Below are 72,089 nucleotides of genomic sequence, written 5' to 3' on the forward strand. Positions count from 1 at the left end.
CCTACCTGTGTGCACACACAGGTGCTCTCTCTTGTGCTCTCTCTCTCTCTCTCATATGAATAAATACATAAAATCTTAAATAAAAAGAGTCGGATTCTTAACCGACTTAGCCACCCAGGCACCCAAGGCATTGAGAATTTTATCCCAATTTCTGAAAAAGTATTTTATACAGTATGAAAACAGAATTAAATGTTTACTAATATAGTACCAAACATTTGAAAACATAAAATATGCAACAGAAGTCTCTACGGCAGAGGGAAGAGAGAGGTTAAAGTCAAGGGACAAAGTACACAACACAGAAGAGTGGGCAGGACCTGCTGCATGGGAATTCACTGCATAGACGTAGCCTGTGTCTTTGCTGTCTTTACTGCCTGAGGATGATGGCACCTGGGCCCCTGGAAAGTACACTGTGGTTAGTCCTACATACCTCCTTCCCAAAACAACAGGGCACACCGGCAGAAGTGTACTGCTGGTACCATCCCATCTGGGCCTCATGACCCTTTTATGTTTTGATCCAGAGGGAGGAAGAGAGAGTGCCTAAAGATGGGACAGGAAGAATCATCACAAAGAGGTTCCCAGGCTCCAGAAAGGAGAGTCTGGGGGTCTGACAATGAGGGAAAACAACTGGTATCAGTGAGAAAGGCCAGAGTCCAGTCCTGTGATGGTGGGGAGAATCATGGCCAAGAGAGGGAAATAGCAGAAAAAGAAAAAGATAGAGACCCCAAAGAGAAATTGTGAGGACTTGCAGCCTTGCTGCTCTGCAGCTAAGTGCAGACAGATGGACAGATGCTGCTGCCTGAGGATCTCTGATGATGCTATTCTCAGGCAGGTTGGATGAGCTCATGCTTTCCTGTCTGGTATACCTCATGAGGATTTTCTTGTTTGACCATGGCTGACTAAAGGATCTTTGCTTCCAGATCATTTGTTAATGGAAGCGTAACTGCACATAAGAAAGACAGGTGCTGAGTCCAGGCCAATGGGAAAAACTGAAATTACACATCTCACCCACAGTGTTTGAAATCTATACTGAAATCAAAGATAGCTTCTTTTTTCACTTGACTTTCCTACATGACAACTTTGCTGCTTAATATTTTCATTACAAAGATTTAAGTTGTAATCAATAAGAAATTTCTCTTCTTATACTTTGGTTTGAAGTTTGATATTCTCCTTATTTTGAGGATAATTGGGTCTTACCATTACATCTAATGAAAATAAGGAAAACAAAAAATCTATTTTAAAAAGGCCTTGAGCAATATGTGACAATGCACAAGAATTAGTTTTTCTCTAAAAGTCTGGTTCTCCTGCCCCTAAGTTTCAGAAAGAGGTGTGGCTCAGAAGAACTGTTTTGTCAAGTAAAAATGGCTCAAGAAGCGTTTACAATTCTCATTTGATTTTTTTCTGTAGAAAAACAGCAAAAATGGTTATGGGGACTTTAAATAAAACTTTCATTATATGCAAAGGAAAAGATAAGGCTAAAATACACCCTTCCCACTGGGGATCTGCTATCCCTGATTAAAAAACTGTAATGAAGCCAATCCTGGCAAAGGCAAGGTGTTAGCAAAAGGAACCCTCTCCATTTCCTCTTACAAATACCCACAGCAGGACTTTCACAGTTGCTAGGTAGTTAGCTCTCTCTCTCTCTCTCTCTCTCCTTCCTTCTCTCTCTCACTGTGTCTCTGTGTGTCTCTTTGTCTCTGTCTCTAGATTTCTCTGTATATGTCTCTCTTTCTCTAATCCCCACATCCTTCAAAAGACTGTGTGGAAGATAGTCATAGCAGACATTGTGACATACACAAACCCTGTATATTCCAGAATTCCTCAAAGTAGTATTTAATGTTTCCTAGAAATTACAAAGTACTACAACTCTTCTGGTAGTGCTATTCAGATGCATGACTGTTCCATTTTAAACTAAACTAGGGAGAATACTTGAAGAATTCTAACTTCTAGCTTCCCTAATAATGTACATTCTTTACCATCCAAATCTGTCATAGCAGGAAGCCACTCCTATGATAGCTAATCACACCAGCCTATATAATATGAGGATGCTCATTCCAGTTCCAGACAACCAAAGTCCCTGTCACCTATCACCTGTACTAGGGACATCTGGACTCAGAGTATTCCCATGAAGCTTAGTGAGTGGCAAGACAGGCCAGAGAGGGAAACCAGGAACTCCAGACAGAGCCCAGGAGTAGAGCTCTGGGTGATAGTCAAGGGTCCCAAGAGGCGTGACTGGTATTTGGCTTTCACAGGAGGCAAAGAGAAGATGATCTGGGGCCCCAGGCAGCACACCAAGCAAGGGAAAAGATTATCTGGGGCTTGGTCATAGGACATGACAAAACCAGTCACTGGCCATAATAAAGTGAGCCAAATCAGATCTTTTTAAGAATTACTGGTGTTAGGGATAAACAAATACATGTACATACATAAAACTACACATGGGAGAAAAATTCTAGAAATTATCAGATTAAGTATCTAGTCTCATGTTTACTCCTTACAAACTGGGAGCCTTAGGCAAATCACTTAACCTCACTCAGCCTCTTTGGACAGCTCCAAAGGAGGTAATACCCATCACAACTGCTGCACAGGTTTAATGGACAGATGTGATGAAAGGATAGGTGTGAAAGTAGTTTAAAACCCACAAAGTTCTGAAACTAGAACTTACACAGTGTTCTAGACCTGTGACACGGGCTTCTTTCCCCTTTGTTGCACACCTGAGGGACACTCTGGACTTATAAGAGGAATAGTGGTTTGTAATGCTTCAACTTTCACCACAGAGGGAAGTACAGAAGTATCTAGGCTGGGAAAGTATCAGAATCTATGAGCTTTTAAAAGCTTCCTCCTGCTAGACTCCAATGCCCTGCTATCTCTCTCCCCCCAGCCCCACGAACACACAGTGAGAGTCATTCCTCCAGTCCAAGAGTATTTTCAGTTACCCATTGTCAACATGATATTTGATTTATGTAAGTTGAAGCTGGAGGACTGGAGACCACAAGGCCCACAGATATACTTCCTTTGGCTACAGTATGGCCTACATGGGTACCTCTCTGCTCCTCCTCCCCAAATTACACATGCCCTCTACAGTTCTTAACATTTAAAACTCTGTAGAGTTCCATAAAAAATTTAGTTTTCTAGAATCTCTTGAAAAATTTAAAAATCTAGCAACACTGGATCCAAATTCCCACAAGGCAACACTCAAATTTTGGGATCAGAATCACAGAGAGATTGTTAAAACAAGGCAGAGGATCATAGGGGAAAAGAGGAAAAAAATGAAACAAGTCAAAACCAGAGAGGGAGACAAATTATAAGAGACTCTTGATCTTGGGAAACAAATTGAGAGTTGCTGGAGTGGAGGGGGGTAGGAAGGATAGGGTGTTTGGGTGATGGACAGTGGGGAGGGTATGTGCTATGGTGAGTGTTGTGAATTGTGTAAGCCTGATAATTCACAGACCTATACCCCTGAAACAAACAATGCATTATATGTTAATTTTTAAAAACCTTTTTAAAAAATATGGAATACAGGACCATACTCTCAGAATTTCTGATTCCATAGGCCTGGGATACCCTGAAAACCTGCATTTCTAATAAGTTTCTAGGCAATTCTGATGCTACTGGTCCAGGGATCCTACTTTGAGAATTACTTTGCTAGATCACTGCATGGGCTGCTCCTGGTGAACAGAGATGCACACTCCAATTTGCCATAGCCCCCACCACCTCCTATTGCCAGAGACACATGTATCTGTTGTCGTTCATCATGCTTTCTCTGGTGTTTTTCTTACACGTGCAAAACCACTTAACTAAATTAATGTGCCTGGCCTCCTAGGCATTTGAGTTAGCAACTTCTGCTACTTGAGAGCAATAACCCTGCCTTACTTCTATACCCACTTCTCCCTCTCCCTTACCCCTTTCTCTTTTTCTGTCTCTCTCATGCATATACACTCACCATCCAACAGTGTCTTAACATAGTATTCAAACAAGTTAGTTGTTTCAACTTCCTGCATTAAGTCAGAACCCTTCCAGGCTTTAGCTTGAAGGTCAGTGAGACTTTTAAGCTAGGAGCTGGTTTAGTCAGTCCTCTTTCCCCTTGTCTATTGGATCCAGACTTTAGAGCAGGTCTACGCTGCCTCAAATGTGGATGTGGGAGCAAAGTAAAAAGCAGAACACTACACTGGGTCAGGCATTAAGTTCTCCTGAGACCCACTTCTGCTATTTTGCTTCTCAGCCCCTGTACTTAGCCCCAAATCCACTAAAATGAGCTACCATCCAGCGTGAAGGCAGGGGACAGGCATGGGTGATGACTCTAGGTCCCTTGTAACTTTCTTTTCTCTTTTAGGAACAGAGAGGAGCAGAGAGAGAGGGAGAGAATCTTAAGCAGGTTCCATGCCCGGCTCAGGGCTTGATCTCACAACCCAGAGATAATGACCTTAGCAAAAATCAAGAATCAGACGCTTAACTACCCAAGCATCCCTGTAACTTTGGTGAGCCACCCAAGCATCCCTATAACTTTCTTTTCTTTCTTTCTTTTTTTTTTTTTTTTTGAGATTTTATTTATCTATTATTTGAGAGAGAGAGAGAGAGAGAGAGAAAATGAGGTCGGCAGGAGAAGCAGACTCCGTGTCAAGCAGGGAGCCTAATGTGGGACTCCATCCTGGGTTCCAGGATCATGGCCTGAGCTGAAGGCAGTTGCTTAACCAACTGAGCCACCCAGATGCCCTATAACTTTATTTTCTATGAACCCATTAATGAAGGCTTGGAACAAATTTTGTGCACATTTTGAAATCCATCAAAATGCAGGCCAGAATCTTCTCCCTAGTGTCTACCCCCTACCTGCACATGCTGTATCTTGGATCTTTGGTCCTAAGCCATGGTTTATGTAAAATGGTCTCAAATTTAATTTCCACTAAGTTTAAAAGTTTCTCTTTTCAATAATGAAATATAGGCAGTTCATTCCAGATGCTCTGTAAAGGATTCTAGTCTTTAAGGCCAAGAAATTTAATCTTTCTTTTATGGGCTGACAGCAAATGAAAGAGTTTGTCTTGCCAAAATGGGTATGAAAGTAATTTGTGAAGACCCGATATTCTTGAAATATGACAAAATTCTTGAAATATGACAAAAAAGAATGAAACATCTAAATTAACTATTAGAGGCCTTTCTAGAACTGTCAAAAATAGCGTCCGAGCAGTATTATTATCACTTCCATTTTACGGAAAAGGGCTCTGAGGCTTATAACAACCTCTGGGAATTATACAGCTATCATCAAAGACAGAGTCAAACTTACTCTCAAGCCCATGACCTCCCCATTACCAATTCATCTTCACTATCCACAGGTCTTACACCAAGGGCATGTCTTCCCTCAACACTGACTCTAAGAAGCTTAAGAATTCAAGAGGCTTAATATGGCCCAAAATGTTAAAGCATAAAATGGAAGACCACATGGGGATTTCTTCTTAAAACAATGAGAGAAACAGAGAATCAGCACATAGTGAATCAAAGCAAAGATATGTAAACATGCTTTTATAACTGACAAATGACTCCTAGGCCAGAAAGGCTTTGCTTGAATGTAATAACAAATCTTTAAAAAGAACAGATCCCTCAGAAGGAGATAGAGAGGTAGCAACACAAGTAAAAGAGTCTGAGACAAAAGTTATCAAAGCCCATTAAGCACTCTCCAAAGACTTTTGACCTTTGATGAAGAGATGCCTAAAACCATCAATTTCAGGAAGTCCAAAAGCCATGAAGGGAAAGACCAACAGATTTAACCACATAAAAAATTAAACATTTCTATAAGGTAAAGGATGCATTGGAAAAATCAAGACTAGTGAACATAAAAGAGGAGAACCTATTTCAACACACTTTAGAAAAAGGGTTAATATTAACTACCATGAATATCCCTCCACCAAAAAAATGATCAAGGACAAGCAACCCAACCATAACAAAAAATGCACGGGAGAGGAAATGAATAGACAGATCATGGAACAGGAAATGCAAATATCTCAAAAACATACAGAAAAAATCTCTACCTCACCTGCAGTCTGGAAACATACCAAAATAAAGGAACACTGTTTTTATCAAACACAGTGCAGAAAAACAAAAACAAAACAAAACAAAAAAAAACTAAAAACATCAGTACATCTGGACTAGGAAGGGTACAGGGAAACAGACACTATCCCACATTTCTTGGGGGTGGGGATATAAGAATGCTACACATATGGGAGCGCCTGGGTGACTCAATCATTAGGCGCCTGCCTTTGGCTCAGGTCATGATCCCAGGATCCTGGTATCCTCAAGCCCTCCATCAGGCTCCCTGCTCAGTGGGAAGCCTGCTTCTCCCTCTCCCACTCCTCCTGCTTGTGTTCCCTCTCTTGCTGTGTCTCTCTCTGTCAAATAAATAAAATCTTAAAAAAAAAAAAAGGCTACATACATAATCCTTGAATCATAATGCAAACGGCTGTGTATAACAAAATAACTATGCCCCAAAATTCATGCATAAGTGGGCCCATGCCGTTCTAACTTGCGCTGCTCATGGGTCAACTGGATTTCTTTGTAAACTTTCATTTAGCTTTCCAAGTGGTATAACACTTGAAACAAATTCATAGGTAAGATAATGACACTTAAGTTATATACAATAAATATAGATGACAGGAGATAATGGTTTCAATTCATTAAAGTTATCGTGTTGACTAAAATAATGCTTATTTAATGATCCTATGAGCTGGGGGTATTAAGTTTAGACGCCTTTTGTCTTTAAACCAAAGAAGAAAACAGCAAGACTCTTTTCCCACTTATTTTTTCACCCTGTAGTCAGAAAACAGTCTCCCAACATGCTAGAATGTAGATGTCTTTTGATCTTTACTTAAATTTTTGACATTTTTGACTTAATTTTGATTTTAAAAATATTGCACTAAAATATACCTTGATTATGGAGTTATTTGGCACCCTCTTAAATTCTGAGTAGGATATTAGTGTCTTGCTGCCCGAATTCCAGCCTGACTTGCATCTTTGGTGCAAAAGCTCAGATAACGTAAAAATGTTCAATATTAAAACGAATCTAGACAACAAAACCTTCTCATAGTTGTTGTTCCATGGTAGTCTGTAGGTTTAAAAAAATGTAGCACATAATGTCATTCATGGTGAGGATGTTCAAAGTTTTATAACAAATCAATGATAATAATGTATATTTTTTATTTGTGCCATTTCAAACTTATTGTCTGTGATGGGCAGGAAAATATCAGCCAAGTTGCAGTATTAGTTGATGGACAATATTTTCTAAAATATCAAAGAAAACCATGGCTATGCCTTTTAGCATATCTATCTGGGTTATTCTTTAATCAACAAGAAAATAATTCAGAATTGATGATAGCCATTTATGAAAACAATAAGATTAAATTCTCTTATTTGAAGACACACATAAAGCTAAATGAAAATAAAATCTTCATAAACTAGGTTGCTCTCTCTAGGCAAAGAACATTCAATAATGTAAGAAAAATAAATATATTTAAAACAATAGTAATAACTTACTTATCAACTGTCATTAAGGGAGTACTTTGTGTTATATGAGATAATGACAAACCAAGATGTAAGCTGAAGGTACAATCAGGAGAAAAAATCCACATAAGGAACAACCTCTGAATAAATTGCCATGCTGAATACTAGTGCCAGTCATCGTTTTTTAAAGTGCTGAAATGTGTTACATAATTATCGAGTAAGATTGGACACATTTGTTTCCAAAACAAAGTAAGCTAGCAAATAACCAGCATATTTTGGTTTGGTAACGGGGGTACAGTGATATGCATTTTTGGATGAAAATATAAATGATTAGCTAAGCTATATTTTACAGGTAGCTCAGCTTGTCAAAATTTAAAGTCTTAACAATGTACACAACAATGAAAGGCTGCTTATTTAAAACCTTTATATAATTAAAAAGTCATGATTTAAAGGCACTCACAGTTATCCTGATGATATGTTTTGTTTGAATTTTGTTTCAAAATGAATGAATGAATAAATGAGCCTTCTAATCTCAAATCAAAACCCTCAACATTCACCAGTAGGGGATAACTGAATAAATTCTGAATATCCATATAAACATTGTATAGTTATTAGAAAAAATAAAAATAGCATTATTTGGGAGTTAGTAAAGGTAGTGGCTAGCCCTATGGACTCAAGAGCCACATTGCCCAAGTTCAAACTGCTGCTCTCACAATCAGAAGCTGCGCAACTGAGGACAAAATAATCACATCTCAGTTCCTCATCTACCCACCAGGGATAATAGTTCCTATCTCATATGGTAGTTGTGGAGTAAATGAGATAAAGCATAGGACCTGGAATCTAGCACATACTGGAATGATGTCCATACTTTCTGTGGGGTGGGAGCTAGAACTGTACACATTTGATAGCATAGATCTATTTTAATTAAAAATACTTTACAGCACTGGGCACCTGAGTGACTCAGGTGATTGAGCACCAAACTCTTGGTTTTGGTTCAGGTCATGACTACACGGGTCAGGAGATAAGAGTCCCATATATGCCTCTGCACTCAGCAGGAAGTTGGCTTAAGGATTCTCTCCCTCTGCCACCCGACTCTGCTCACACGCATCTGTGTGAGCGTGCTCACTTGCGCACGCTCTCTCACTCTAAAATTAATAAATAAATCTTTTAAAAATATTTTAGAGCATTTATTAAATATAGTTGAGCTTTTAGAGCATAAAAATATTTTAAGCACACTGTATAGTGTATGTGTTTGGCGGTGAGAAGAAAGAACATTTTAACTTTTTCTTTGCACATTTCAGTCTTGTTTGGCTTGTTGCAAAGAACATGTATTGCTTTTGTAGTTTAGAAGAATAATCCAGTAACTTTTTGGAAGTGGGGTGGATGAGGGTACTAGCAGCAATGGAGGCTACAAAAGCATAATTAAAGATTGGAGAGTAAATCTGGAAACAGAAGTTTGGCAGGTTGGAGCACAGAATGCACAATGGAAAGCAGCAGGTATAGGGCTGATGGTGACCAGAGGAAGGGTCATTTGTGCAAGGAAAAGGTGTGTGGACTTTATCCAGATGTACGTGGAAAATTATGTAGAAAAAAGAAATGCAAAGTATTGGCTGTACCCCAGTAGTGTGAGAGATGAACGCCACCTCTTCACCAAAACACAAACTTTAATGTGGCTCCCTTTTACTCCTTATCAGGATAAAGTCCAAACCTAAGTCCATGGGTATTATCACCAGTCTTCTCACTCCACCCTACTCCAACCTCAAACTCTACTCCAGCGACAGTAAACTACTTGGGAGTTTTTAGAAAGCTCTGCTTTCTCCAGGTTCTAAGACCTTTGCTTAGGCTGCAGCTTCTGCCAGCAGTGACCATCCCCCATGCCATTCTTGTTCGGCCTGGCTAACTCCTCAGAGCTCAGCTAAAGCACTCCACTTCCTGGGAAACTCACCTCAGTCTCCCAAGGCTCACTTTCCCTTCTAAGTACTCCCATATCACTCTGGAACTAACCTAAAAAGAGTAGTTTTGACATTTATTCGTAACCATCCATCTATTGCCCACCTTGCCAACTAGACTGGAAATCCATTAAGGGCTGGTACTTGATATTATTCCTTGCTCATTCTTTGGTACCTAGCACAGAACACAAAACACAGTCAGATATCTATAAATAAAAAATAAAAATAAACAAATAAATGGATATCTTTAACTATACAAACCATCTAATCCCCTTTCTTATATTCCATGTTTTCCCAAAAAGTTTCTGCTTTAATTTCCTGTTTTGTATGTGCTAGCCCATAGGCAGAGAATCCTCAACAGGTTACACCAGTGCAAGACTGGGTCCATACGACAGTCATATTGCTCACTGAAAACTAACAAGTTGGCATCGGGATTTTATATGTCAATCCTGTATCCTGGTTAATTTAAGTTCTGCTCTAGAGGAAAAAACCTCCAGGTGCTGACAAAAGCAGATGTCTGAGCATTCAAAATGAAGGGCCACAAGTCTAAACTATGGCAAATTACTACAGCAAAGGCCTTTTGGAAGGACTTTCCTGCTTACATCTGGACCTTGATTCATTCATTCATGCAGCAAATTAAATAACTCTCACCAAATGGCAACCTTCATTCTAAGCTATGACAATATAGCAGGAAATAGGATAGACAAGCTCTACATCATAGAATCGCATTCTACTGGGGATTAGCAGAGGAAAAGATAATGAACATGTAAAAATAAGATGATTTTAGGTAGTGCTAAATGCTATAAGGAAAATTAAGCAGGGTTAGAAATGATTAAAGTTGAGGGAGAAGGAGTGAACACTCCTTAGATATATGATCAGGGTAAGGCTTCTCTGAGGGGTGAACATTTGAGGAGAGTCCTAAGTGATGAGACTATTCTTAGTCAGGCATTAGAAAATCTGGGAGCAGAGGATTCTAGTCCTACAGAAGAATAAATGTAAAATCTCTAAGATGGGAATGAGCTTGGAATATTCAAACAAGATAGAAAATCAGTATGGCTGGAGCATAATGAGCAAGAAATATGATATGAGAGCAACCAGAGGGTAGGTATAGAATAGATAATATAGGCCATGATAAGGAGTTTGAGTTTTATTCTAATGCAAAAGAAAGACATTGTGAAGTTAAGTAGGGAAGTAACAGAATCTGATTTATATTGTTAAATGGCGAATGACAAAGAATGAACTCTAAGAAGGCAAGAGTGGACAAAAGAGGCTGTTGTCACGGTCCAAGTCCAACTTGGACTAATAACTTGTACTAGGATAGTAGCAGTAGACCTGGTAAGAGAAGTGGTTGGTCAGGTTTTGGATAATATTTTGGAGACAGAGTCAATAGGATTTGAATTTAAATTAGATGTTCAAGGGAAGAGGAAAAAAAGAATCAAAATTGTGATCTTTTGGCTCCTGTCAGAAATTCCTGCACCCAGGGCTCCTGGATGGCTCAGCTGGTTAAATGTCTGCCTTCAGCCCAGGTCATGATCCCAGGGTCCTGGGATCGAGTCCTGCATCAGGCTCCCTGCTCAGAGGAGTCTGCTTCTCCCTCTGCCCCTCCCCTCCACTCATGCTTGTGTGATGGCATTCTCTCTCTCTCTCTCTCTTTCTCTCTCTCTCAAAAATAAATAAATAAGTAATCTTTAAAAAGAAATTCCTGAACCTGTTTGCTCTTAAAAATCAGCATTCTGCTGGAGAACTTCCTTTCAATAACCACAACAAAAATTTCTGCTAGTGTATGACAATATTTGAATTACCCATATCAATTTATTGTAGAGAGTTCAAGAAGTTTATTTTGTCTTAAACTAAAGCTTTTTAGCTTCTGATTTTTTTTTTTTGCAATCTAGAACACAGCTCATTTTCTAGAGACCCAAATGCTTAGAGAACATAGGCTTGTATCCCTTTATGAAGTATAATTTCCTTGAAATATTATATTATGCCCAGAGCTTCTATTATCATTTCCTTATTTTCCTTATAATCTTATTTTCTTACATCATGGCCATACTTTGTATCACTGTTTTATGAATGTTGAAACCAAGGCTTAGGAAGCCAGGTAAATTATAGGAGAAGAAGAAACAGAATGGCAAGCCTGATTTCCTTAGTCAACCCCTTAATGTATTCATTCACCTTCTGTGAAACTCAGGAGATAGTATGCCTTAAAGAACTGTTCAAGGCTACAGAGCGATTCTTTTTCTCCTGAACTTAACTCCTCTGATGTTTTATATATTGCCTGGTGATAGTCTCTCACAAAATAACACTTTGAAATGTTATGCTACACTTATTACTATGCACAAATCTATAAGATATATGCAAAATATTATTAGAAAAATAGCAAGCAGGATTGACTATAACTTCATAGCTAGAAGAACTTAAAAAATTCACAGTACATATTTATTGTGTTAATAGAACACTGTTAAGGATGGAAAGTACTTAGGGGACACAATAAACATACCCCTCTTCCTACCAAGTTGTGAGCCAACTGAAAAACAGACAAAAGAGTAAACAACTGAGAACTATCACTCTTATCGATAAAGCTGATGCTGGGAACAAGCAGTATCAATGGACCTCCCAACACTGAACTCTGGGACCCAGGCATACATATCACTGAGTCACAGACTAGCAGAGCAGGACAATAGAAACTCTCCCCTCTACCCATTTCAAAGACTTGCTCCTGTAAAATCTGCAATATAAAGAAACAGAGCAGAAGGCCTGATTCCTGATGGCAGCCTCACAAGAGTGAGGCTGGCAAGGAGCTGAGCTTTCTCACCTAGTTTCTCACCATCCAGCATCTTGCCAATGGGGAAGACACCAAGATAACCAAGAGGCTAAGAGCATTAATAGAAACCCCTGCAACTATACCACATTGCCCACATAATTTTATTGTCTTAACCTTAGTAGTCTCCAAACTGGAGTCAGTCTACCATAGGATTCTACAAGTACTTCCAAGGAGAACACAGATAATTTTTAGGAAATCAATTCCATTTATTCAACTTTTACCTACTCTTTCTTAAAACTGAGCTGCCTAAAATGTGACTGAGGTTGAAACGTCACAATAATTCTGTTTTTCCAACTCCCTTTAAAAACCATTCTTTTCCCACTTATAAAAAACAAGCATCCTCTCTCTCATCCCAGATCTTACCATGGCAAATGTTCCCATACACAAAAAGCCTCTAAGTCACCACACAAAAGATTTTTTAAATCTTTTTAAAGACTTAAATAAAAGATAAAACATTATATTGACTTCTAATATCTATGTCAATATTTAATTTAATCAAGGCAGGATAAAACTATAGGAAGATTTCCTGATTTTCCTTATCTTATACATATTCTGTTAAGAGAGAAGCATGGTGCTAGAAATTGGCTATTTTGGTCTGTGTTGGGGTGTTCTGAGTTTGGTTTCTTTTTTTTTTTAAGATTTTATTTATTTATTTATTTGAGACAGAGAGCATGCACAGGTCATAGGGAAAGGCAGAGAATCCCAAATAGACTCCATGCTAAAACTGATGCAGGGCTTGATCTCATGACCCTGAGATCATAATTGGAGCTGAAACCAAGAGTCAGACACTCAACCAACTAAGCCACCCAGACTCCCCTGTGGTGTTCTAAGTTTTATCTACATTGTAGAGTGGGATGGCAGGAGTTATAATTTTTGTCCACTGCCATTTCTTCTTCCATTCCCCGATAATGCCAAAGAATACTGTAGAGATAGTCAAGAGAAATACTGAAGGAGGGTGAGCCCTACTTCAACTGGGTAACAAACTCACAGCAAGATTTCATATATCTATCTGAGAATTCAAGTATGGATGATTTGTGGAAAACATTCTGGTAAATACCAGTCAACTACAAGACACACCTGCTCATTAATGAGAAAGAACTTGATGTAAAGGCTCATTCTATGTCTCAGTTACATATTTCAGATGATTTCAAGGAAAAAGATTTTTAAAAATTCCAAATTTCCATCAACAGATCAATGTTACATGTAAAAGAAACATGTACCAGAGATAAGTCAATGTTCTGTATTTTCTTGAGAAAATATTTTCATTAGTCTTCACCTAACAATTATTGAATATAGTAATCTATAATCATTACTCCCACCAATGTCATTGTCACTTGTTAACCCTCTCACCTCATTATCCACCCCATCTTTTATGTAGATTTAGATATATAGTTTTCTATTGTAAATAATGCATTTAAAAATAATTATTTAATCATTTTTGGTAAGCCCTATACCTAATAGTTTTATACCAAAACAAATACCATTTTTTTTCTGTCATTTCCTAGTCTGTCTCTTAACAAAAATTACATTCATGAACTAATGGTTGGTGGTGGTAGGGGAGGAGGGACCTCCAACCATTTCACAGACATATTTCCAATAAAATTTTAGTTCTCTTTAGTAATGATGTATAATTTATAACGTAGTTACGATCACTTACTTACTAATAATTGTAATTATAATTCAATCCAAAAGAAATTTTTGACAGAAGCTTTCAGTAATAGAAAATTGTTTAAATTATGAACAAATATTTATTGCAGAAAAGAATGATAAGGTAAGCAATAAAATATATTTGGACATAAAATACATTTTTTAAATTTTTGTGGGGAAGTAAAATGAAAATACAAACTCAAAGAGAAAAAAATAATGTAAATTTCTGTAAAAATGGATGATGATGAGTATTCGATTTCTATGGAATTTCATTAAATATATTTCAACACTTTTTATTTTAAAATATTCGTGTTTACTTTAGCCAGAAATTACATCTTTTGCAGCTAAACTTGGGACAAAAAAATTTTACATGTCAACTTAAAAATTAATATTTAGGGGGTATGTCAGCAAACTGTATGGAGACCATTGCCTTAACTCCTTCAGCTTACCCACTGAAATCCACTTGGGATATGGTTATCCTCCTTGGATAAAAACTCAGCATCAGGGCAGTGCTGCTCCCACCTTCATAAGGTCATTTCTCCAAATACAATGTTCACCTCTCTTTTGAGGTCTCCTGGGGTCACTGGTAAAGTGTAGATTTTGTTCCCAGAATACCCTGAATGGGACACAACAGCATATCCCTAAATCAGCTCTAATGCTGTTCTGTGCCCAAGGCTATAACTGATAACCTATTCTATTCCATCTCAAATTATGTCCCCTTACCTTTTTCAACATTAACAGAAGTTCTAAAAGAATGTCAAACAATAACATCAAAATATTCTCTAAAAATTAAGAACAAAAAAGATGTGTTCAGTTTGATTATGACCCTCCCCAATACCAATTTTCCAGGGAGAAATGAAAAGTTTAGGTATTAAATTATGTTCTTCTAAGTCATAGCCCAAAATAATCTGTACCAACTTCCTATGAAATCTAAAACTACTGTCCCACACTGAACTTTCATGATCTTGTGAATTAAAGTTCAAACAAAAGGTTTTGTCACTCCCTAGCAATGAACTTAGCTCCCAAAATTGAAGCTCCCCTTCCCCCAAAGGGCCTGTCTTGTTAAGCTCACCCCAAACATCCCCTGGCATAGGCAGGCCCCTGTGAAACTTACGGTATTCTGAAGTCGCAGAGCAGAAAGCACACCTTCTGTGGGAGGCCTGGGAAAGGGGAAAGGGAGAAGTGGGCTGCACACGCCAAACTTACACATCAGGAAATTTGCTAGCAGCCTGGAATAGAGTATTGAGAGTTATGATAGTGGCACCCAATCCATACTTCAAGAAACATCTGATGTAGAAGTGTTTTCCCCTAAAATAAAGAAATAGAACAGAATTATAAGAAATAGGCTCCCTTATTTAAGAAATATTTATTGAGCACAAATTTCTGAGCTAGATTTGCTGGGAGATTCATAAGCAGGTCAGAGCTGGATGCTGCCTAATGACCAACCACTAATATTTGTAACATATATGTATATGGATAGGTCACATATTTTAGGTTTTTGCTGCAGCAGCGCCCTACTTCCAGTACCAATTTTTGTGTTAGTGTAGATTACGTTTGTTTGCTAGCAAACAACTACAAAAATCTCAGTGGTTTAGAAAAGCAGAGATGTATTTCTCATTTATACTACTGCGTATGTTAGCTGAGGGCTCTTTTCCACTTTGTCCTGACTCTAGGACCCTCACTGATAGAAGCAGCCACCATCTGAAACATTGTTAAGGTGACAAATTAAAGAAGGCCGCAAATTCTTTGTCACTCTTCTCCCTAGTCTACATCAAGAGGTGGAGTTTGTTTTCTCCACCCTTTGAAATTGAGCTGCCCCTGTGAATGCTTTAACCAACAGAATGTGTTATTTCTATGCCTAAGACATACAAGACCTGGAAGCTTTTACACTTCTGAGACTCCTGAAGCACCATGAAGAAATCAGGCTACTTTGCTGGAGAAGCCATGTGAAGCAAAGGCCCTGGGATAACAATGTGAAGAAGAAAGGCCTGGCCATTCTAGCATCCCATGCAAGCCTCCTCAGTACTCCAGCCCCAGAAAATACCTGGCTGCGACCACAAGAGATCCCAAACAACATCAGACAAGTGCTCATGAGCCCATTCAATCCACATAACCATGAGCAATAGTAAAAATGGTTACTGTTTTAAGTCATCAAGATTTGGGGTGGTTTGCTATGCAGCAACAGATAACTAAAATATCCCTTCACTGCACCAAAAGGAAAGAGCATATGAGAAATTGTGCATTCTTAAAGCTTTTACTTGTAAGTGACACGGGCCACTTCTAATCAACATTGCACTGGCCACACTGAGTTCAAATGCAAGTCTACTCTGTGTGTGGAAAAAGAAATGGAAATATTTGGTGGTTAGTACTATTATCTCCCAGAGAAAGGTCAGGGCTGAAGAGGTACACACTCCATAGAGAAGACAAGTAAATCAGTAAGTAGATAAAATGTCAAGAAAAAAAGAGTAAGGAGTGAAGAAAAGAACATAGATAACAAGAGATGCTTGTAGATGACCTCTGGGCAAGGTAGGGATGAATATAAGGAAGAAAAGAAAGGTAGAAAAGATTTAGAAAAGAAACATCTAGAGAGGTAAAAGGAGACATTTAGGGATCCAAAGGAGAGTTTCAAGAACAGAACAGTCAAAAAGAACATAAAATAAAATGGATGGTATAGGCAAGGAATTTGTAGATATTCAGAGATCAATGTGAGTTGATATAGTCACAGGCCTGGGACAGAGGTAGAATTAGAGAAGTAAATGAAAGATAATAGAATTTGGATGGTTGGAAAGGAAAATGAAGGGTACTCTTACTGAGAAAGAGAGTAAAGTCTTGAAGTGGGGAATAAATTTAGCAAATGGGAGAACAGGACTAGATATTATAAAGGGAAACACATCAATGTAATAAAATTTATGTGTAAAATAGATTAGGTTTGCTGCAGAAGGGGAAGACAGGGAAGCCATTTGTGGATTTATGGAGACCTATGACTGCCAGCTGAGATTTCTAAGTGGTTTCCTTTAAATATCTGAGCACCACTGAAGACAGGGTGCCTAAGTAAAGGAATTAAGTATACAGAACTAGTACCCTCATGTGGAATGAGGAAGGGAAAGACAGAGCAAGCCATCAGTGAGAAAATTACAGTATTCAAAGCAGGAGTAGGATATTCCTACTGGGAGAATTTGTTACCTGCTGGGGGCTAGGGTGAGAACTCCCTTAAAAACCAGTCCAGGGAACGCCTGCCTGGCTCAGTTGGTTGAGCGGCTGCCTTCGGCTCAGGTCATGATCCCAGCGTCCTGGGATCGAGTCCCGCATCGGGCTCCTTGCTCCGCAGGGAGCCTGCTTCTCCCTCTGCCACTCTGTCTGCCTGTGCTCACTCTCTCTCTCTGACAAATAAATAAATAAAATCTTTTAAAAAAAAGGGGGGGGGGCGCCTGGGTGGCTCAGTGGGTTAAGCCGCTGCCTTCGGCTCGGGTCATGATCTCAGGGTCCTGGGATCGAGCCCCGCATCGGGCTCTCTGCTCGGCAGGGAGCCTGCTTCCTCCTCTCTCTCTGCCTGCCTCTCTGCCTGCTTGTGATCTCTCTCTGTCAGATAAATAAATAAAATCTTAAAAAAAAAAAAAAACAAACAGTTCAGGAGGCTTAAAATAAGTTGCTCAGAGAACTGGGGAAAAAAAAAAAGGTTGGGGGAGAGAGAGTTTCAAGTGTGGAGTTGAGATATTTATGTTATCAAGGATATTTAAAAAAAAAAATTTTTTAACTTTTTACTTCCGTGGCAGACAAGGTTGGTTACCTACCCAACATTCCCTACCCTTCTTTCTTGACAACAGAACTTCAGTGCTGCTCAATTCCTCTCTTCCCTCCAAACCATCAGGGAAAAGAAATCTACACATATATGATTGACATCCAAGGTAAATCCTTTGGTTTAAACCAACTGGTTTAACCACTCAGCTAGCATCATCTTTCCAGGGAGTGTGTGGGGTGGGAAGAGGGTTGGTTTTTAGTGCCCCAATGCCAGAGGTGTGCTACTGACATTTAATGGGAAGAGACCAGAGATGCTAAATGTCCAGCAATGCATGCCACAGTCCTGCATAAACACTGCCAAAATCTAGATAAACTCTTACCAATCATGGTAGTCCCAAGCTCCTTGTCAGTTACTGTTCCAGGGAATAGTGACCCACTGGTGAATAACATATAAGTAGTGGCCTGCTATGAAATCTCTGAGGTAGTTTCTTCCTGTTGTTGATGTCATCCCAACTGTATGACACCTGCTACTGCTACAAGCATCCATCTTCTCCCCAAAATCAGTTTCTTCCCAATCATCCTGTTTCCATCATTGGCATTTCCTGTTACCAAGTCCTCAAGCAGTTTTGGCTTTTAACCATTAATCTCAGGATGACTACTCACTCAGATATGCCTGGGACAATCTAATTTTAATCCTGTTCTCCAGGTGTAGAGTGCCCCCTTTCAGTTCTAGAAGTATTTTTAGATTGAAGGCTAGATTATACAGTCACTTACTTTTCCCAACTAAACGCTGTTCACTCTGCCTCAAGAACGTACCTTTAAAGCAGGAGTAAACCAAACTATGGCCTGTAAACTCTTCCAACACTTCTGGAGATTAAAAAAAAAATGTTGAAATGGTTGAAAAAAATCAGTATTTCACAACCCCTAAAACCTCAGTATCCATAAATAAGTTTTATTGTAATACAATCATGCTTATTCCTTTAAGTATCTTTGTGGTTGCTTTATTATAACAGAGTAATAATTATGAAAGACAGTGCCTAAAATACTAACATTTGGCCTTTTATAGAAAAGCTTGCAGACCACTGTTCTAATGCCACTTAGTTCTAAGTTTCCTAATTTCTTGCACAAATACCGTAACCTATTAATTTCTTTTCCATTCTTTTCTCACTCCAATCCTTAATATCCCTGGTAATCCTTATAGAGAAGTTTTCATCCTGTCACTTGCCACTGTAAAATCTTCAGTGGCGGGGAGTATTAAGTCGAAGCCTATCTGTTCACTGAAGATTATTAACCTAGTCTTCCAAACTTTGCTCCTCCTGACTACTTAAAGCTTAAATGGACCACTTGCCGTTTCCCTAATAAGTACTTCAGCTCCTATCACACGCCCCCCATTGCGTGTCCATGTCTCTCCTCCATCGCACGGGTTCCTCAAGATAAAACCCAAACTATTACTAATCCACCTTCATTCACTCATCACACCCGTAGTTCAAAGCAGGTTGTTCTTGAGGTGGGCGTAAGGGAACTCACTGACAACAAAGAAAACAGACTCGGGCAGGAAAGAGCGAGTCAGAATTGAGTGTTTGAGGTAAGGGGCCCAGAATGAGGCTTCAGGGGTGACATTTACACCAGATTTTTTAAGGACTTGGGAGTCCTTAAACTGTAAATACAGCTGAATGAGAGAACAGAAGGACCACCTCATTCTATGCACTTCCCTACCGCCAGAGACTATGATTTAAGGATTAACACCTTTAGTCTAAAACCTGAAAGAAAATTCTACAAGAGCAGCCGTGACCAAAACCACCCGGGAGTGGTTGCTCGGTGCCAGCGCAGACAGCAAGTAGATTCCGGATGCCCAAAAACCCGGGTGAGGGCTCGGCGAATTCATTCTCCGCCAGGAAGACTCCCGCCGGCAGCCAAAACTTTTGGGTGGTAGCTTTGCGCGCCCACGCTCCAGGCTTCCCGACAGGCGCTACGGCACCCGAGTGAAAAAGACACGCCCCTCAATAGTTTGCGCCAGCAATTAAAACTGTGTCGTGGCCTCCCAGAAGCCACCAACCTGCGCCTTCGAAAAGGCGACCAGACCAGACCCCGCCTCCGCGGCAGGCTCGGCGCACGTGAAATCCCCATGCGGACAGACAGCGAAGAAGCGGGAGTTCGCGGAGGCGAACTCAGGCCTGGGAAGGGAAGGGATTCCACGGCGCACGCGCATTGCGAGGGACCGGGCGGAGCCTGACTCCCAGACAGGGTGCAAAGGAAAGGAGAGCGCGTGGCGCTCTGGAACCCGCGCACGCGCCGTAGTCTCACTCAGCCTTTGCGCGCGCGCGGCCGGCGCAGCATCTTTTCCTCAGGCCCGCCCCTCTCTTCTACTTCAGCAAGCCGAGACGACGAGCGAAAGCAGGGAAGTGTGGGGCGAGGTGGGCGGGGCGTCGCACGCGAGCGCGGCCTGCTAAAGAAGGGAGGAGGAGGGAGAGATCCAAGACAACGTTACCCCGTCAACACCCAATGGAGAGCAGGCTTGACCCCGCCCCCTCCCCTCATGTTATTGGCTGGGAGGCCCCAGATGGGCGGGGTTGGTCGTGGGGTTGGGGAGGGCAGGGGGCGGGGAGGAGGAGGAAGGCGCTGGCGGGCAGTGATGGCGGCGGGTGATGGGGACGTGAAGCTAGGCACCCTGGGGAGTGGCAGTGAGAGCAGCAGCGACGGCAGCAGCGAGAGCCCCAGCGGCGCGGGAGCGGCAGCCGAAGGGGGCGGCTGGGCGGCAGCAGCGTTGGCGCTTTTGACGGGGGGCGGGGAGATGCTGCTGAACGTGGCGCTGGTGGCGCTGGTGCTGCTGGGGGCCTACCGGCTGTGGGTGCGCTGGGGGCGGCGGGGTCTGGGCGCCGGGGCCGGAGCGGGCGAGGAGAGTCCCGCTGCCTCTCTGCCTCGCATGAAGAAGCGGGACTTCAGCTTGGAGCAGCTGCGCCAGTACGACGGGTCCCGCACCCCGCGCATCCTGCTCGCGGTCAATGGGAAAGTCTTCGACGTGACCAAAGGCAGCAAGTTCTACGGCCCCGGTGAGGAGTTGGAAGGGGAGGGGGAGGACCTCCTACAGCTCAGGTGCGACCCCCTTATGATGGGGAGGCCCCTGGGCTCTGGGTTAGTTTGCCAAGCCTTCTCGACGTCTGGACCCCTACGCCTTGGCTGCTGCACCTGGGACGGCCCGCCCCACACACACCCCCATCCGCGGGCACCTCCAGCTTTAACCCCGTGAAGTCCGGGTTTCAGTGTCGCCCCAGGAACCAGCTCTCAGCTTTCATCTTTCTCCCATCCCGTTCTTCCACGAAGCTTTTTCTTGCGCTGAATTTTTCAAGATCGTTTCAGTTGTCGCCCATCGCGCTGGCCCACAACCTTCTCTGAGCTTTCTGATTCCTGGGATGGGTGGGGGTAAGAAGGACGGGAGATTTCTAAAGTAGGGACCCAAAGCTGTAGGCCAGGTAATTCACAGCTTTCCTTTATTAACTCTGTTTTACCATGATCTCACTTTTCTTCCTACTATTCCCCGTAAGGCCACGTTGAGGTACACGTAGTTCCAAGTCCCCACCGTTTAGCTTATGAAATCTGGACATAAAAGCAACACCTCAGACTTTTTTTAAACCAGTTTTAGTATGGAGATGCTTTCCAAGATTAACAATGTATGTAGGATGAGGACAGACCAGAATGTAGATCTTAATAAAGACTGGCAAGGATAGTCTCCTTGAGTTTTGGGGGTGGAGCTCAATTACCGAGCAGGCGGGCCTGTCTGGTTTTTCTTTTTTTCTTTTCTTTTCTTTTTTTTTTTTTTTTTCTGATAGTGGGAAGGCAGGTATTGAAATACACGTTGATAATGACTTACTGTGTTTTCACTGAGCAGAAAAAATTTAAGAGCTCTAAATCCACACCCCAGTACACCAGTTCTGCAAGTTAAAGATTTTTAGAACTTTACTTTCAGAGAACCCTGTGTGTAGGATAGTTGGGTTAGAAACGCTTTTTCTACGATGTAGTTATAGCTTACGTTTCAGATTATGCTAATAAACTTGAGTTCAGACTTATGGAATCTGCTAGTATACAATAAAATTGAGCAACATTGTATACATCTTGGTTATGTACTGATTAATTCTAAGCTTAAAAAAAGTAACTACAATAAAAAATAAATAATAAAATTAGGGACTTAGAGTGACCTGGTGTTCAAAAGAGTACATCCAAGCCTTAAAGTCAAAGGGGTTGGCAAGTCTAGAAAACAATTTGGTTTTCTTCTTGATTTAATCTGTTAGTACATGAGATTTACTGGCACTTGCAAATATGTACTTCTGATTTCAGTGCTTGGTGGCTAGAATATGTTTTAGAAGTGCTTTGGTTTGCTGTTAAGTGGTATAGAGATAAGAAATTTTATGTGTTGAACTGTTTAATTTCTTAGTTGCTTGTATTTTTGTGTGTAGATCTACCATTCATTTTAACCAAGTCTTAGTGCTCTGGTTGTATAAATATGAAAAGCAGATGTCTACCTACTTAACTCTGCTGAAATGGTTAATACTTTTTTTGTTCGTTTGTTTACTTTAAAGTATATGGGACAAGAGAATAGGGAGTAGGCCCAAAGCACAGTAATTAAATGGACAAACCAAATTAAATAATTTTTTTAAGTGAAGAATTTACACAGTATTTTGTACCTGAAGTTTGTTCTTCATTGATATTCAAATGTATGTGCAGAGATTAGAAATTGTGTACAGGTTTAGATTTTTAATATAGCACTTACCCAACTAAAAAAATCTGCTTTTGTAACCCCTATTCAAAAGGACAATGAAACAAACAAAGTATTAGTGCAAAGAAGCATCTTAGTCCTTGCATATTATGCCTTGCCACTATCTGAAAATAGCTAGGAAAGGCTGTCATAGACACAGTTTAGCAGCCTTCAGTGGCAAATGTTCTGCAACAGAAATTAAAAATTAAGATGAGAGTTATAGATGTGATGTAAATAGCCTTTGTGTGATTTGAGCATTGAGGGGGCTCCTCATATAACAAGGGAGAAGTCAGTTTTAGGTTGGCTTCCACCAGTTCGCAGGTCTTAAAGAAGAGCCTTATAATAATATAATATATAATATATATAATATATAATATAATAAATATGTATTTTCTAAGTATTTATTGATCAACCTAGTATAGGTGTTTGGAATGTTATATTATGGAAAGGAACTTGAAAGTGGCCAGATCATCTGTGGGCTTGGAATATGTTGATATTTCACATTAATAGAAGATGTAACACTTTTTCCAAAAGTCTTGAAGCCAAATTTCTGACTATGAAACAAATATAAGTTCAGTTTGGGTTTTAATTTTTATTTTCATCCTCAAGTCAGTTGAGCACTTTTTTTTTTTTAATTTTTACTTATTTATTTGACAGAGATCACAAGTAGGCAGAGAGGCAGGCAGAGAGAGAGAGGAGGAAATAGGCTCCCCACTGAGCAGAGAGCCTGATGTGGGGCTTGATCCCAGGACCCTGAGATCATGACCTAAGCCGAAGGCAGAGGCTTAACCCATTGAGCCACCCAGGCACCCCTGGTTGAGCACTTTGTAACAGAATAATTCAGAAGCAATGATCTTAGCCTGACAATCTTAGTAGTTTGAAAGAATGAGGTAAGAAGTCAGAAAACCTCTTTTCTATGACTAGCTAATATCTACTCCCATTTCACAGTATTGGTTTTAGAGTTAAAAATTGTTTTGTGAGTCTTTTTTTCCTATGTCAAAAATACTGGTTTCTTTTTTCTTCTTTTTTTCTTTTTAAACACTGTTTTCTTAGTAATTTTTAAGGTTCAGGTTCTTAAAAAATTAAATATTGACAATTTAGTGGAGTAAACACATGTTGGCAAACAGTTGGCATTAACTACATTTGTCATCATTAAATTTAGTAACACTTTAGGCACTTGGCCAGCATGTGAGGAAAGTGGTCATATAAGAAACAATGAATATGGGAGGAGAAAGTAAATAAGGTTTGTTAAGCACCTACTGCATTAGATCCATTAGTCATCTCCACAATGCCTCAGGGAGGTTAGTAAGTATTCCTGCCCTCAGATGGGAGTCTGAGGTGTAGGTTTTTTGGGTAAATTGGCTTGGGTCATACAGACATGGCATTCAAATTCAAATATATTTGACTCCAAAGCCTATTTGTACTTCAGGTAAACTATGTTCTGGGATAAACTTCTAGAGAATCTTAACTGTTGTTTTTATACCCTCTCCTGGTTCCCATAAGGTTATAAAGCCTCAGACATGCTTGCATGGCTGTATGTTGCGCTGGCCAATATGGTAGCCACAAATCACATGTGGCTTTTTAATTTTAAGTTAATTAAAATTAAATACAATTAAAATTGACTCCCTCCATCACACTAGCCACATTTCCACTACTCAGTAGCTACATGGCTACCATATTAGTGCACTTTATGGAGTATTTCCATCTTCCCGAAGAGTTCTATTCAACAGCATTGATTGTAGAGGTCAAGGTAGAAGGATGAGGAAACTCCATTTATTGAGTTTATTATCTCATTTCATTTTCAAACAGCCCTAAGAGATAAGTAATGTTTCCATTTTACAGATGTGGCAACTGAAACTCAGGGAGGTTTTGCTCAAAATCACATACTCAGTGGCAAAACTAAAAATCAAATAGTCTGTCTTCACAGGCCATCCCTTCCCATTGTATCACTACAAAATATAATTTCGTATGGTTCTAGAGTCATAGAGTAGGAAGACTGGAACAGATAGTATAATTTTAAGTAACTTGATTTAATATTAGTACAATGAAATTGTACCAAAATAGTGGTGGTGGTGTTTTTTTTTTTAAAGATTTTATTTATTTGACAGGGAGTCAGCAAGAGGAGGAACACAAATGGGGAGTGTGAGAGGGAGAATCAGGCTCCCCGCTGAGCAGGGAGCCCCGATGTGGGATCGTGACCTGAGCCGAGGGTAGACACTTAACAACTGAGCCACCTAGATGCCCCCAAAATAGTGTTTTTACTTATTCTAATAGTTTATCCTGTATTTCTGAAATTTAAATATATTGCTTCCCCCTTATTCCAGGTAGCATACTGTTTGATACAGACCAAAGCGGCATTTTCTCCAGCTTACCTTTTGAATTCTACTGGAAAAGAAAAAGTCATATATAAAAGAGGTACCCCATGAGATATAAAAGAGGTAATCTTTAGGAGGATGGGGAAAGGAGCACATGTGCTTCTCAAGTGTTTTTCCTCCTTTTTTTAAACTTTATCTTCAATATATTAACTTTTGTTTATAGTTTGCAAAATTGCAGTTGAGGCAAGAGTTGCAACATATAGACTAGGCCCAACCTGACCTCTTCCTTCATGGATATACTATTGACACTACTCAGCTCTCATCCCAGCTACTTGCTTTGAGGCCAACTGGGTCTGTTTGGGCTAATGGCCATACACACCCATTAACTTTCAGTAAAACAAAAGGATCAGCTAAGTTTTCTGATGAGTTTTGATACTCTGCTCAAATTTATACTAGTTATTTCTATAATACCTACTCTGAGTTCAGCATCATTCCATTGTTTTTAATCTTTAAGGGAATTGTATTTGTGTTAAATGCTAATGCTAAGTATTAAAGGATAGCTGAAAGCATATATGAAACCAGAATATGTTATTCATGCTGGAAAAAAATAGATTTAGTAACATCTGGAGTTAGCTATTCAAATTCTTTAACTAATTCTTTCAGTAATTCATGACCCAGATGTCTCCTCCCCTCTGTACCCATGACAGACATCACTAAATAACTGCTATATCCTTAGAACCTGCATTCTGTTTCAAGATCACTAACATGGGACTTCATCTCCATTTTAAATACAGAGAAGGAATTCCCTGGATTTCATTACATTGTTGCTTAAATAAAATGAGTTAACTGAGTTTTCAAAACAGGTGGGGTCCTACCTGTGTAGAGTTTATAGTATATTTGGGAAAACAGACAAGAAACAAGCATTCAGTATATAATTATAATTTATAATTAAATATCCTATGAAAGAAATTAGTAGGATCTATAATAGAGGGTAACAGAACTTTAGATGGTCAAGAAAGGTGCTTTCCATTTATATTAGTTTATCAAGAAAAAGGGGTTGATATTTAAGCAAAAACCTAAAGGAGTCACCCATACAAAGATTGGGTGTGAGAATGTTCTGATGCCATCTAACACTCAATCTAGAACTGATCATATTGTGTTAATCAGCAGAGAAAGAAACATCCTTAACTTTACTAATTTTGAGAATTGACTTCAGTCTTCGTTTGATTAGTATTACCTCAGTGATTCTTTTTCCTCCCTGTTTTCCACTGATCTGTGGTTTATTATTCCTTTATAATATAGGTAGATTTTCTTTTCATTGAATCTAGTATCAACACTTCTTTAAGATTTTATTTATTTATTTGAGAGAGAGCACAAAGTGGGGGTGCGGTGGAGCAGAAGGAGAGAGAGAAGCAGACTCTCCGTGGATCAGGGAGCTGGACTCGGACTCCAGGCTCCATCCCAGGGCCCTGGGATCATGACCCAAGTGGAAGGTGAAGGCATACACTTACCCGACTGAGCCACCCAGGTGCCCCTCAACACTGTCTTTAACAGCTTAATTGGTTTATGTTTTATTGTTACTTATACATTTAGATATATTTCTACCTTCTTATTTAGTAATTTAGCTTTGTCATACTTGCTTTTTTCTCCCTTTTTTTCTTCGTAGATTAGTTTTTTTTAGTTCTTCCACTTTTTAATCCCTACTTATTTGGATATATCTGTTAACATTCTTTTAATGATATCCTTAAAGGTTTTGCTATAGAAGACCCTGTTCTTCTAAAGAATATAGGAAAGTTAGTCAAACATATCTTTGTGAATTAAAAAAACTCTCTTTAAAACACTTTACTGTGATTTAAGAGACTATTTCTTAATAAATACACAAAACTACCATGTATACAAATGTGGATGGTGTCCCTTGGGGTTGTGTAGTATACAGCCATATGTTGTGGCCCTAGTTTAGAAAGCTTTTACTCTAATCCTTCCCTCACCTATTATCTATGGTATTGTATTACTCTTAGACTTATAGTTCTACTCTATTTTTTCAAACTCCTCCCCCAAATTGATTTAAGTATTACCTTTTTTTATTGTTAGCCCTCATTTAAATTTACCAACATAGTTGCCATTTTCTTTATTCACAGTCATTTCTTGCATCTCATACCTTTGTTCAGGGTTCAGCTCTCATTTTAGTGAGGTGTGTTCTATAGTTTTCTTACTGACTCGCAAAAAAATTCTGTCTCCATATGCCCTCACGCAGGAATAATAGTGTAGGTTTTGGATATAAAATTATAGGCTGGTTGTTTTATCTCAGATCTTCAGTAGTAGTATGCCACTGTCTTCTACTTCTCTTCAAGTCTGCTTTTGGTTTATTTTTATTCATTTGATTAATCTGTTTTTCCCTTTGTCTTAGGAATTTTACTCTTACTAGGATTTGCCAAGGTGGGGATTTTATTTTTTTTTTTTAACATGGGCCAGACTCTACTAAAATTTGAGAATGTGTGTCATCCATTTATTTTAAAAAATTTGAACCCATTACCTCTTCAATTATTGCCTCCCCCGTTGTCTTCTAATAGATAGACTAGCTTTTCATTCTATCCTTCATGTTTCTTAATCTTTCCTTAAGGTTCTATCTCTTAATTACTTCAAAATTTTAAGCAAACATACTATAGTTCTTTAATCTGCTTGTATTATTCTGGGGATGCCAGTTCTCATCTGTTATATATGCTCACTCCATGAGTGAGTTTGTTTCTTCATGTAGTTTGTAATTTTTACTACAAAAACTTAAACCTTCAGCAATTATAGTCTTTTTATTTCTTGGAGATTTTTTTTCTATGTGCTTCCTTAAGTCATAGGTTATAGAAGTCTTCCTGTAGAGTAGTTTAGATATATTTCTAAATAGGGCCTCAGGAAGTTTTTTAAAAACTATATTTTTATTAGATTATACATATTCAAAATAGAATGTTTTAAAGCATGTTCTGTAAAAAACAACCCAGTTACCACGTTCCCCTTCCTAGAAGTGAGGAACCAATCTGAATATTGTTCCAGAGCTATCACCTGTAAGTATAAGCATGTGGATATGCACTCCCTAGGTACTCCCTCCACACACACACATTGTTGCATATTGTACAAACCTTTTATATCTGGAGAGCCTTTCATCTCAGCATAAAAAGAGTCATCTTATTCTTTTAAGTATATGCATATTCTGTTACATGAATATATCATAATTTAACTATTAACAAACATTTAAGTTGTTTCCAGTCTCTTACTAATAATATATAATAATATAGTGTAGCTATAAATATGCATGTACATATCCTTTTATACATGTGGTGAACTTACAAATTCCTAGAAGTAAAAACACTGAGTCTTAGGGTATGGGACATTTTTTAATTTGGGTACTTATTTTTGAATTGCCTTCCAGAGAAATTAGAGCAATTCATACTTCATGAAAATGCCTATTTCTCACCCCTTTGCCAGAAGTATGATATTCAACTTCTTGGTCTTTGTCAATCTGAGAATTAAAAATGGTATCTCAATATTTTTAAATTTACATTACTCTTTTTTAGTTTGGTTGGACACTTTCAGAATTTTGAGTCATTTATGTTACCTATAAATTATCTGTTCAAACATTCTTTGCCACAGTTTTTCAATTATGTTATTGGTCTTAGAGGTTTTAGGTGTTCTTTAAAAAATGAATCAACCTTAGCTGCAAACATTTTTTCCTAGTTTGTCTTTTTACTTTATTTATGGTGTTTTTGTAAACCATACGGAGATTTGGGGTTTTATGTATTCGAATTTATCTTATTTTTATGGGTGGTGAGTTTTCTATCACAAGTAACTTAAAGATTTTTTTAACTAAAACAATTATTTTTAAAAATAGTAGTTTTTTAAACTACTTTTATGATTTGGGTTTTTTAGTTCCATTTGGAATTTAAGATGTGAAATAAGTATTTTTACAGGAAATTACTTAGTTACCCCAACACTATTTATAGAATAATTTTTCCCCCAACGCTTGCAGTATTACCTTTATTGTTCTCTAAATTCCAATAGATATTTAAGTCCATGCTATTTCTTTTTTTTCCCACATTAACATTCTTGGTTTATTAATCATCTCATGAAAAATCTGCACAGTAACCAGAGATAAACCCGCTGCAGCATCTTTACTCTTTCTGTTGTTCAACCTTCAGCTCACTTTTTGTCAGCACCAACATTGACTTTTGCAGTCCCTCTGACTTTCTTCATTCTGTTCTTGTGTTCCTTTCACTGTTCTCTTGATGTCTTTTTCTTCTCAAGACAGGCCATGTCTTGCGAGTCTATGTTTGGGTTCATTTTTCTTTGCATAATCCAAGGAATCATAAATCATCCCAAAGCCAGTTGTCCTACCACCATCAAATTGGGTTCTGAATCCAAATACAATATGACATCTGGTCTTGTACATGTTGGTTAGTTTTTCCTGAATATCTGTCTTAGCTACTATTGTCTTTGCGGAGTGAAGGACATCAATGTCCATCTGTTTCTGCTGAAATAGTCGGTTGGTCATAAACATCCTGGTTGGATAGTTATTGTGTCGTTCATGATGGTGGCCAAGCTTCAAGCATTTGGGGAGGAAAAGAGCAAGTCCATGCTATTTCTTCACCTTAGAATCCTCATTCTCTAGGGGCTGTGTAAACTCAGTTCCCACTCTCACATCTTCCGCAGGCCTGCGGGTTTTCACTTTTCAGTCTTCCTGGTCTCCACCCTAGCTGTAAGCCCTGGGGCCAAGTATGCTGAGGTGGACCCACAGTATTGCTGACAGCTTTCTAGTTTGAATTTCAAAAACAAGATTGAGTTGGGGGAAGTATTTTAACTGCCTAAAGTTAGGGCCAAACTAGATAGATACTTTGCCCATTTTATACCAGTGCTTCTAAGATTTGCCCAATGTTAAATGTTGGTTGAAGCCTCTAGAACCCAAGTATCTTGGCTCCTTGAGGAGTGTTCTTTCATTTTGACCACAGTACCTTCTCTCTAAAAGTCTGTGGACTTCCTAAATTTAAATATAAAAAAATAATATTTATTACTTGGGTTTCTTTTAATCACTTTTATATTACTGCTTTATTTATTCCAAGGCCATTGTGATCTTATTTGGAATAAATTACTCAATACCAAGTATAATTACGTTTTTTTTTAAAAAGTTGTTTTAATAATCACAAAAGACTTTTCAAAATAGGCCAGAAAACCAGGCTGTTTATAAACTTCAATGGATTATAGTTTGATCCTCAAAGCTGTGGTTTTTATACAGTGGAAATAATTGAAGTATTCATTCTAGAATTTTCTCCTCATCATAAATACTAATGTAGGTACACAGTCATCCTAATAATCACAATATTATCTGTTAACATATTTTAGATATTTTATTTCCTCCTGGAATTTTCTATTCATTAAATTACTCTTTAAAACATTTTCTTACAGGGGTACCTGCATGGCTCAGTGGGTTAAGCCTCTGCCTTCAGCTCAGGTCATGGTCTCAGGGTCCTAGGATCGAGTCCTGCCTTGGGTTCTCTGCTCAGCAGGGAGCCTGCTTCCCCCTCTCTCTCTGCCTGCCTCTCTGCCTCCTTGTGATCTCTCTCTGTGTGAAATAAATAAATAAATAAATAATCTAAAACGTTTTCTTACAGTGACCATAAGTTTTTGCCTTTTCAAAAATAACATTACCACATTTTACCTGATTATATTAAAGTAAGCAGTTTCAGGATTCACTAACTAGTAGATTTATTGAATTTTGAACTTTAAAAATCTGTGTGGCAGGTTGTGTTAACTCTTTTTTTTTTTTTTTTAAAGATTCTACTTATTTATTTGAAACAGAGAGAGAGAGATCACAAGTATACAGAGAGGCAGGCACAGAGAGAGAGAGGAGAAAGCAGGCTCCCCACCGAGCAGAGAGCCCGATGCGGGCCCCGATCCCAGGACCCCGAGACCATGACCCGAGCCGAAGGCAGAGGCTCAACCCACTGAGCCACCCAGGCGCCCAGGTTGTGTTAACTCTTAAAGGGTCTTAATGAAATCTGAATTCTAGTATAATGTCATTTTGATATATTTAACATTATTTTTGAAAGATTATTTTGGGGCTCCTGGGTGGCTCAGTGGGTTAAACATCTGCCTTCTGCCTAGGTCATGATTCCAGGGACATGGGATTAAGCCCACAGTGGACTCCCTGCTCAGTGAGGAGTCTGCTTCTCCTTGTCCCTCTGCCCTCCTTCCTACCACCCCCAACTCATGCTCTCTTTCAAATAAATAAATAAAATCTTTTTGAAAAGAAGACTTATTATTAAAATGATGCCTTAGAACATTTGTTATATAGGTATATTTAAGAGAAACTGCTTTGGTTGAATAATTGTTCATTTTTTGTAGCAAGAATTTTCTTGAAATTATAAGTCCACCTTTGTATCAGCAAATATAGTCAAAATAACAGTTTATATAAGTACGCTGGCTTTTTTTTGGGGGGGGTAAATTACAGCAAAAGACTTCTTATCATTTAAAATTTGCTTTCCTTGGGTAGTTCTCTGTTATTTTAGTATTATAGATAGCCAAGTATGGTTATCAAAAATTGGAATCTGTAACATTAATGTTTGTTGGTAAGGAGTGTGGAATGGGGAGGTATTACTGGCTTCTCAGATAACACTTCTGGTTGAATCATGAATGCAGAGAAATGTACTTTATGTAGACCTCAGATCTTTCTTACTCTGAGCACATCCATCCAGTTCCAATCCTAGTTGTTAATGTTATGTTCTTTATGATCTTACAGGAAAAAATAAAGAAAACTGTTCAAAAAGATCTTTTCAGAAATTAAATGCTTCCTGAGGGGAATCTGAATGTGGAGAAGACAGCTTATATATAGTTTAGAGGGTGGGACAATATGTTAATCACTGAATCATTATCTTCTATTCAACAATTAATAAAGCATCATTTTTCCTAGAAATGGGGTTGGATTATTACCTGTTGACTCAAGTTCACGCTTACTAAATCAGCCATCTAAAACCAAAAAAAAGAACCTGTTTTATGAAGTTTTGTTTTTACATTTATTCAGTGTTGAGTTCTCCTTAGAGAAAATGGCAGAGAATTTTATTAGAGAATCCATTGGTACATAATTAATATACTCAAAAATGGAAGAGTTTCTGGACTCTGTTTTCTATAATGACCATCTTTTCTTCTCTCCTTTTTACCACTTAGATGTGTTTAGTGGTTTATACTCTGAAGTACCCTGAAGTAGATTGACTTTTGCAGGCTAGGGAGATAAATATAATAAAATGATAAGCTGTCGATGTATACAGCTTTTTTGTTAATCCTCTTTCATTTTGATTTAACAGGTATTACAAAGTATCTGTTCCCCTGAGATTTTGCAATTAATGAAATCTTCCAATTTTCAGGGTTGTTGTTCCATCTTTGGGTTTGTGGATCCTGTGTGTTTTCTCAAGTGTATTGTGTTTGGGGTAGAAAAGTGGAGATAGTACTTCTGAAGTCTGTTGGTAATTTTAGGCAAGTCACTGAATGTCCCTGCTCCTGTTCATCTGCCAGGTGAGGAGGGCAAAAATTGTTCCTTCCACTTTGCAAGACCGTGAGAGAGGAAAGTCACATTGCTAGAAAATTCTTTAAGAAATTGAAAACTATCTTTTTACATGTGTAAAGGTTTTTACGGCCCTGATCAATTTTATTTTTTATTTCGTGTGTATGACTCGTCACTGTTTTGTCAGCATTACTTTGTTTTGGAAAAAAAAAAAAATCACACTAGTTCTATCTATCTCTCTTATCTATCTATGGCCTCCATCTGGGGAAAAATAGCTATTGGCATAAAGCATGTGGAGTTATGCAGAAGAAAAAAAAAACACACAACTACTTTTCTTTTCCCTAGGGACTGTTTGTTCTTGCTTAATTTTCAAAGTTAATATTTCTCTAAAATAATTCCAATTTAAGGAACAATATTGAATTTCTTTCTCTTAAATGCTAAATACCCAGGGCGCCTGGGTGGCTCAGTGGATTAGGCCTCTGCTTTCCGCTCAGGTCATGATCTCGGGGTCCTGGGATCGAGCCCCACATCGGGCTCTCTGCTCAGCAGGGAGCCTGCTTTCTCCTCTCTCTCTGCTTGACTCTGCCTGCTTGTGATCTCTCTCTGTGTCAAATAAATAAATAAAATCTTAAAAAAAAAAAAAGCTAAATACCCTATGCAAGGTCAGTTGATACAATGGGCAATGTTTTGAAGGTTATAAATTTTGGCCAGTTATAAATAGTGTCCCAGTTTCTTATGTAGAAGCCAAATTTAAAAGTTTAAAATGGTAGCCTTAGTGTACACTGATAGGAAAGTGATTAAATTGTAGGTATGTATATTCATTCAGTAAGAATGTGTATAACCATTAAATAGTACTTGTGAATGTCACCTAATATTAAGTAGCAATATGGAAAATACTTAAGAATAGAAAAAGCAGGATTAAAAAATACTTTACTGGGAAGAATTACCTTTATTTTCGTATTAAAGCATCAGTACCTAATAATGCTACTTTTTTGGGGGGAGGGCAGAGAGAGACAGCGGGAGAGGGAACACAAGCAGGGGAAGCAGGAGAGGGAGAAGCCGGCTTCCCACTGAGTAGGGAGACCAATGCAGGCCTCGATTCCAGGACCCTGGGACCATGACCCAAGCCAAAGGCAGACACTCAACCACTGAGCCACCCAGCACCCCAGTAATTCTGCTTTTTAAATTTATCAGAAATGCCACTTCTGGGGTTGCCTGGGTGGCTCAGTGGGTTAAAGCCTCTGCCGTTGTCTCAGGTCATGATCCCAGGGTCCTGGGATGGAGCCCCACATCGGGCTCTCTCCTCAGCAGGGAGCCTGCTTTCCTTCCTCTCTCTCTGCCTGCCACTCTGCCTACTTGTGATCTCTGTCTGTCAAATAAATTAAAAAAAAAAAAAAAGAAAAAAGAAATGCCACTTCTGGCTCCATGCCATAAACTTTGCAGAGAATGGCTTTCTTACACCTCATGAACTTCATGGTGCAGTGTTTTCTGTAACTCAGATTAATGTTGATAAATGTTTAAGATTTTGTCTATTTAAGTAGATTTTGAATTCTCATAAATGTACAACACATATCTTACACAGATTCTGACACATAATCTTCAGTTTCCTAAATGTTTTCAAATACGAATACGGGTGTAATCATTACGCTGCTCACTTAAAAATTAAGGAATTTTCTTGTTTACTTCTCTTAGAAAGTATTTTATTTTGTTAACTGGACAATAAGCTCTCTTACTGACCACTCCATTGCTCATAATAGTATTTCTGGTTTTAAAATTATTTTCTCTAAATTACCTTTGTCATATACAGAAAACTGTAGCTTCAGGGAGAAAAAATGGTGTTGTTGTTTTTTTTTTTTTTTTTTTTTTTTGTAAAATTAGGTATTTTGGAAATCTTTTCTTTTTTAAGTATTCATTAATTTATTTAAGTAATCTCTTCACCCAACATGGGGATTGAACTCATGACCCTGAGATCAAGAGTTGCATGCTCTTCCAACTGAGCCAACCAGACACACTTAATTTTTTTTTTAGATTTTATTTATTTATTTGACAGAGATCACAAGTAGGCAGAAAGGCAGGCAGAGAGAGAGGAGGAAGCAGGCTTCCTGTTGAGCAGAGAGTCCGATGTGGGGCTCTATCCCAGGACCCTGGGATCATGACCTGAGACGAAGGCAGAGGCTTTAATCCACTGAGCCACCCAGGCGCCCCAACACTTCTTAATTTTTAAACCTACATTTTAAACAGAAGATCTTAAATGATCTGCTGTGTGGCCTAATATGAAGGCAGAAGTAACTCTTAAAAAATATTTATTACAAAAATAATTTTTTAACAAGTACACAACCAAAATCAGAAACAGACCTATAAATACCGAGAACAAACTGATAGTTGCCAGGGGGAAGGTGGTTGAGGGAAGGGCAGTGGGAGATACAGGCTTCCAGTCATGGAATGAATTAATCATAGGGATGAAAGGGACAGCATAGGGAATATAGTCAATGGTATTATAACAATATTGTATGGTGACAGTGGTAGCTACACTTAACAGTAAGCAAAGCATACTGTTTAGAGTTGTCATATCACTATATTATACACCTAAAACATAACATTGTGTGTCAACCATACTCAATTAATAATAATAAAGAAAAGTAGTAATAATAATTTTCTAAATAGCCAGACCTTACCAATTATATGAAGTAAATTTTTTTCTTTTCATTCCCCAGAAAAGGCTGCCACTGTTTGTATTCTGGTTTGTATATGTTTTTCACACATATATAAACACATGTGTGTGTATTTTTTAAATTCAAAGCAAATCGTATTCTATATATACATACTCTTCTGAATTGCTCTTTTCAGTTACTCTATTATGGATTTCTGTCTGTGTATACATATAGAGATGCTTCATTTTTGTTGATAGTTATGTACGTTATTCCAGTAAATTAATATACTATAATTTAACCAGTTTCTTGATAGGGAAAAGTAGGTTTTTACAGTTTTGTTTATTATGTGTTTTAAAGAACTAAAGTGTCTTTTTATCATGTATTTGGGTGGAGTTTTGCTCACCATAGGTGAATCTGCTCAAAGTAGAGGATGAAGATCGAGAGTTACTACTTATTTGAAATTGCAGCTAATATTTTGGAAGAAATTTACTATGTTTCTTTTTTTTTTTTAAGGGAGGGAGGGAAGGAGAGTGGGAGGACAAACAAGCGGGGAGAAGCATCAAAGAAAGGGAGAAGCAGACTCTCTGCTGAGCAGGAGCCTGATGTGGGGCTCCATCCCAGGACCCTGAGATCATGACCTGAGCTGAAAGCAGATACTTAACCAACTGAGCCGCCTAGGCACCCCAAAATTTACTTTTTCTACTTTATGCCAGGCACATGGTAGGCATTGAGCACTGATGTGAGTAAGACAACTGTTGCTCTCAAGCACAAACTTTAGGAATGGCTCATTTCTGTCAGCATAAAAATTATGCCATTCCTCCCTAGAGAGGGTAGTTACTAATTCCTTGGACAAAATCCTAATCATTTTGTGTCCGTCAGAGCTGTTGGCGTGCCTGCGTGGCTCAGTTGGTTAAGCGTCCAATTCTTGATTTCTGCTCAGGTCATGATCTCAGGGTCATGAAATCAAGACCCACTCGGACTCCATGCTGGGTTTGAAACATGCTTAGGATTCTCTGGCTCTTCCCCCTGTCCCTTCCCACACCACTCCTCACACTCTACCCCTCCCCAAAATAAAAATAATAAAAACTTAAGAAAAAAAATAAAACCTGTTCCTTAATAGGCACATCTCCTATTTCCCAAGAGCTGTGACAAATAAAAACCATTGTTTAATGACTTTTCATAGTTTAATAGGTAATTGTGAATATATTCTGGTAGTCAGGTGATACTTATTTTGAAAATGGGTCACATTTCTGATAAAATCAATCGTTCAGCAAAGACCTATTGAGCATCTGTATGTGCTATGGGTTGAACTAGTCACTGGGGGTACAAAGATGATAGTCTCTGCTTTTATACGACCTACTTTGAAAAAGAGAAAGAAGAGAATATTTTAGATCCATGGTTGACTGAGTCTTTAACAAATGCTCATCTAGTGGATGTTCTGTTGATTATTTTTAGATGCCACAATTAATTAACAGCAATCAGTGAAACATTATCTCCCCTCAAACAAACCAGCTTCCAAACCTAACTGCTTAAGTTTCCTCTTCTCCCTAATATGTTATACAAGTATACATTATACAGACACAAGTTTTGAGGTATCTGAAATTTAAATTTTAAATTTTCAGTGAAAAACTTTACTTTGTTCTACAGGCAGATTTCCAAGAAGTTTCTTCTCATTATCCCATTTAGTATCTGTCATGTTTTGAAATTAAGGCTGTGTACCAAGTATGAGTCATTATGAGGTTTCCTTTATTTGGCTTTTTCCTTTGAGGCATTAAATAATGTTAAGGTAATGTCAATAATTTTTTTTTCCTCCCCACCCCCTCAGCCGGTCCATATGGAATATTTGCTGGTAGGGATGCCTCCAGAGGACTAGCGACATTTTGCCTAGATAAAGATGCACTTAAAGATGAGTATGATGATCTCTCAGACTTGAATGCTGTACAAATGGAGAGTGTTCGAGAATGGGAAATGCAATTTAAAGGTACCTTCATTTTGTCGGGTTCTATGAAAAAAAAAGTGTATATTATTTCACATTCCTTAAGAGTCTAAGGATATCTGTTTTCATCGCCATCATTATTTGATGATAAAAAGCTAAATATGAAAATGATTGTTACATATTATTATTTAAAAATCCATATTTAAAAGTTGATTTGTTACAAACTATAACAAAAACTGTGATACCTTTAGTCTTATAAGACTTTTCAATTAAGATAAAGTATTTTTAAATAATAAGCTTCTATTTAAAACTGAATTTTATTTTGGATATTGATACTATAATTTATTCCAAAATGATTTTATTGATCTTACTCACAAACCATAATGAAAAAATATCTTTCCCCTTTATTATGCCCTTGAGGCATCCATTATTACCACGTATGTGACAATCCAGATAGCTATTTACGTGACCTATGCATACCTTGGAAATACTTCTTCTGGCTTCTTGGCATTTGAACCAGTCCTACTGTAGGAAGCAGTCCTCCTATCTTACCCTCCTGGGTTGTCGGTTAATTCACTTAACCTAGGTTCAAATTCCCGACCAAGAAATAAGTAAATATGGATCACCTTGGACACCATGGTGTTCTAAATTAATACCTGACAACATAAAACAAGCAATATTAACAGAGATGTAAGAAAAGAGTTTAATAAGAGAAAGAATAATGCTATGACTGGAGCCACACACTAGCTCTTAAAGAACACAGGATAATAAGTAACAAATGACTTTGCTTTTCATTTGGTTTATTTTTCTGGAAAGTACTGACCTGTGTCACATTTTCTCCCTGAGAATATTTTCTAGTTGGATCTACTTACCATGATCTCTTAGTGATTCTGATGAAATGTCTTTGGTTAAGAACTGGTATATATGGAGCACTCTCCTGCAAAGCATAGTCCCCAAGCTTTGTAAATTCCTTATTCCCATTTTCTTTTGTTCAAGCCTTACATGAATGCAAAGATCAGCCAAGGTGAGCGATAGGAACAACTTAGCCAATTGTATATAATTCTAAAAGAGGCAAACACCTTCCCCATTGTGTGATGGAATAGAGCAACAAATTTGATCACTACTGATTTTCTTTTGATGTATTTTTCAGAAAAATACGATTATGTAGGCAGACTCCTAAAACCAGGGGAAGAACCATCAGAATATACAGATGAAGAAGATACCAAGGATCACAATAAACAGGATTGAACTTTGTAAACAACCAAAGTCAGGGGCCTTCAGAACTGCAATTCTTATTACTCCCTTTCACAGAATGTCCGGCGTCTTTGGGTTTGGTTCACCTGCTGCAAAAAACATTCAACAGATTCTATACAAGCTAAATGAGTCTCACTATGAAGATTTGAATACTAGACATTATTTATGCTGCCAAACTCATTTGTTGCAGTTGTTCGTAATGTCTGGTGGGGCGTCATCATCCTGAAAAGGAGGAAACGAACTTTTTTTTAAAGAGCAAGAAAGTTACAAGGTTACTCCTTCCTCCCTTCCTTCCTTCCTTCCTTTTTCTTTCCTTCCTTCTTCCTCCCTCCCTCCCTCCCTCATTCCCTCCCAACCTTCTTTTTTTTTTTTTTTTTTTTTTTTAAATCAAAGACAACCAGATATGTATTTGCTACTTAAATGTACAAATCTCCTCAAAAACAGCAAGGGATTCATGTGCTGTGTTCTTGTTTAAGCTTTGAGGGAAGAGACCTGGGCAGGAGAGGTTGGGGGTGCACATCAATTTGAGTAGTTTAGGTTACTGAAACATTAAAATGTGAATTCCCAAACTTCTCTTTTGGGTTTTGTCAGGGAAAAGAAAAAAACCTTTATTTCTAAGGAATTAGGAAAAGGGATTTCAAGTGGATCTAAGTCAAAGCTAATTCCCCAGTAGTAATATCATTTGCAACTAGTGTTTATCCCTTCCCTTCCCCTAGATCAAATCAATATTAATTGTGCCTTATTTCACTTACATAGACTTGAATTATTTTAGGGAAAGCCCCTATGTGAATTCAGAAGTCACTACAAGCAGCATTGAGACTGAAGTTGGGATATTCTGTTGACTGCAAAACCTTGATGTCATTCTGTGTATATAGAATGTAAAAGGAATATTCAGTGTTACTGCCACATATGTTAATATACACAAACTTAATTAGCATTGTAATGGCCAAATGCATTCCCTCCTGCTTTTTCTCTTTAAAAAAAAAAAAAATTGAAAAACAGATCAACTCTGTCCCCCAACAGCTGCCTAATTTTAGGAGTCTGACCCTCACATCTCATTGGTGTGGGTGCATGGGGCGTAGTATGGATGTTGTATGGGTGTGTCTGAATGTGTGTGAGAGCGCTTTGAAAGGGACTCTGCAGATACTGTAAATATCAGTACCGTTTTAATAAAGCATGTACAATAAACCAAAATAAGCTTGAGTTGGACTTTATATACAAAATGTAAGCCAGTGCATTATGATACCATAGTCAGGATTGTGCATTTGATTCAAGATAAGGAAAAATCTTGGAAATGAAAAGCAGGCACTGGTTAAACAAGTCGTACACATTGTACCACATTCACTGTAACTTTAGGAAGAAATTCCACTTTGTGGAACATTCTCAAGAGAACTGAGATTATTCAGGTAAGAATTGATAAATAAAAATGTACATATTTTTACTTTATATTTTGATGCCAACTGATTATACTAGAAGTAATAGCACCAGGTGGTAGTTACTGAACACAAAATAATAAAGGATATTCTACTGATAGGTACTGAATCCTTCTATTATTCATTTATAAAAACCCTATGTATGTCAGGTACTTGATTTCATCAGAACTACTTAGGTTCTTGGTTGGGGACAAGTTACACCGGAAACGATAATTTTATTTAACAAGTCACCAGTTAAAGAAAAGACTTACTCTTGAGCATAATATATGCAGAAGCCATCAGAGAAAGGGGAAGTTTAAACTGCAATAATAAGCTAAAGTATGTAAAATACTACATTCTATTATCTTTGGTCTTGGGATGTTTTGTAGAAAATGATGAACTTCAGCCAAATCTTTGCTGAAGACTGGTTGTAAAGACTGAAGGGTGTTGGTAAATGCTTTGTGTGTTTTTATGTAAAATATTTTCTAAACAAATTTGTTAAAGTACATATCCTCTGTAGTAAACATATAAATATATATATATATATATATATATATATATATGAATCATTTGAGCCTAAAGTTCAGAAGTAAATCTACACTTGTGAATAGAGAAACCCTAAATATCCATGCAGTAAAAATTATGCAGTCTGTTAAGAAAATTGAGTAATTTTGTGTTTTGGACTTGAAATAAACCGTGTTCTACAGACAATTCCTCAATTTTAATTGAGTGTTTCTCATTCTCAGGTAGTTTGCTGGGTAGGCTTGGAGTAAGGGGATGGGAGCTGTGGTGGAATTTTCCTGATTTCCTCCTTAGCCTCTGTTTCCCTGACTTTCCTAATTAGAACCACTTGAAGTGCTTTAAATATAAATCCTTGGTCCCTAGTCCAAACCTACCACACACTAAGCCAAGAATTAGAAGAGAATGGCTTTCAGACTTTATTTGTGATAAGTGCCATGGTAATTCTTGTGGTCAGGCACATTTGAGAAACCGTTCTAATCTTTTCAAGTTATATTGTCTATCTTTGTCATCCACTTGAAATGGAACTTACTCTTGGGTAATTTTGGTCTAATTTCCTGTATTTGGTTTCATATCATTCCCTAAACTCCTCAGAGTTAGTTTTATCTGGAGATTGCACATAAAAAATTTTAATTTGATTTTTTAAAACAATTTCTTTACTCAGATTTTTATCTTTTGATACCCTCTCAAAGTTGACATGTTTTTCAAATCTATACGGTTTGTACTAGTCTCTTTCTCTCCATTAAGAAATGGGCATGTTCAGGGGCACCTGGGTGGCTCAGTGGGTTAAAGCCTCTGCCTTCGGCTCAGGTCATGATCCCAGCATCCTGGGATCGAGTCCCGCATCGGGCTCTCTGCTCAGCGGGGAGCCTGCTTCCTCCTCTCTCTGCCTGCTTCTCTGCCTACTTGTGATCTCTGTCAAATAAATTTAAAAAAAAAAAAGAAATGGGCATGTTCAAATACAGATCAAGTTTTTAAAAAACTTGACTGTGATATGAAGGCTTAATATTTTCCTGACAGTAATCAGTAATTCTACCTGCCTTTTTTTGAAATCTGTAGAATCCAACACTATACTTACCTCTATAATCTGGAAAGCTAAAGTTTATATATTGAACTAGGACTGAAAAAAATTGTTTTCTAGAAAACTGACCAGACTCCTTATCTGATTATTCCATTTACTTATATTAGTAACTGGGAATGCAGCAAACTGCTAGAAATGTATGCCATTGGCATGTTAACATAGTGTAAAACCTTACAGAGTTTTTATGGATCAGAATAAGCTGGTACTAAATATATAAATACATATATAAAGTTTACAAGTTGCTTTGAGCATAATGGAAATGAGTCATCAAATATTATCATGATGGTTCTTTTCCTCTGAATTAAAAGCAAATACTTGGGGTGCCCTGGGTGGCTCTGTCGGTTAAGCATCCAACTCGATTTCAGTTATGGGATCGAGAGCCCCATTGGGCTCCGTGGTTGGTGGGGCATTTGCTTTCTCTCTCTCTGCCTCCAGATCACCTCCCGCAAGCTCGCATGTGATAGCATGTGCTCTCTCAAATACATACTTTTTTAAAGTACCAAATGTTCAAAGATAGCTTTTGAGTATGTGTGTCCCACTAAAGTCAGCTCTCAATTTGGTAGATTCTGATAACATTATGACCTATTTGTTGTGGCAAGAAAGTTCAAATAAAGGCCATCCAACTTTACTGTTTTTAGGCAAGAATCATCATTCCCAGGCAATATTAGAAAAGGCTGTATCCCCTCTTCATCAATTCCCACAGCACTATCTGTTACATAAAACAACTTGTATCTTGCAGAATATGCCCCTAGCGACTTAACCCGCTCCATTCTTCAGTCTGAATTATACTGTCCTCCACACCTTCCCAAATTAACTGCCTTTCTAGATCATTTGTTCCATCTTAGAGATGAAGGCTCCAACTCAACTCAATGCCCTAGAATGAATGAAGGATTCCCCCATTCCATGCCTCCATAATATCATACGTACCTTTGTTTCAGTGATTTACTATTGTGTTATAATCATCTGTCTCCCCTGATGAGCCAGGGACCAGAACGTACTCCTATTTGAGGCCCAGTTTTTTCCCAAACTTAGTACAGTGCTGGACACACAATATTTGCTCAAAATGTTTTTTGTTAAAGAAATTTACAAAATGAGAGAGTAGACAGACTAACAGTTTTAAAATGGGGGCTCCAAGGAAGCATTTTAAAGGCTCAGAAGAGAGCCTAGGAACTGCATGAGAGCAGCACCTCCACTTGGCTTTGCCTCCTGGGCTTGCAAGTAGGAATTTACAGTCTGTCCTACAGAAAAAATGTTCAGAAACCACTGGTATAGATGATGTTTAGTACCCTTTCAGTTTGTGAATATATCTCAAAGGCAGAACTATGCAATCAAAAACATCTAGCAATACTTACTCTATGGCTGCAAAATACAGATTTATCTTCATGGCACAAGTAGATGAAGGCGCAAGCCTGCAGTGCAACCCTGACCTATCTAATGTGCCTATCTAATTAAAAGTGTTTTGCACCAGCTGCAGTGTACAGGCTGCATCAAACGGGTGACCAAAGAAGAAACAGAGAAAAGGAGAGGACTTCCATTTTCCCCCCTTATAACTAAAAACATTCATCAGTGCCTTTAAAATCCCACCCAAGGAGTCCTTTGCCCCCTCCGCCGTGGACCCTCCAACCCCCACCTGTATCCCCACTACTCCCATCACAGAGGTACTCATCGCAGTTGCTAGTCTATTCCAGTGGTAATTTAGAAAAAGACAAGTTGAATTGATCTTGCCCAAAATAAACTGCGATGTAATAAAAATGTAATGAAAACAGTCCAACGTGCTGCACTTGCCTAGGAAGAAATGCCGTATGTGTAGAGGAAGACCTTTGCCCTTAAAACCTGTGCCAACAGTGAAAAGGGAGACAAAAGCAAGATAAGATAGGAATAAATCACCTTTCTTATGTAAGAAATGCAGGAGCAAGCATTTTAATTCCTTCTGTGTTTCAGCTGTATCTGGTGGAATGAGTTTAGGCCTCGAAGGTCTGCTGCTTTCTGGTGACCTTGAGCAAATTTCTGAACTTGTCTGAGCCTACTTTTCCTCATTTATAAAAGGAACCAGTAACGCCTACCTTAAAGGTAAGAAATAAAGGCCACCACTGACCGCACGACATGCACTACACATTTCCCTTCTTCCTCTGCTTTGCAGTGGTAGAAAGCCATTTGAAGTATCTTTTTAGGTGGTATATAATTTTCTTTAAAGTGAAAATATGAATAACCTTTTGTTAATTAAACCTATAGTCCTAAATCAGAAAAATGTTTACTAGTTTACTAGTATGTTTACTACTATCTATTGGTAACAAAATACTCTCTTTAGTAATTTAAACTTGTGAGATGGAGGTTATCCTGAAATCATTTGTGTAAATTAATCTGTAGGTGAGCTGTAAGAGACAGAACTAAGTGATTATAGTAAGTTGAAAACCCCTCATTGCTGACTATCTTCACTGGAGAACAGAGAGCACGTCATGCATAAGTTAACTCTCTTTAGGAGCAAAATTGCAAATGCTCGATTGCAATGAGGTTACCAGTGTATTTGCTGTTTAGCTTCACAAATTTGTGTGCATTTTTCAGTTAGCCTTATCTCAACTGCTACGCAATAACTCAGGATCATCTCATGACTCAACTTGTGTTAAGCAAAACTAGTGATTGGAATGGCTTTAATATATTGCAAATGTACTGTCCAAAGATTTTCCTCAAATGACCGAGTCTCCTAAAGTAAATTCAAACCTCAGTCATCCTAAATGAAAAAAATCACAAGACCCACATTCTCTCTAACATATATATTCTTGAGCTGTCAGAATTTATTCATAATGGCTATGTGTCAATTTGAGGAGTCTATGGTGTCTGTTTGGTGAAACACTAGTCTAGATGTTGCAGTGAAGGTATTTGTGTGATTAATATCTATAGTCAGTTGACTTTCAGTAAATAAGTAAAATCTTTTAAAAACGGGGGTGGGGGGGGACTGGGTGGCTCATTCAGTTAAGCATCTGCCTTCAGCTCAGGTCATTATCCCAGGATCCTGAGATGGAGCCCCCACATTGGGCTCCTTGCTCAGCGGGAAGGCCTGCTTCTCCCTCTCCCTTGGCCTGCCACTCTGCTTTCTGCTTGCTTGTGCATTCTCTCTCTCTCTTTCTCTCTCTCTCTCTCTCTCTCTCTATATATATATATATATATATATATATATAAAATAAGGGGCACCTGGGTGGCTCAAATTGTTAAGCTTCTGCCTTTGGCTCAGGCCATGATCGCAGGGTCCTGTGGTCAAGCCCCTCATCAGGCTCCCTGCTCAGTAGAGAGCCTACATCACCCTCTCCCTCTGTTACTCCCCCTGCTTGTGCTCTCTTGCTCTTTCTGTCAAAAAAATAAAAAATAAGTAAGTAAATAAATAAATGAATAAAATCTTTACCATCAGTTGACTTTAATTAAAAACAGATTCCCTCATAATGTGGGTGGCTTTCATCCAGTTAGTTGAAGACCTTAACAGCAAAGACTGAGATTTCCAAAAAAAGAAGTAATCTGCCTCCAGACTACAACAGAGAAACCCTGCCAGAGTTTTCGGCATGTTGACCTGCCCTATAGATATTGGGCTCAAGACTTCAACATCAACTCTTACCTGAATTTCCAGCACACCAGCCCTACCGATTTCAGACTTGCCAGCCCCAACAATTGTTTAAGCCAAGTTCTTAAAATAAATTATTCTCTCATTGTCTGTCTACCTATCTTCTATAGAGACAAATCTCTCTCCATATAGATATTTAATTTCTAGACATCCAGAGATTTAGATATATCTATATTTATATCTATATGTTCAAAGATTTAGATATATCTCTATCTGTCTCCTGTTGGTCTGTTTCTTTGGAGAAGCCTAACTAATACACTACTATTTCCTAATTATTAATATACATGAAACTTTAAAAATTTTCATTTTTGTAATTAAATGACAAATCCCCTCTTAACTTGGTTCAATACCTAATGCTTGATCTGACGTGGTCACCTGGACTTCAGTTTCTGAACTTGAAAAATATTTTAGCCATGAAATTACCAATATGTCTCCCATTGTTCCATATACAATCTGAAATAACTTTTCATCTCTGAAAGAAGATTTCATCAGAAGTCATGACACAGGTGCTTGGGTGGCCCAGTCAGTTAAGTGCTTGCCTTCAGCTCAGGTCATGATCTCAGGGTCCTGGGATTGAGTCCCACATCGGGCTCCCTGCTCAGCGGGAGTCTGCTTCTCCCTCTCCCTCTGCTACTGCCCTTGGTTTTGCTCTATCTCAAACAAATAAATAAAATCTTAAAAAAAAAAATCATGAGACAGACCAAGAGGAAAGATGAACACAATTCTTCTGCTCTCAACAATGTGAAATCTAGGAAAAAAACATAATCTAATAATTTTGGTCAAAATCACTTACATTGACCCCAAGATTGATTTTTTTAAAAATTTTAAACAATCATTTAGAAATAAATTTAACAGAAGTAACATGAAATCACTTTCTTTTGGAGGGGGTGAGGGAACTTCAAACATTTCAGCTAAGAGAATGTTTAAAATGACCCTGGCCCACCTTCCATTCTTGGTTCTTCTCCAAAGACTACTATGATTTTCCACTCAGTGTGTGTCTTTTATTTTTTTTTTCAAAGCCTTTGTATTTGTATGGCTGTGCCTGTAGAAATATTGCAAAGCTTTGGTTCCAGAATCTGCAGACTAACTGCCTCAGTTTAAATCCTAGCTGCGTGACGTTAGGCAAGACATTCAACTTCTCCATGTCCCCATTTTCAAATCTCTATGATGGAAATAGTAACAATACTTAATTCCTGGGGCCATTTTGAGGATCAGCAAAGCATTGAGAACAGTGTCTGGCACAGAGCAAGCACTATAAAATATTAGCCATTATCATTGTCCCCTTCCCTGTTTTTTTTAAAAACATAAATGATATCCATCCTATGCTATGTTATTTTGCAAACTTATTTGTCGAACCCATTTATGTACTTTTGGAAATATTTTCATATTACAGATAAAATCTACCTCTTTTTTTTTCAACTACTTCAAGACTCATTTTCCATCTAATGATTTCAAACAGTTCCTTCATACCTAGAAGAAATATCTATGTTTATGCAAACAGTTTATCACTTTTTCTACATGATTCAGGAAACTAAAGTATTGGGGAGAGAACCCTACTTGGTAAAAAGCATTATGGGACTATTTGTACAGATATCATCACTGAGTATCAGATGGGGAAGGGGATAAGATCCTGCCATTGCCTGGGCCAGACCTCTCACCACTTTTGGTAACCTCCATTCATTTTTGAGCCTTGGCTTGCATTTACTAAAGAAGATGACCCAACAGAGATACAAGCAATATGTCATTAGCAAAGTTACCGTATTCTAGCTGTCCTATTTCTCACTTCTTCTTCCAGTGCTGCCTCACTGCCATGAGTAAACCTGTGTGTTTATTCAAAGAAAGGCCAGGGGAAACAGATGATTGGCATGGCTGAAGGTGATGTTTACGTTGTCCATCTGATTACTTCTGAAGTTTCTTTTTGAGGGGATATCCTCCTTCGGACCCAGAAAGGATTAGAAACTGTTGCTGCCTCATCTTGTGATGTTGGCATCCATCCCCAGAGGAGGCGTTGAGAGAGCGTTGGAAAAGGGTGAAGACAGAATAGGTAGGGTGCTTCTCCGATCTTTCCAACATTATCCTCAGGTTGTTCCTTAAATGGATTCCCTTACAGTCCTAGCACCTGGAACAGGGTCCGGCATAAAGCAGGCATTCAACAAATGCTTGCTGATTAAATGAAAGATTCAATTAGACCTTTACTTTCCATAGCAGAACAAAGAATATTTCACATTTTTTAAAAAAGTAGGGGAAGGAGTTCTTGTAATTATCAGCATCTCTGTGTCTCTCTCTTCCTACCCTTTCCTAGATCCTCACCCTGCTGCACGACCTGGTAGGGGCAGAAACTGAGTCTTATCTGTCTCTGCCTCCTTAGCCTTAGGACAATATCTGCTCATAAATATTAATAAGTGAATGAATGACTTTTAACTAATTTAGGTCTGTCCAAAACCACACTTAATCATTAGGTCACCTCCAGAAATACGAAAGCCCCTGAAGGTGCTCCGAAAGGATCACTCCAGGCTCTCCCCAGGCAAACCTACCTTTCTGAGACTGGATCAGAACTCCTCAGCTTGTGAATCTTCTAGGAATGGGGGACCAAGGCAGAAGTACCTGCGACATTTTGGCACTTTGCCATCTGCCAACCTGAAAAGTACCCCTCATTCTTAACCAGATGGTTTTTGAGCTGGTACTTCTTCCCAATCACATGCCTGCATTGATGCAATTGTGTTCCAGAGGTTATAAGAGAAAAGTTGCTGGCGATCATATCTAAATGAGCCAACGCCTTGTTTCTGTTTATGTGGCAAAGGTTTTCACAACAATCAGCCTTCTCAAGAAGTATACACACAGCTTGTCTGACCAGGCCGCAGTGAGAAACAAAGCACAGCAACGGTCAGGTCGAAAACACTCTTAGCACTGGGAAAGAATAACATCACAGTCAGCATACTCACCAGGGGTCTCCAAGGATGACAAAGAAACCTGCGCCTTATAAGACAAAGCAGGAATTTGAGTCCTGGTGAGACTTTTCAAGTAAATCCTGAGATTCGATGAACGGTGCATCAGTTCATCTTCAGAATGCAACATTCCAGTGAACCCAGCGATAGTACTGAACTTTTCATCTTTACAAATAGGACTGCGAAGGTATCAGCTGACAAGCAGGATGAAGGTTAGAATGCTGAACTCTCAAATAATCACTTCCTTTGCCTACTGCGCTTCCCGGTGCTCCCATTGTCTAACTCAGTTGTCAAGAAAGGAGGCCAGCAGCAGATTAGGGGCTCCAATCCATTCCAGACACCAGATGTAAGTCCCCCAAGAATCCTGGAGAGGGCTGATCTGATTTGTTAGGCAAGAAAATGAGGCAACTCCAAAAGAGGACAAGGCCAAAACAGCATTTTTCAAATGGAGAAATCTTCCCCTGCCTTCATTCCTAGGAGCATAGACTTTTACTTTCCTAGTGAGATCACAAGAACTAAGTCTGTCAACTCCAAACACCTAGGTATGGACTTTTCAGAGAATGTTGCAACTACAACTTCACCCTGTCCCATTTCATTCTGGATATGGTATTTAAAGTAAGAGAATTCAAAATTCTCCAAACTGGCTTCATTTCTGAAAATTAACTTTGCAGTCACCAGGAACTCTCTCGCAGTGAAGTTCAGCCAAGGCCTTATCTTGCAGAAATAAGCGTGTACCATGAACTTCACATAAGGAAGTGATAATTTCACATAAGTCTTACCCATGGGCGTTAGATAAATTATGGCTGTAGTCTATTCAAAAGTCACACTCTTTCTGTGTCTCCTTATAGAAACAGGACCTAAGTTTATGGAGCTCTAAAAATGAATTTCTTACCTGGCATCCACCAGGATATTGCAGTGGCCAAGAAATAACTAACTGGAAAGAATCAGACAGACATCCTCTCTGGAAGCTCTCAATCCTTCTGGAATATCTGTCACAAGGACATGAAAACTTTGTTCCTAGCCCCTTTGCAACCATATGGAGCAGGTATATATTCAAACCATGTGCTCAAGAATATACAGAATTTCCCTTTCTTATGACCCAACTCAAATCTCTATTTTGAATTTGCATTTCCCTTTGTGATCGATGTAAAATGGTCTCCAATTCTTTGCAACTCACATCAAGAGGTGAAATTTATTTCCCCACCCCTTGAATCTGGACAGGCCCTGTGACTTGCTTGGGCCAACAGAATGTGGTAGAAGATCATGTGATTTCTGAGCCTGGATTCAAGGGGTGTCACAGCTTCTGTTCTTATCCTCTTGGAAAACTTCCACCATCATATGAAGACCAGAATGAAAGACTTGTGGAAAGAGGTTCAGCCGTCCTCTAAGAGTCACCAGACAAGTGAGTGAAGCCATCTTGGCTGGTCCAGCCCCAGGCAATCCCCAGATTACTGCAGCTGCATAAGCAACCCCAGGCAAGAATGGCAGAAGAACCACTCCAGGTAAACCTTGCCCATTGCCAACCCATAGAAACTGAGCAAAGAAAGAAGGGTGTTTTTGAACCATTAACTTTTGGGATGATTTATTATGCAGCAAAAGATAACTGGTACATCCCCGGTGGTTGAAACCATAATCTTGGTCAATTCCAGGAAAGTAAGTTTGGTTTAATTCAAACAATTCAGAATGTCCTCATCCACAGCTTTCTCCCTGAAGAGGAATCTAAAGCTCTACACAGCTCCTATATCTAAAACCTGAACAATGCATTTAATATGGTCAAGCCATTGTATAAAACTCTATATCCAACAGAGAATACACTTTCTTTTCAAGACATGAAAAATTTACAAAGAACATTTCATGTATTAGGTCAAAGGGAAATCTAAATAATTCTGAGGGCTTGCCATGCAGTAAATTATCTTACCATAATACAATAAACTTAGAAGTTAACAACCAAAGGACACCTTTTGAAATTATCACATATTTAGAAACTAAAAAATATTACTAAATATAAGGGTTTTGAGTGATAATGGACACACTATATATCCAGGTTATGATATTCACCTGTATAGTACTTAGAACAAAATATAGCTTTAAATGAATTTTTAGGAAATAAGAAATATTAAAATAAATTCTCTAGGTCTTTAAGCTATTTTGGTTTTCTGGGTTTTCTGGAAGTTGTAATAAAAAATATGCTCATGCAGTATTGTAATAGTGTTGTATGACAGATGGTAGTTACACTTGTGGTGAGCATAGCAGAAGGTAAAGAGAAGTTGAATCACTATGTTGTATACCTGATACTAACATAACATTGTGTGTCAACTATACTTTAGTAATAAAAAAACAAATATGTTCATGGTACTGGGCCTTCAGTTTTTCTAAAGGTTGCCACCCCTTTCATTTCTTGATTGACTTTGAAAGTCTCTAGGTCTTCTCTAATACTACAGAGAATATCTGAATGTCAGGCCATGCAAAATTTTCTGTATTAAGTTCTGGCCTGCTCAACTTCTTAAAAAAAAATTCATCTTTACTGAGGAATAATTGACATGTAAAACTGTAAGATATTTAAAAGGTTCATCAGGATGATTTGATATATGTTTACATTGTGAAGGAGTCTCCCCATTCAGTTAATTTCCACATCCATCAGGCTCCTGCTCAACTTTTATCAAAAGTCCAATTGAAAGAAATATGCAAGAAGTACATCTTAAAAAGATTTTGTTTATTCATTATTCATTGGAGAGAGAGAGAGAGAGCACAAGTGGAGAGAGGCAGAGGGAAAGAGAGAAGCAGACTTCCCACTGAGCAGGGAGCCCAATGTGGGACTTGATCCCAGGACTTGGAGATCATGACCTGAGCCAAAGGCAGATGAAGCCACCCAAGTATCCCAAAAAGTACATCTGAAAGAACAAATAGTTACTCCACTACTTTAAGCTATTTCATTTTTATTCCCTGGATCATCACAGAACTGCATATGGAATCTTATCATCTTCCTTCAGATCACCTTTTTGAATTATGCATACTGTTACTCCCTTGTTTGACATAGAAAAATGGTGGAAGAAACTACAGACAGAACCTGCTACTGTATTTATTGGAGAATGTTGTTAAGGATATTCATGTATCACATAATGCCCATATGTGAAAACCTACATAAATGCCTTATAGAACTAAATAACAGAATTACAGAATAACAGAAATTGAATTTCATTTTAATAGTACGTGAAGTTTTAAATTATCATGTTTGTCTTTATACCTTGGTTATTAAGCACCTCAAAAAATTTTGCAGTCCAGGGGTGCCTGAGTGGCAGTGGGTTAAAACCTCTGCCTTCGGCTCAGGTCATGGTCCCAGGGTCCTGGGATCGAGCCCCATGTCGGGCTCTCTGCTCCGCAAGGAGCCTGCTTCCTCCCCTCTCTCTCTGCCTGACTCTCTGCCTACTTGTGATCTCTCTTTCTGTCAAATAAAAAAAAAATTTTTGCAGTCCAATTTTAATAACTATATATTATTTTATGACCTGTTAGTCTGCATATTATCCTAGCTTTACACCTTTTTTAAAATTTCCATATAGTATGAGGTTAAAATTCTTTTAATTACCTCAATTCCTTTATAGAATGAAGAGAAATAAATCTTTAAATATATATATTGAAGTTTTGGGGAGTCATTGAACTAGAGTGTAATCTTCATATAAATGTATATGTACGGCCTTCCAAGTTAGTGAGTTATATCTAACAGATAATTTCACTCCATTTAGCACTTTTCAGTTTTCAGGACAAGAATATTATCCACAGAAATGGCTTTTCTAACCAGTCTCGGGCTCTCTAGAGGTTATCAGTTGGGTGACAGACATCTTAATATCAGGTGTTTCTTGTAACCTCTGTTAACCATTGGTCAGGGGTAACCTGAGGGGCAGCCAGGAAGGAAGACGGGAGCCATGACCCTCTCCCACTTTCACTAGACAACTCTTCTGTACATAGTAATCCTCCTTCTCAGGGTGCCAGAATATTCTTGATTCTATGAATCAGATAATTCTAAGAGTCAGATAATATTGATAGCTGCTTCTCCCAAGGGAAATGGGATTCATCAAATAGGGTCAGACAAATCAAACTGAAATTACTCCTGAGCAGACACTTAATGGTGTTAAGAGTGTGATCTTAAAGTCTTAATATTGTATAGAGTCTTTTTGAAAAAGTGTTAGGCTTTTAGTCCATTTTTTGTTTTTAAATAATCATGAAAAGGAGGTAGAAAAACACTTCAGTGTCTCCCCCTGACTTCTGGGCTTTAAATATATATTCTAGTTCCTTTCCTCTTTCTCCTTTTTCTGTTTATTTGTGCCCAAATCACAAAAATATATGCTTCTTTGAGGAATCCATGCTAATTCCTGACTTAATAGGTTTAAAGTAGGGAGAGGAGGGCATCAGCTAGAAGAAGATCAACAAAGGCATATTTGGAGACTGAGGATGATCCACTGGGAAAATGGTGCTTGCAGTGTGGGGAAGAGTAGAAAGGCATGGTTAGCAAACTGACACAATAGTGAGGCACCACAACACACCCATTAGAATGAGAGACACACTACACACTATCAAAATGCAGAACACTGTCAATACCAGATGCTTTTGAGGAGGTGAAGCAACAGGATCTCTCATTCGTTGCTGATGAGAATGCAAAATGCTACAGCCACATTGAGAGATAGTTTGGAAGTTTCATAGAAAACTAAACATACTCTAACCATACAACCCAACAATCACATTCTTTGGTACTTAGAGTTGAAAGCTTATGTCCACACAAAAACCTGCACATGGACATTTATCACAGCTTTATTCACACTTGCCAAAACATGGAGGTAACTATGATCTCCTTCGGTAAGTGAGTGGATAAATAAACTGTGGTATGCTCAGGCAATGGAATATTTATCAGTGGTAAAAACAAATAAGCTCTCAAGCCATGGAAAAACACAGAGGAAATTTAAATGTATATTACTACAAGAGAAAAGCCAATCTGTAAAGGCTACATACTGTATGATTCAACTATATGACATTCTGGAAAAGGCAAAACTACAGAGACAATAAAAAGATCAGTGGTTGTCAGGATGGGGGGTGAGGAATGAATAGGCAGAGTACAAAGAATTTTCAGGCAATGAAAACACTCTATATGATACTATAATGATGTATGCATGTCATTAGACATTTGTCCAAACCAGAGAACATACAAAACCAACAGTGAACACTAAGGTAAACTATGGACTTTGGGTTAATATGATGTGTCAATGTAAGTGCAACCTTGGTAAAAAAATGTACCATTGTGGTTAGTGATGTTGATGTCGCCTGATGCATGTGTGGGGGCAGGAGGGCATATGGGAAATCTCTGCATTTTCCTTTTATTTTATTGCAAACCTAAAACTGCTCTAGAAAAAATAAAATCTTTGTATTTTTTTTTTAAAGCATCTATAGAAATGCTTTGGGAAACCCTCTGGAAGGGTACACAAGAAATAAATGGAGGAAGTGGGAGAAACATGTGAGAAGGAAGACTTTTCCTCACTTAAATGAAATAAATTTGAGCCATGTGAAGGTAATGTCTATTCTAAAAAGAAATAAAAATATTTTTAAAATATATTGAGAAGGGTTGCTGGAAAGCTCAGTTGGTTAAGCATTCAACTCGGTTTTGGCTCAGGTCATGATCTCAAGGTCAAGGTCTCAAGCCACCCCTGAGTTGGGCTCCATGCTTAGCATGGAATCTACTTGAAATTCTCTCTCTCCCTCTGCCCCTTCTCCCACTCATGCACTCTCTCTCTTACAAATAAAATAAATAAAAATCAAAATAAATAAATAAATAAAAATCTTTAAATTAAAAAAAAATCCCAAAATATAATTAGAAGAGCATAAATGCTAGGGAATTTCTTTTCAACAACACTATGTAACATGATTAAAATGTCATTTATAAAAGGAGAGTTTGGCATCAGAGAACAGGATAGAGAAGGTTAGGAGGGACTAATGGCTTTGCTAGACACTTTGAAGGCAGAGTCTTAAGCTTTTATTTGTAGCCCTGGCTAGTGGCTTGTACCTGGTAGGCTCTGATAACATAACTGTTGCAACTATGGTGGTTATTGCTGTGGTTAATGATGATGATAATGTTGATGATGGTGAGGACACTGAGGGTGATAATACCATATGGTATAGTGGGGATTCAGGAAGCTTTTGAAGTAATCTACACAGAGATGATGTTTTATACCCATCTTACCTACTCCTCTAAATTGTGTCGTCCTTTCTGATAATATTGCTCTAGTTCACAGTGCTTATCATGCTGCCAATTATCATTCTTTCCCATCAAAAGGACTCTTTATACAGTGAGGTCAGCCATGTTGTCCAAAAATCCATCTCCTTTCCAGTATCCCACAATGAATTCCAAAGGCTGCTCAAATCAAAACTTCTCACTAGTTGTTTTTCCTGCCTAAATACTTTTCCCTCCCTTAATCCAATATGACAGTACTTGTCTTCCACTCCAACAGAAAACCTGCCTTTTCCTTAAACGTAGTTGCATTGGAATCTTTGTCCTTTCTTTCTGCCATATTTTCATCTCAAAATTCTGTTCAAGCAGCACCTTCACTCAAGAAATATTCAGTATAACATATTTTTTAAAATCCTGCCAAGAGAGTTATGATGGCAGACCACCCTAGGCTCACCTAGTCCCTCAAACACAGATAGAGAAACATCAAATCATTCTGAACAACCAAGAAATCTGCAGACTGACAGAACAAACTGCATAACTAGAGGAAGAGAAGAGACCTCATCATGGAAGGTTGGAGGTGTGGAGACATGATTTGGGTGAAAAGGATCACAGGTGCCACAGAGGGCAGAGAATCCTGATCATGGAGAGAGGTGAAAGAGGAAGAGAAACAGAGACAGAGGGAGAGAGAGAGCAAGAGCAGTGCACAGGGGATCACACAGGAAAACATTTCCCCAAAACCACTGGCTGGGAAGACTAGAGGGTCCTGGGATCAAGCCCTGCATTGGGCTCCCTGCTCAGCAGGAAGCCTGCTTCTCTGTCTGCCACTCTGCCTGCTTGTGTTTCTGCTGTCACTGTCTCTCTCTCTCTCTTTCTGTATCAAATAAATAAAATCCGTTAAAAAAATAATAATAGTAGGGGAATTTAGCATCCCACTCACAGCAATAAGTAAATCATCTCAGCAGAAAATCAGCAAGGAAACAATGGCTTTGAATGGACTTAATAGATACATTAAGAACATTTCATCCTAAAGCAGCAGAATACACATTCTTTATGAGTGCAAATGGAACATTCTCCAGAGCAGATCACATACTGGGTCACAAACCAGACCTCAACAAATACAAAAAGGTGAGATCATACCATGCATATTTTCTGACCACAATGCTATGAAACTTGAAGTCAACCACAAGAAAAAATTTGGAAGACCACAAATACATGGAAGTTAAAGAACATCCTACTGAAGAATGAATGGGTTAACCAGGAAATTAAAGAAGAAATTTTAGAAATACACAGAAACAAATGAAAATGAAAACATGACAGTCCAAAACCTTTGGGATGTAGCAAAAGCAGTCATAAGAGGGAAGTACATAACAATACAGACCTATCTCGAGAATCAAAAAAAGTCTCAAATATACAACCTTAACACCTAAAGGAGCTAGAAAAAGAACAGCACATGAAGCCAAAAGCCAGCAGAAGAAGGGAAATAATAAACATTAGAGCAGAAATAAATGATATAGAAACAAACAAACAAACAAAAAAACCAGAAAAACAGATCAATAAAGCTAGGACTGGTTCTTTGAGAGAATTAATAAAATTGATAAACCTCTAGCCAGACTTAACAAAAAGAAAATAGACCCAAATAAATAAAATCATGAATGAGAGAGGAGAGATCACAATCAAGACCACAGAAATACAAACAATTGTAAGAGAATATTATGAGCAATTAATTATATGCCAACAAACTGAGCAATCTGGAAGAAATGGATAAATTCCTGGAAACATATAAACTACCAAAACTGAAACAGGAAGAAATAGAAAATTTGAACACTCATAGCCAGTAAAGAAATTGACTCAATAATCAAAGTCTCCCAACAAACAAAATTTCAGGGGCAGATAGCTTTCTAGAAAAATTCTACCAGACATTTGAAGAAAAATAAATACCTACTCTGCTGGAGCTCTTCCAAAAAATAGAAATGGAAGGAATACTTCTATGAGGCCAGCAATACCTAATCCCAAAACCAGACATAGAGCCCACTAAAAAAGAGGATTACAATATCCCTGATGAACATGCATGCAAAATTCTCAGCAAGATACTAGCTACTTTAAAAGAGCCATTCACCATGATCACGTGGGATTTATTCCTGGGCTGCAAGTGTGGTTCAATACTTACAAATCAATCAATGTGATACACCACATTAATAAAAGAAAGGTTAAGAACCATATGATCATCTCAATAGATGCAGAAAAATTCTAGAAAGTACAGCATCCTTTCTTGATAAAAAACCCTCAAGAAATCAGGGATAGACAGAACATACTCAATATCATAAAGGCCATATATGAAAGACCCATTGTTGATATCATCTTCAATGGGGAAAAACTGAGAGCTTTTCCTCCAATGCCAGGAATAAGACACTCCACCATTGTTTTTTAATATAGTACTGGAAATCCTAGCCTTAGCAATCAGACAATGCAAAGAAATAAAAGGCATCCAAGTCAGCAAGTAAGAAGACAAACTTTCATTCTTTGCAGACAACATGATACTCTCTGTAAAAAACCCAAAATACTCCACAAAAAAATTGCTAGAAATTATACACAAATTCAGTAAAGTTGCAGAATACATAATCAATATACATAAATTTATTTCTATACACCAATAATGAAGCAGCAGAAAGAGAAATCAAGGAATCAACTCCATTTACAATTGCACCAAAAACCATCAGATGCCCAGGAATAAACCTAACCAAGGAGGTAAAAGATCTGTACTCTGAAAACTATAGAGCACTTATGAAAGAAATTGAAGGACAAAAAGAAATGGAAAAACATTCCATGTTCATGTTCTAGAAGACCAAATATTGTTAAAATTTCTACACTACCCAAAGCAATCTATACATTTAATGCAATCCCTATGAAAATACAAATAGCATTTTTCACAAAGCTAGACAAACAATCTTAAAATGTGTATGGGACTATAAAAGACCCTGAATAGTCAAAGTAATATTGAAAAAGAAATGCAAAACTGGAGGCATCACAATTCCAGACTTTAAGCTATGTTACAAAGCTGTAGTCATCAAAACAGTATGGTACTGGCACAAAGACAGACACTTAGATCAACGGAACAGAATAGAAAACTTAGAAATGGACCCCAAAACTCTATGGTCAACTAATCTTGGACAAAGCAGGAACGAATATTCAATGGGGGAAAAAAACAAACAAACAGTCTCTTCAAGAAATGGTTTTGGGGAAACTGGACAGCAACAAACAGCAGAATGGACAATTTCCTTACACCACATACAAAAATAGACTCAAAATGGATGAAATACCTAAATGTGAGTCAGGAATCCATCAAAATCCTAGAAGAAAACACAGACAGCAACCTCTGTGACCTCAACCATAGCAACTTCTTACTTGACATGTCACCAGAGGCAAGGGAAACAAAAGCAAAAATGAACTATTGGGACTTCCTCAATATAAAAAGCTTTTGCACAGCAAAGGAAACAGTCACCAAAACTAAAAGGCAACTGTGGAATGGGAGAACATATTTGCAAATGATATATCTGATAAAGGAATAATCCAGTTAAGAAATGGCCAGAAGACATGAATAGACATTTTTTCCAAAGAAGACATACAGATGGCCAACAGACACATGAAAAGATGCTGAACATCACTCATCAACTAGGGAAATACAAATCAAAACCATGATGAGATACCACCTCACAACAGTCAGATGGCTAAAATTAACAACACAGGAAACAACAGATGTTGGTGAGGATATAGAGAAAGGGGAACCCTCTTATACTGTTGGTGGGAAGCAAACTGATGTAGCCACTTGGAAAACAGTATGGATTTTCCTCAAAACATTAAAAATAGAACTACTCTCTGATCCAGCAATTGCACTACTAGATATTTACCCAAAGCGTACAAAGATACTGACTCAAATGGACACATGCACCTCCATGTTTACAGCAACATTATCAGCATAGCCAAATTATGGAAAGAGCCCAAATGTCCATCGACTAATGAATGCATAAAGATGTGGTGTGGGGACGCCTGGGTGGCTCAGTTGGTAGGACGACTGCCTTCGGCTCAGGTTATGATCCTGGAGTCCTGGGATCGAGTCCCACATCGGGCTCCCAGCTCCATGGGGAGTCTGCTTCTCCCTCTGACCTTCTCCTCGCTCATGCTCTCTCTCACTGTCTCTCTCTCAAATAAATAAATAAAAATCTTTAAAAAAAAAAAAAGAAGATGTGGTGTGTACATATACATGGTCTATATATGGACATATGTATATATAATAAAATATTAGCCATAAAAAAGAATGAAACATCTTGCCATTTGCAATGATGTAGACGGAGCTAGGAGAAATAAGTCAGTCAGAAGAAGACATATCATATGATTTCACTCATATGTGGAATCTAAGAAGCAAAACAGATGAACATAAAGGAAAGAAAAAAAAGAGGGAGGCAATCCATAAGAGATGCTTAACTATGGAGAACAAACAGAGTTGCTGGGGGGAGGTGGGTTGGGAGATGGGTGGAATAGGTGATGGGGATTAAGGCAGGCACTTGTGAGGAGCACTTGGTTTTGTTGTAAGTAATGAATCCCTAACTTCTTTTTTTTTTAAGATTTTATTTATTTATTTGACAGATCACAAGTAGGCAGAGAAGCAGGCAGAGAGAGAGGAGGAAGCAGGCTCCCTGCTGAGCAGAGAGTCCGATGTGGGGCTCAATCCCTAGACCCTGGGATCATGACCCTAGCCAAAGGCAGAGGCTTTAACCCACTGAGCCACCCAGGCGCCCCGAATCCCTAACTTCTACTCCTGAAACTAATATTACACTACATATTAACTAACTGGAATTTAAATTAAAAACTCAAAACATTGAAAAAAATGAATTGAACCCTCTAAAAATAAATAAGATAAAGTCTTTGCAATTAAGAAATTTACAAATGGTGGAAGGATATGAGAACATTCTAATCAACTACAGTACACAGTGCATTTTTTTTTTCAGAGTGCTTTAAAAGAGGTCTCAGCCTCCTGTGGGAATATAGAGGGCAGCACAATCAAAGAATAATACAGAATCCTTAGGTATCTTCAGAACGTTCCAGTTAAAAAATGTTTCTTATTTAACCCTTGCAATAAGCCTTTCAGGTGGATTCTGTTTTTCCAGTTCTTAACCTAAAAAGTTGTCATCAATAAAATAACAAAACAGAGTACGAGTTCTGGAGGTAACAAAATGGGTTTTAAGTTCTGGCTCTGCCACTCATTAGGCAAGTCCTTGAGCAAGTTATTAACCTAAGATTCAGTTTCCTCACACAAACATTAGGTTAATAACAGTACCTACCACACAGGATTGCTCTACAGATGAAATGAAAAAAAGCATATAAAAGCCTTCTCATGGAGTGTGATAAACAAGAAACTCAATACTCTTGTGCTCTTTCAACCCTTTTTTTCTTCCACAACCTTCTCTGTAAGGCTGCCTCCAACTCACTCCTCTTGGTTTCAGCCACTCAAGACCCACTCCCCTCTTTCAAGCTAGATATTATTTTCCGAGTGATTGTGAGCTTTTGCTTCTCTGTCTCTATAAACTACCTAGTCTGTACTTTGTTTTACATTCAAATCTTTTTTATAGTGGTAAAATATAAGTAACAAAAAAATTTATCATTTCAACCATTTTTAAGTGTATAATTCAGTGGTATTAAGGATAGTCACAACATTGTGCAACTATTTCCAAAATTTTTCATCAACCCAGAGACTCTATTCCCATTAAACAATAACTCCCCATTACCCCCACGCCTCTAATTCCTAGAAACCCTTATTTTAGTATGTTTCTATGAATTTGCCTAATATGAAATATTTGCCTATTTTGAAATAATACAGTATTTGTCCTTTCATATCTGGCTTCTTTCACGTAGCAAAATGTTTTCAAGATTCATCCATACTGCAGCTTGTATCAGAATTCAATTCCCTGGGGGAAGGAGGAGCAAGATGGTGGAGAAGCAGGAGACGTAAGTTTTGTCTGATCCCAGGAGTTCAGCTAGATAGTTATCAAACCATTCTGAACCCTTACAAAGTCAACAGGAGATTGAAGAAAAGAATAACAGCAATTCTAGGAACAAAAACCAACCACTTTCTGGAAGATAGGATATGTGGAGAAGTGAATCTGAGGCTATATATGGGAAGACAGACCACGGGGAGAAGGGCCAGCTCCTGGCAAGAGGTAGAGCAGAGGAGCACAAAATCGGAACTCTTAGAAGTCTACTCCACTGAGGAACGTAGCTCCAGAGGCTAAGGAGTGGGTGGAGCCCTCGCAGGGAGAGTGTGTTCTCAGGACCCATGGGGACACAAAAAGATCAGGGGTCTCTGAGGGTGGCAGAGCTCCCAGGTATTGGATCAGGGAAGCCAGCTGTAGAAATGGAGCTGAGCACTGGGCTCTCAGGTCAGGGTTACCTTAAACATGATCCAAGGCACTTTTAGGCCACTTGTCTTAGAACAGGAAACCCCACAAGTGGCAGATTCTGGGAGACTCCCTCCTTCCTCCTCCAGGAGGAGTGGCGTGGGAGTATGCTGTTTTGAATTGGCTGGGTTTGGCGACTCCAAACAGGGCCATGTGCCAGAGATAGAAATGCTTGGTCACAGGCTGGATGAGCATGGAGTGCAGCCAGAGACCAGAGAGACAGGAGGGATTGATTGCTTTCCTCTGAGGGTGAACTGAGGAGTTGGGCCCTGAACTCTTGGATCCTCTGGGTGGGAGATTGGGAGGTGGCCATCTTCATTCCCATCCTCCAAAGCTGTATGGAAATCATTCAGGGAACAAAAGCTATGGAGAGCAAGCCAAGCAGCTTATTGAGACTGGCCCCTGCCAAGGGCCATGCAATTCCACCTCAGGCAAAGACATTTGAGAATCTCTGCAGCAGGCACCTCCCCTAGAAGAATAGCAAGAACATCCAGCCAAGACCAAGTTCACTGATCAATGAGAAATGTGGAACTCCAGAGCTAGGGGAATGCAGTGCATAGAATTCATGGCTTTTTCCCCATGATTCTTTAGTCTTTCAAAGTTAATTTATTTTATTTTATTTTTTTCTTATTCTATTATTTTTTTTAATTTTCCTCTTTCCTATTTTAACTTTAAACTATTTTTTCTTATCAATATCTTTTAAAAAATCTTTTCAAATTTTAATTGTTACAGTCTATTCCTTCATTGTTTTTAACCTTATTCTTTGTATACATATAAGTTTTTCTTTATTTAAAATTTTGGGATACAGTTTCTTCTAACAGATCAAAATATATCCTAAATCTAGCATATGGCTTTGTTCTAGTCTCTAGACTGATCAAATTCTCCCTTTTTTTTTCTTTTTTCAACCAACCTCTTATCTTATCAATTCCTTTCTTAGAATCTTTTTAAATTTTCATCTTTACAGTCATATTCCAGCCCTTCATCGTGTTTACCCTTACTTTTGTGTGTGTGTGTGTGTGTGTGTGTGTATCTTTCTTTAAAATTTTTGGAGGCGGTTTCTTCTAACAGACCAAAATACACCCAAAATCAAGTGTGTAGCTCTGTTCTGTTCACCAATCTAAATATAAATACACACACACACACACACACACACACACACATATATATATATATATATATATTTTTTTTTCCCCTCCTTTCTTCTCCCCCTGGTTTTGTGTCTTTTCTGATCTTCTGATATGGTTAGTGTATAATTTTCTGGGGTCATTGGTACCCTTTTAGCATTTTGTTCTCTCATTCTTCTGTTCTTACCTGGATAAAATGACAAGGCAGAAAAACTCACCTCAAAAAAAAGAATAAGAGGCAGTACCAATGGTAGGGATCTAATCAATACAGACATTAGTAAGATGTCAGAAATAGAATTTAAAGTGATGATTATCAAGATGCTAGCTGGGCTTGAAAAAGACATAGAAGATACTAGAGAAACCTTTCTGGAAAAATAAACTCCCTTTCTGGAGAAATAAAAGAACTAAAATCTAACCAAGTTGAAATAAAAAAAGGTATTAATGAGGTGCAATCAAAAATGGAACCTTTTACTGTGAGGATAAGTGAGGCAAAAGAGAGAATTAGTGATATAGAAGACCAAATGATAGGAATAAAGAAGCTGAGAAAAAGAGAGATAAATAGCTACTAGACCACAAAAGGAAAATGCAAGAGATAAGACACCCTAAGACGAAACAATATTAGAATAATTGGGATCCCAGAAGAAGAAGAAAGAGAGAGGCAGAAGGTATATTGAAGCAAATTATAGCAGAGAACTTCCCTAATTTTGGGACAAGAACAAGCATCAAAATCCAGGAGGCACAAAGAACCCCCCTCAAAATCAATAAAAATAGGTCGTCATCATCATCTAATAGTAACCACCATCTAATAGTAAAACTTACATCATCAAAACCCCATCATCTAATAGTAAAATTTACAAGTCTCAGTGACAAAGAGAAAATCCTGAAAGCAGCTTGGGAGAAGAGGTCTGTAACATGGAATTGTAGAAATATTAGATTGTCAGCAGGCCTATCCGTAGAGACCTAGCAGACCAGAAAGGACTGGCATGATATATTCAGAGCACTAAATGAGAAAAAATATGCAACCAAGAATACTATATCTAGATAGGCTGTCATTGAAAATAGAAGGAGAGATAAAAAGCTTCCAAGACAAACAAAAACTAAAAGAATTTGCAAACACCAAACCAGCCCTACAGGAAATATTGAAAGGGGTCCTCTAAGCAAAGAGAGAGCCTAAGGTAACAGACTAGAAAGGAACAGACAATATAAAGTAACAGTCATCTTACAGGCAATACAATGGCACTAAATTCATATCTTTCAATAGTTACCCTCAGTGTAAATGAGCTAAATGCCTCAATCAAAAGACACAAGGTATCAGAATGGATTAAAAAACAATATAACCCATTGATATGCTGTCTACAAGAAACACATTTAAGACCCAAAGACACCTCCAGATTTAAAGTGAGGGGTGGAAAAAAATTTACCATGCTAATGAACATCAAAAGAAAGCTGGGGTGGCAATCCTTATATCAGGTAAATTAGATTTTAAGCCAAAGACTACAATAAGAGATGAGGAAGGACACTATATCATACTTAAAGGGTCTGTCCAACAAGAAGATCTAATCATTTAAATATCTATGCTCAACATGAGAGCAGCCAATTATATAAACCAATTAATAACTAGAGGTGCTTGGGTGGCTCAGTGGGTTAAACCAATTAATAACTAAATCAAAGAAACACATTGACAATAATGCAATAATAGTAGGAGACTTTAAAACCCCCCTCACTGAAATGGACAGATCATCTAAGCAAAAGATGAACAAGGAAATAAAGGCTTTAAATGACACACTGGACCAGATGGACATCAGATATATTCAGAACATTCCATCCCAAAGCAACAGAATACATTCTCTAGTGCGCATGGAACATTCACCAGAATAGATCACATCCTGGGTCACAAATCAGGTCTCAACTGATGCCAAAAGATTGAGATCATTTCCTGCATATTTTCAGACCACAATGCTTTGAAACTAGAACTCAACCACAAGAGGAAAGTTGGAAAGAACTCAAATACATGGAGGCTAAAGAACATTAAAGAATGAGTGGGTCAACCAAGATATTAAAGAATTTTAAAAATTCATGGAAACAAATGAAAATGAAAACACAATTGTTCAAGATCTTTGGGATAAAGCTAAAGCAGTCCTGAGAGGAAAGTATATAGCAATACAAGCCCTTCTCAAGAAACAAGTAAGGTGTCAAGTACGCAACATAACCCTATACCTAAAAGAGCTGGAAAAAGAAGAGCAAATAAAGCCTAAACCAAGCAGGAGAAGAGAAATAATAAAGATTAGAGCAGAAGTCAATGAAATAGAAACCAAAAGAACAGAAGAACAGATCAACAAAACTAGAAGCTTGTTCTTTGAATTAATAAGATTGATAAACCCCTGGCCAGACTCATCAAAAAGAAAAAAGAAAGGACCAAAATTAATAAAATCATGAATAAAAGAGGAGATATCACAACTAACACCAAACAAATACAAACACTTACAAAAACATATTATGAACAACTATACACCAGCAAATTTGAAAATCTGGAGGAAATGGATGCATTCCTAGAGACATATAAACTACCAAAATGGAACCAGAAATAGAAAACCTGAAGAGACCCATAACTAGTAAGGAGATTGAAGCAGTCATCAAAAATCTCCCAAAAACAAGAGCCCAGGGCCAGATGGCTTCCCAGGGGATTTCTACCAAACATTTAAAGAAGAATTAATATCTATTCTCCTGAAACTGTTCCAAAAAATAGAAATGGAAGAAAACTTCCAAACTCTTTCCAAACTTTTATGAGGCCAGCATTACCTTGATCCCAAAACCAGACAAAGACCCCATCAAAAAGGAGAATTACAGACCAATATCCCTGAAGAACATGGATGCAAAAATTCTCACCAAAATACTAGCCAATAGGATTCAACAGTACATTAAAAGGATAATTCATCACAACCAAGTGGGATTTATTCCTGGGCTGCAACGTTGGTTCAACATCCACAAATCAGTCAATGTGATACAATACATTAATAAAAGAAAGAACAAGAACCAAATGATACTCTCAATAGAGACAGAAAAAGCATTTGACAAAGTACAGCATCTTTTCTTAATCAAAACTCTTTACAGTGTAAGGATAGAGGGTACATACCTCAATATCATAAAGCCATCTATGAAAAATCCATGGTGAATATCATTCTCAATGGGGAAAAACTGAGAGATTTTCTGCTAAGGTTAGGAACATAGCAGGGCTGTCCACTTTCACAACTGCTATTCAACATAACACTAGAAGTCCTAGCCTCAGTAATCACACAACAGAAATAAAAGGCACCTGAATCTGCAAAGAAGAAGTCAAACTCCACTCTTTGCAGATGATATGATACTTTATGTGGAAAACCCAGAAGACTCCACTCCAAAACTGCTAGAACTCACACAGGGAATCAGTAAAGTGCCAGGATATAAAATCAATGCACAGAAATCAGCTGCATTTCTATACACCAACAGCAAGACAGAAGAAAGAGAAATTAAGGAGTCAATCCCATTTACAATTGCACCCAAAACCACAAGATACCTAGGAATAAACCTAACCAGAGAGGCAAAAAATCTACTCAAAAAACTATAAAGTACACATGAAAGAAATTGAGAAAGACACAAAGAAATGGGAAAACATTCTGTGCTCATGGATTGGAAGAACAAATATTGTGAAAATGTCTATGTTACCTAGAACAATCTATACATTTAATGCAATCCTTATCAAAATACCATCAACTTTTCTCAAAGAAATGGAACAAATAATCCTAAAATTTATATGGAACCAGTAATGACCCTGAACAGTCAGAGGAATGTTGACAAAGAAAACCAAAGTTGGCGTCATCACAGTTCCAGACTTCAGGTTCTATGACAAAGCTGTAATCATCAAGACAGTATGGTACTGGCACAAAAACAGACACATAGATCAATGGAACAGAACAGAGAGTCCAGAAATGAACCTTCAACTCTATGGTCAACTAATCTTTGACAAAGCAGGAAGAATATCTAATGGAAAAAGACAGTCTCTTCAACAAATGGTATTGGGAAAATTTGACAGCCACATGAAGTAAGATGAAACTGGACCATTTCCTTACACCACACACAAAAATACTCAAAATGGATGAAAGACCTCAATGTGAGATAGGAATCCATCAAAATCCCTGAGAGAACACAGGCAGCAACCTCTTTAACCTCAGCTGCTTCAAATTCTTCCTAGAATCATTGCCAAAGGCAAGGGAAGCAAGGGCAAAAATGAACTATTGGGACTTCATCAAGATCAAAAGCTTTTGCACAGCAAAGGAAACAGTCAACAAAACCAAAAGACAACTGACAGAATGGGAGAAGATATTAGCCAATGACATATCAGGTAAAGGGCTAGTATCCAAAATCTATAAAGAACTTATCAAACTCAACACCCAAAGAACAAATAATCCAATCAAGAAATGAGCAGAAGACATGAACAGACATTTCTGCAAAGAAGACATTCAAATGGCCAACAGACACATGAAAAAGTGCTCCACATCACTCAGCATCAGGGAAATACAAATCAAAACCACAGTGATACACAACCTCATACCAGTCAGAGTGGCTAACATTAACTGGTCAGGAAACGACAGGTGTTGGAGAGGAGGGGAACCCTCCTACACTGTTGGTGGGAATGCAAGGTGGTGCAGCCACTCTGGAAAAAGTATGGAGGTTCCTCAGAAGGTTGAAAATAGAGCTACCCTATGACCCAGCAATCACACTACTGGGAATTTACCTTAAAGATACAAATGTTATGATCTGAAGGGACATGTGCACCTGAATGTTTATAGCAGCAATGTCCACAATAGTCAAACAATGGAAAAAGCCTGGATGTCCATCAACAGATGAATGGGTAAAGAAGATGTAGATATATACAATGGAATGCTATGCGGCCATCAAAAAACCCTGAAATCTTGCCATTTGCAAGGACGTGGATGGAACTAGAGGGTATTATGCTAAGCAAAATAAGTTAATCAGAGAAAGATAATTATCACATGCTCTCTCTGATGTTAGGAATTTGAGAGGCAGGGTGGGAGCCCATGGGGGGAGGGGAGGGAAAAATGAAACAAGATGGGACCAGGGAGGGAGACAAACCATAAGAGACTCTTAATCTCAGGAAACAAACTGAGGATTGCTGGAGTGGAGGTGGGTAGGAGGGATCAGGTGTCTGGGTTATGGACACTGGAGAGGGTAAGTGCTAAGATGAGTGCTGTGAATTGTGTAAAACTGATGATTCAGAGACTTATACCCCCAAAACAATTAATACGTTATATGTTATTTTAGAAAAAGAATTAGATTTCTTTTTATGGCTGAGTACTATTCTACTGTATGGCTAAAACACATTTTATCTATTTAACTGTCAATGGGCATTTAGATTACACCTTTTGGTAACTGTGAATAATGCTTCTATGAACATTGGTATACAAATATTTCTTTGAGCCCATTTTTCATTCTTTTAGGTATATACCCAGAAGTAGAATAGGTAGATCAATGGAAATTCTGTTCACCATTTTAAGGAACTGCCAAACTGTTTTCCACAGAGATTGCATTGTTTCTACCAGCAATGCACAAGAGTTTAAATTTTTCCGCAACCTCACCAACAACTTATTTTGGTTTTTGTTTTTATAATAGTCATCCTCGTGTGTATGAAGTGGTGTCTCATTGTGGTTTTGATTTGCACTTTTCTAATGACTAATGATGTTGATCATCTCTTCATGTGTTTATTGGCTGGTTATATATTATTTTTAGTGAAAAGTCTCTTCATGTCTTTTGCCTATTTTTGAATTGGGTTGTCCTTTTGTTGTTGAGTTGTAGGAGTTCTTTATATACTCTGGATATCACTCCCTTTTCAGATATATGACTTACAAATATTTTCAATATTCACTTGCTACTGAAAAACAGTGCTGGACTCTCCCATAGATGCTCATGCCATCTGAGAGAAGAAAGTGGAGTAAAAAATTCAAGATGAACCAAAGCAAGTTTTACAAACCCTGGTGTTCCTCCCTCCACCCTAAATATACCTGGCTATTAATATCTGAAGAGGGTAAAAACACACAATAAAATGTGCCTATTGTTGGGGGCCTCGTGCCTAGAAGGGGTTAACCCAATAGAGCAACAGTTTTTGGGAACCTCTTCAACCGAGGACCTTCAGACTTCTTTTTTCAAAAACTTACTAATGCTCCTCACCACTCTGTTCTCCACCCTACTACTTTTAACTTAACCTTCCACTAGTTTTGTCATGAAAATTAAATAAAATGGCTATAAAAGTACTAAGTTCCACAGCCTGGAAGGGATGTCTCAGTTCTCTACCACACATTGTCTTCTATACTGTATCTCGGTTGTTAAAATGAGTCAAAAGTTATCAATCTTAGTTTCCCATGTATAAATTATATAACTGCAGCCTATAGGGTCTCTTTCTCTCTCTCTCTTTTTTGAAGTTAGGCTTTCCTTAATCAATCACTTTAGGACTGAGAAGCTAAGGTATTAGAGTGTAGAGCCATAAGGAGAAATGTAACAAGATAGGAAATACATGCTGGGGGCCAACGGAGAGATCAGGGAACAAGTTCTGAAAGGGCTCTGAGAAGCAAGGGTCTGCCAAGGCAGAGATTAAGCGGGACCTGAGAAGAAAAATGGGCACCAATTGAGGGGAAGAAAGGGCCAGGAAAACTGTGTACAAAAGGCAGGAAGCAGTGCAAGGCACACACGGGATGGTAATCAAACCAGTATGATCAGATATTGCAGGGGTATTAGCAGAGATCAGCTGGTACAGGCGATTAGCAGCAAACAGAGCCCTGGATGGCAGCAACGCTGCATGCTTATAGGAAAACCAGTCTCTTTTTCTGAGTGATCCTCCCTGAGTCCACAGAAAAGACATTAAAAGCCTTCCAGGAGTGTATCCTGGGAAAAGTAGTTTCCTTCCTCCTCTTTGCTCTCCACTCCCCCAGGGGGAGTAACTGGTGAGACAGGCAAAGGAATTGAGCTACCCTGCTCAGCTTCCCTCGCCCTTCCTCCTACCCAGCCAAACTCCCTAGAACTGACCAGTTTTCCCTCTTCATCTCCTCATCCTCTTCTAAATGGTGAGCTACTTTCCTCTGAGGAGAGGCCTCCATTTGTCCAGCTGTCTATGGATGGGCATGTTTATTTTTCTGAGCAAAAGGGTATTAAACCCAGTTGTCAAACTCAGCATTACTGATGGTAATAGATATTTTGCTCCTTTTTTCTCACTTCTGGGTGTATCTGAGTTGGTTTGGAGGACTGCAGGAGAAGGAGCATAATTTGCCTCCTGCTTAGAACCCCAACATCCCAAAGTCTGGAAGACACAGATAGAATAGATGTACAGGTACAGATATAGATCTAGATATATAGATACAGCTTCTAGCTAGAAGCTAGAAAAACATAAAGGGGATGTCACAATGAGCCAATAGTAATAAATCTTAATTTCTTAGCTATATGAAGCTTAGGAACTTAAATTTTTCTTTTTAGTAACATACATATAGCACAAAATTTGAAAGGAATAGAATAGGGTAAAAAGTCTTCCTCCTCTCTAACCCTCCAGTTACCCAGTTCTCCTCCCCATAGGCAACCTTTATTAATCACTTTCTTACTTACTTATCCTTCCAGGGTTACTCAATTTGTATTCAAGCAGATATGCGTATTATTTTTTAATCAAAAGGTGGTGCTGTGAACCTTGCTTTTTTTCATTTCATCTGTCTTGTAGATTATTCCTTAAGGAATATCCCATTATTCTTTATCAAATGTTGAGTTGTCCTACTCAATAGTATCCCATTATATGGCCACATTATAACAATCAACTCCCTTATTGGTAGACATTCGTTTTTAACCTTATGCTATTAAAAATCATGCTTTAGTGACTAGTAGGTACATCTTTGCAAACATGTGCAAAGTAACAAAGGTCAGGTGACACTATTTGCCCTATTTACCAGGCATGACATTTGCTATCCCTTCCCAGCTTCTGTTCTAGCCACAGCCACTAGCATTCATCTGCTATCTTACTACTAAGGTACCAACTATAATCAGAGATATTAGGTAAAGAAGTTGCCGTATTTAATGTCTTGAATTCTCTCAGATATTTGAAAGAATTGTAAAGGAAACGAACACAGGTGGCAGTTGACCTACTTAACTCTTTGGTATCACTCTGGAGCTACTTAAAATAGAGGTGACATGAAACACAAAGGAAGAGATTCATAAAGTACATGTTGTATATGGTGCATATAAAATAATTATACCAACTTCAAAGCAATCTTTAGAGCAATTTTAAAATTTGAGAGCTATTTTAATTGCATGGTAGACTAGAACCAACATAAGTTAACATAAGTTAAAGCAAATTTATGCTTCCTTTTACATTTTTCCTTTACTTATAGCCTTGCTATCCTTCCTAGTGTCTTCCCAAATAAAGGCCCTTTTAGTACCCTTTCGTCACACTAGCAGAGTTTCTTCTTTTGATTCGTGCTTATGTCTCCAAATTATCCCTTCTCTCCCAAATAAATTTCTTTCTCCTCTGCACCTAATTTTTCATTCACTCTCAGAAATAAAGGATTTGATTAATTTTCACCTGAGTGGCTAATTTTTTTTACCTCCTAGAAATACTTAAGATTTTTAATAGTAAGAGTAGGTTAGTGCTAGAGAGTAATTTACAGGCATTTTCATTTAAATATTGGAAGTAGAATAAGGGCCCATAGATCAACATAACATGCCCAGTGATACAGCAGAACCAGAGTTTGAATGCAGACCTACTTAAGTCTGAAGTCTGTACTTGCCTACCTCTCATCAATGTTCAAACATTTTTGGTTGAAAAAACCTTGAAAAAAAATTTTTATTGAAAAAAATTTTCAAAACATTTAATTTTTTCATTTTAATAGTTGCAAAGGTCATAATTTCCAGCATATTATAAGTACTGAACTTATAATTACAAATATCACCTTTTAAGTGAATCCAGTGAAACTCAAATACAATATTTATATCCATTTTTTAAAAGATTTATGTATTTGAGAAAGAGAGAGAGGATCCTCATGCAGATTCCCTGCTAAATGCGGAACCCACATGAGACTCAATCTCAGGGTCATGAACTTGAGCCCCAAGTTGGGCTCTGTTCTGAGTGTACAGCCTGCCCTCTGCCCCTCCCCACTCATGCTCTCTCTCTCTCTCTAAATAAAATAAAATGTATGAGCAAGCTCTTAACATTTAGAAAAGGTATACCTTTCTCTTTTCTCCTTGAGCTTGTATTTCCATTCCATTTCCTCCATATTTTTATCTTCATATATGTTAATGTTTGAAAGTTTTTATTTTTATTTCAAGTTTTTATTTAAATCCTAGTTAGTTAACATATATGGTAAAATTGGTTTCAGGTGTAGAATTTAGTGATTCATCACTTACATATAACACCCATGGCTTATTTATCACCAGATATATATCTATAACAAAAATATGTACATATTTTAAAATTTCATTTACTTTCTTCTGACTTAAGTAGTTTTAATTGATAAAATTTTTTTCCTCCGGATTACAAATATACATAATTGATGAAGACAACATATAGATACAAAATTTGGTAATTACTAAACATAGGTAGTAAATTTTGTATTATTAGTTAAGGTAATACAAGGCACTGCAATAAACTTCAAATTCTTGATGACTTAATACAGAAGACCACTGCTTGATAATACAGAGTCCCCAGAGGGATTAGGTGGTGATACAGATACATAGGCTCCTCCCCTCTTGGGGCTCTTCCCATTGCCCAAAAAGGAAAAAATTAACATGGAGATCTCATGTAGGCAGCTTTAGAATTGGTGCCCCTCACTTCCTCTACCTTCCAAAACCCAGAACCAGTTTTATTGGCAAACCAGAAACAGCAGGAAGATGGGTTTGCAGTCTAGTAGTGTGCACCAGGGAAAGGAGAAATGGGTTGTAAACAACTTGACATCTCTGCCACACACTTTATTGGAAATAATTGTCTTGAGAAGAATTGTGATCCACCTTTTTAAAGAAACCTAATGAAAGAGAATGTTTTCATCTGCTAAAAACAAATTTCTCTGGCAGCTACCTTTAAAATATTTCTTGTAAAGGTGCCTGGATGACTCAGTCATTAAGCGTTTGCCTTCAGCTCAGGTCATGATACCGGGGTCCTGGGATGGAGCCCTACGTCGGGCTCCCTGCTCTGCTCAGCGGAGAGCCTGCTTCTCTCTCTCCCACTCCCCTTGCTAGTGTTCCCTCTCTCACTGTCCCTTTGTCAAATAAATAAAATCTTAAAAAAATAGGAAATTTTAAACATTTTATCAGATGAAATAAGATGAGGACAGTAATTAGACTTTGTATGACTTGATAAAAACATTTTCTTTCATTAACACACTGATCACCAAGCAAAATAAACAAAGCCTTTCTCCTAACAAATACTTTTAAAGATAAATTCAGCAAATCTTGAATTTATGAGAGTTCAATGAATCATTAAAGATTTCACTGATGTTTGGGATTGGTAAGGGCAATGCCTTTTCTTATAAAGTGGGAGAATCTATCAGTAACTCAAGCATATTATTAGAGAAATCAATTTTATAAGAGAGTACTTACGTTAGTTGAGAATCTGAAAATTGATTCTTTTAAAATGATTT

General features: G+C 38.2%; 1 protein-coding gene and 1 pseudogene across 1 annotated transcript; one reads left to right on the forward strand and one right to left on the reverse strand.

Moving 5' to 3' along the window:
• Positions 1 to 20,197: 20,197 nt before the first annotated feature.
• On the forward strand, positions 20,198 to 39,274 carry LOC111156068 (progesterone receptor membrane component 2). Its single transcript, XM_022516658.1, has 3 exons — positions 20,198 to 20,687; positions 36,716 to 36,871; positions 37,977 to 39,274. The coding sequence occupies exons 1-3, from the start codon at positions 20,198 to 20,200 to the stop codon at positions 38,072 to 38,074; spliced, it is 744 nt and encodes a 247-aa protein (XP_022372366.1). The 3' UTR covers positions 38,075 to 39,274.
• Positions 28,839 to 29,498, reverse strand: LOC111156076 (annotated as a pseudogene).
• Positions 39,275 to 72,089: the final 32,815 nt, after the last annotated feature.

This window comes from Enhydra lutris, unplaced genomic scaffold (assembly GCF_002288905.1).
Source record: "Enhydra lutris kenyoni isolate GAN:26980312 unplaced genomic scaffold, ASM228890v2 scaffoldscaffold3, whole genome shotgun sequence".
NCBI classification, from domain to species: domain Eukaryota; kingdom Metazoa; phylum Chordata; class Mammalia; order Carnivora; family Mustelidae; genus Enhydra; species Enhydra lutris.

Bases quoted from the DNA above. Each gene is read 5' to 3' on its own strand.
- LOC111156068 (XM_022516658.1), top strand. From the start codon at position 20,198: ATGGGCGGGGTTGGTCGTGGGGTTGGGGAGGGCAGGGGGCGGGGAGGA. The intron at 20,688-36,715 runs GTGAGGAGTTGG...CCACCCCCTCAG, and splicing joins CAGCAAGTTCTACGGCCCCG to CCGGTCCATATGGAATATTT. The intron at 36,872-37,976 runs GTACCTTCATTT...TGTATTTTTCAG, and splicing joins ATGGGAAATGCAATTTAAAG to AAAAATACGATTATGTAGGC.